The 60948-nt window shown below is 37.2% G+C and overlaps 1 protein-coding gene across 12 annotated transcripts; it reads left to right on the top strand.

Annotated features, from left to right (window-relative positions):
- Nucleotides 1-406: 406 nt before the first annotated feature.
- HNRNPR (heterogeneous nuclear ribonucleoprotein R) lies at nucleotides 407-35253 on the top strand. Of its 12 annotated transcripts, none has more exons than XM_032625042.1 (11): nucleotides 407-562; nucleotides 3772-3937; nucleotides 6169-6287; nucleotides 6840-6947; nucleotides 9530-9643; nucleotides 21846-22022; nucleotides 23568-23703; nucleotides 25138-25352; nucleotides 30775-30924; nucleotides 33710-33831; nucleotides 33968-35253. In XM_032625042.1, exons 2-11 carry the CDS (start codon nucleotides 3781-3783, stop codon nucleotides 34578-34580), a joined length of 1911 nt encoding a protein of 636 aa, XP_032480933.1. In that variant the 5' UTR covers nucleotides 407-562; nucleotides 3772-3780; the 3' UTR covers nucleotides 34581-35253. The 12 variants fall into 12 exon arrangements, 11 of the variants coding, with proteins under 11 accessions (XP_032480933.1, XP_032480991.1, XP_032480984.1 ...); XM_032625066.1 differs by having other exon boundaries at nucleotides 409-562; nucleotides 3769-3937; nucleotides 25147-25352; XM_032625033.1 differs by having other exon boundaries at nucleotides 409-562; nucleotides 3769-3937.
- Nucleotides 35254-60948: the final 25695 nt, after the last annotated feature.

The raw sequence follows: 60948 nt of genomic DNA, 5'->3' as shown, positions 1-60948 counted from the left end.
GCGGCGGCGGCTCCCGGGGGGATTACCGGCGCTGTGGCGCCAGCCAAGGGGCGGGAGGGCCGCGGCCGAACAAGCCGGTGCGGACGGTAGGGGGCGGGGCTCCGGAGGCGGCCTACTTTTTCGGCCTCTCGCCGGCTGCAGACGAAGAGGGAGGAGCCTCGGCACCCTGGGCCTGGAGCGCCACGGCTTCGCCTCCACCCGGGGCTTCGCCACAGACCCCTTTGTGTTCCTGCCCCCGCCCCGGAGGCTCCCCAGCCGGCGGCGCTGAGTTCCCTCATTGGCTCAGCCGACGGCTTCATCGATTGGCTCCCAAGTCGTCCGGCGTGGTGCGCCTCTTCTCGCTACTATTGGTCATCTGAGCTGCTCCTCAGGCTGCCGCGCGCAGTGATTGCCCGGCCGCTCGGAGTCCCTGGAAGCAGTTCCGGGAAACCCCGCGTGCTGCCGGGATCGCGTCTCTGTCCATGAGGGGGGGAGGGGGTGGCGCGCGCGCCATTTCTAGTCGTTTTCAAAGCGCCTCGCGCTGATTCTCACGGGCCCGGCCGTCGGCCCCAGCTCTGCCCCGGTGAGTCTCGCGCCGGCCCGCGGGGGGAGGGGCCGGGAGCCCCGATCTGACCCTACTGGGCCCGGCCGGGGCACGGCGCCTTGTCCCCAGTTTCGTTTTCGCTCCGAGGCCCCGGGGTGGGGGTGGGGATGGGCTGGTGGCGGTTTTAGCCTCGTCCGGCCGCTCAGTTGAGGGCCTGACCCAGCCGAGGCGCCTCCTCGCCCTCGCTCATCCTCCCCCCGCCCCTCCAACCCCCGGCTCGCGGTCCGGCCGGCCCGGCGCCATCCGCGCAGACTGCCGGGCCGAGCGCGCTTTTCCCGCCTCCGCCCGCTGCTCCACGCGGCCGGGCCGGGCCGGCGGCCTGGGGCGCCCGCGGCCCCATTGCTTCTCCCCGCCGGAGCCGTCTCGCTCCCGTCTCTTCCGGCCTAGCCACGAGTGGGATGTGTTGGTGACCCGGACCGGTATGGGGAGCGGGTGGGCAGAGGGCGGGATGCAAACCCCGGGTGACCTGAGCCGGGAGAAAACTTTTGTGTGAAGCAGAGGCCAAAAGGCTGGTTTGTGTAGGAAGCCTCCCTCCCCTCCTCCATTCTGCATGCTTCGAGTCGAGATTTGAAGGAAAAAATGACTACTAGAGGCCATGAAACTTAGCCTTCGAGCGGCGCCTGAGATACCTAATTCTAAGACTGTCGTAGGCGCACTAAATTGGAAAGGCGATTCTTTTTCTTCTGCGGTAGAAACCGTAATTGCCAAAATTTAAAACTTGAAGCCACGGGGCTCTTGAAGGGTTCAGTCCTTTCACACTACCTGTTTCAGATTTTTGCTGTCCTCCGGAGGCTGAATTTATGTCTCATGAGTCAGTCGTAGGTTAAGGGCTTGACACTTCCTAAGCCATGAGATAACCGTTAGTCTTCATTTCGTTGGTTCTTTTAAAGCCGGTCTCTTAAATGTGAAGAATTTTCACGAGATGTTCAGAAAAAAATCAGGGAGGGGCTAGTGCCAGACTTCCCAAATCTCCCAGGAGTCCTTATTTAAATTTCTACTTTTCGCAAAAAAGTTTAGATCAAATGACTTAAGTCACATTAGTGTATTTGCTGCATCCAGAAATATGGTTTGGCTGTGTGGCATCGTATTGAATACACACAAGAGTTTTAAATGGTCTCATATGACATGAAAGTCTTTTTTAAAATGAGCACATTGTATTTGGCTTGAAGAGAGCTTTTTCCTTGATCCGAAAGGTTTTATTTTCTGGACTCTAATAGTTGTACGTTTTTGTTGTTAAAGTTTACAGACTTTTTTGTAAATTTCAAACAATTTCAGAATCAACTTGTAGAGAGCCTTTGCAATGGATGGTAGTCATAAATATTTGTCTTGTGCTTAGTATGCAACTTGTCTTTTTGCTTTACACATACTTAAAAAATACCACCTTAACAGATGTTCGTTGAACTTTTCTGTTAAAATTTGCTTTCTTTCCGTAACTAATAGTATTCCAAGGTGCAATACTGCGAGGGTCTTGTGATACGGAGAACTTCTGAGTTCTGATGATCTTATGGTCGTATTTGGGGGTGGGGGAGCATGGAAAACTCTACGTTCACAAAGATGTTTTGGACTTTAGGATGCATCTTTATAGAAGTGGGTTGTATTAATCAGTAAACTATTCATCTTAAACTATAAGTAGTTTCTTGATCAGAAGTACCAGTTTTGAATGTTTTTGTTTTTGCCAGTTCATCAGAATTTGAGGCTTGCCTTGAGAAACATTTATCCACCTAGCGATTAACCATGGAGTCTGCGTCTGTGTAGACATTAGAGGGTTACTAAGTCTTAATAATGTTTTGTAATCATAAGAAGTCATGATATTGTTTATCCCATTTTCAAAGTAACCCTTTCTGCATTTTCCTCTCTTCCTACCCTGTATTACCTCCTTCTCAGTCTTCCTCCCGTTTTCATTAACTTCAACTAAATATCGGCGGACTTTGAAATGAAGTTGTTTTAAGTCGGAAAACTGCACCTGGTGCATTTGCAGTGTTTTGATAAGCAGTCTGGAGGTGTGGTTATCTTACGTATGGGTTTTAGTGCTTTTTAGGAAACTTGTATTTTCTTTATAGCTGACTAGGTATCTTGAGTTTCATCAAGAAAAGTAGGCTTTTCCTTGAAATCCATCTTCATGTCCTTTATTTCAGTATTCGTTGCAATGTCTTTATTCTGGTGCTTATTACCTTCATCACATTATAATTTCACCACAGACAAATGCACTTTAACTTTAATTCCGTCTTTTGAGGAGGTAGTATAGAGACTGGCCTTGTATGGTTTTATTATTTAATCTCTTTCTTCAGGGAGTTGATCCATTTCAGCATTACGTACAGGTTGAACACCCAAAATGATTTGGGTAGGTTAATCTGAGACATCTGACCTAAGTTTATCCTAATTAGGTAATGTTTGTTGAAACTATTTGGAAGAAATTAGTTATCCGTTCTAAAATATGTTTTTTAGGTTTATTTTACTGATATGAAAAATTCAGTATAGACTCATGATTTTTTTTTTTAAGAAGCAACCTTAACTATAGCTCACTTTTTATTTTATGTGGACTTAAAACAATCATTTAGCTTTTAAACCTGGTCATTTTTTCTTTTAAATCTGTGAATGGGAATAGCAAATTAATTTTAGAACAAAAATTAATGTCAAGTTGTGTTTTTTGTTTTGTTTTAAGTGAGGCGGAGAAAACCCAAATCACCAGAATGTTGAACTAGAGACAACAGGGCATTTATTTCACACCTATCTTGGATTTGAAGCAGAGCTAGGAAAATTTGAAAGTCCTTGAACCTTAAGTTGTCTGTGGGTGTTCATTCTGTTTTTAAACCAAACTTTTTAAAACTGTGTAAGAATTGAGAGCTTGAGGGGCTTTTTAGGATTTTGTGGTGATTTGTTGATAAGCTTGTCAGGACACAACAGCTGCTCTTGTTAATCAGTGATTCTACCTTAAGTAAATTCAAGCCTTTGTTTAACCTAGTGTACATGAAGTTCCTTAAATAACTCTTCCATGTACATTTTCCATGGTTTTACAGAATTATTATGCAAATTTAGGTCAGATACATCAGAAAAGGCATCATAAAATAATATTTTGATAGAAGTTATTAGCAGCATGTATACAAATTAGTTTAGATAAATCATGCATTGTCCTACAAACTAGTTATTTCTGGCTTAATGTAATATAGCTCCTGAATTTTTTCCAGCAGCATAATAAAATGGCTAATCAGGTGAATGGTAATGCGGTACAGTTAAAAGAAGAGGAAGAACCAATGGATACTTCCAGTGTAACTCACACAGAACACTACAAGACACTGATAGAGGCAGGCCTCCCACAGAAGGTGGCAGAAAGACTTGATGAAATATTTCAGACAGGTATAATATACATTTCTTGTTTCTGACTGGTTATGAAAGTGAGGGCAAACCACTTTGAATTTTATAGACTTTTTTTAAGGTTAAATATTATTGTTTCTGATCTATATAGAGCTGAATGTTACTTTCCCTTCATTGAGGGCATATTGGGTTTGACTTTGATATTCTTATTTCATTATTTCAAAGCCTTCTTAGTGTTGAATATGCAGTCTTAGTTGTTTCAGAACAGTACATCAATTTGTCTTAGATTTACCATCAATTAATATATATGTTTCAGCATATCAAATTTTACATTTTTTCTTAATCTAAATCAGTCATCATTTTGCTTTTACTTTTCTACTTTAGCTTCTTAAAGTGATTGTTAAAACAGCTTAGGTCTGATTAGGTGGCATAATAAGAGGACTAGTTAGACTGTATTGTCTGAAATGATAATAAATGTCAGACTCCTTGAGAGTTTGTGGCCTGTCTAGTTTCTAACAGACAGAAATCCACAACTCTCAGTAATTTGGAAGTGTTTGGTTTGTAACAGCTGCTTTTTTTTTTTTCATTTCTTTTTTTTTAAATCTAGGAGTCCCATGGTTAAGTGCTTAAGGAAATTTGAACATTTTAATATGGTGGTTGTAAGTGGTTTGAAGTTCTATAGAGGGAGAGAAATATATCCCCTTAGGAAGTGTTGTTCATAAATAAATGTGTCCTCCCCCTTTGGGGCCATAGATGGAAACTTTCTTCCTCTGTGTTTTGTGTGCCTATCCAGATTCTGGGAGAGAGAATTGAACTGTCTCACAAACCTGTCTTAAGTACCGTAGTAACAAATATCTGGGTTTTTTTTGTCCTTAAAACATTTTTTTTTTTTTAATCTGAGAAGCTCAAGATAATTTTAGACATTAAAATGACTTCTCAAAATGACTCCTGGGTGATGGTCCCATTTGAAAATCAGTCCTCAGGAACTTTCTGTGACATTCTGCCATAGAGAATTGGCAGTGATCTGCTTCGAGATACTCTCTTGTAGAGTGTTCTGTTACTGATAAGAGGCTGATGTTTGGGTGTAGGGTTGGATTGACAGAACGGACTGATGGGTATCCTGAGTTGTGTCTTTAGGTGGTGATATGGAATATTCAAGTAGGGAAACTCCAGTTATTTAGGCATGCTCATTTTGAGCTCTTAAATCATGGCAACAGTTTTTTAAAAGTAACCTCGCAAGTGACAGTATTTATTTATGGAGTAAAGTTCTTTTTGGCTTTACCAAAATGGAGTCACTTTTGATGTTAGTTCATATGGATTTGGGGGTTTTAATCTGCCAAATATTTCCATTTTACTCTGGATCAATTCTGAAATATATTGAGAAATATAAAATTTAACAGACTTAAGAAATTAAACTTAGTAAATGTTCTGTGTGCAGTTAAATATACTGTATATATATAGAATGCAGTGCATATATTTTCTGTATAGTTTGCTCGTTAAGTCCACAGTAAAGTCCTTTTAATGCCATTTGCAAAAATTGTCATTGACAGTGTTGTGAATGCCACAGCATCTTTTAAAATCTCATTGTGACACTTATGAAGAACAAAAAAATGCCTTAAAATATGACTTTCAGAATTGATTAATCAAGCTGCACTGGCATTTATAGAAAAGTTTAAAATTATGCCTTTCCACATTCTGACTGCAGCAAAGTAGATGTTCAGATAAATAGATGAATTTCATTTTATCTTAGGTGTTAAGGAGGGAAAGCCTGTGACACTTTTTGGAGAGTGGAAAGAATTATTTAGTAAAAGGTTCTCTTATTTTTTTCCCCACTTCTTGTGTGGTTAGCAATAACTCCAACAGTGCATGGAATTTGAAGGTTGCTCCTTGGGAAATACAGTGTGTTCTTATCACCCTAACATAACTTGTTATATTAATGCTTAATCTGTAGTACAATGTGTACATCAGATTTAACTTCCGGAACTTAAACGTTTTGGGGAGTGGGAAATGGGGTTAGGATTTTTTTGGTTTTTGGGGGGATATGGGGATTGAAATTTATGTTTATAGGTGTTGACATTTTATCTTTTGTTTTCATATTTGTACTCTTGACCTTTCTGTATAGTATTTGTATAGCTGCCTGTATGCATATAGTTAAATGAAAATGTAGTTAGTGATAGTATTGAATATAACAATTCTTGATTAAACACTGATAGCACAGTTTAGATTATCCCCTTTGTTGCAGTAATGTTACCTCTTTTCAATTTAATTTTTAGGCTTGGTAGCTTATGTCGATCTTGATGAAAGAGCCATTGATGCTCTCAGGGAATTTAATGAAGAAGGAGCTCTGTCTGTACTACAGCAGTTCAAGGAAAGTGACTTATCACATGTTCAGGTAAGGTCATTATTCAGAAATGTCTTTGAACAACTAATGATCTGAAATTATTTTACTGTTACTTTTTTTCCTGTGGAGGAGTGGTATTTTTGTTTCTGACTACCTCTGCTTCTTTTAAAAAATTAGCTTAAAGAAAAAATGATCTATATGGCAGAGAGTTTTCAGAAACACAAGCATAAAGTAAAAGTCTCCCACTCCTTTGTAATATTTTTGGATTATGTGGTCCTGTTTTATTATCTTGGAGGGAAATAATGTTGGTGGGAGGAATAGATTCAGGACACCTGGCAAAATAGCCCAGATACATTTAAATATCAACCAATGGAAGACTGTTTTGCCAGTGTAGCAGGTAAGCTCCCCGGAGGTCTTGTGTGTCTTAACTGCTGTCTATTCCAGTCTGGCATGTAACAACCACTCTGCAAATATTGGTTGAGTGAATAAATGAGTAAATATTTTGTTAAAATTCTGGTCTTCTGAAATTTAAATTTAATTATGTATTTGACCCTTCATCAATTCTTGGTGATTCTTTTTCATTGAATTACTTGGCTGTTCTAGAACAAAAGTGCATTTTTATGTGGAGTTATGAAGACCTACAGGCAAAGGGAGAAACAGGGGAGCAAGGTGCAAGAGTCTACAAAGGGACCCGATGAAGCAAAGATCAAGGTAAAACTTGACTTGGATAGTTGCAATGAAATTAAATTTAATTATGAGATCAAATGCTTCTTTTCATGTTTCCTAGAAGCAGTTTTTTTTTTTCTGCGGTACGCGAGCCTCTCACTGTTGTGGCCTCTCCCCTCGCGGAGCACAGGCTCTGGATGCGCAGGCTCAGTGGCCATGGCTCACGGGCCTAGCCGCTCCACGGCATGTGGGATCTTCCCGGACCGGGGCATGAACCCGTGTCCCCTGCATCGGCAGGCGGACTCTCAACCACTGCGCCACCAGGGAAGCCCTAGAAACAGTTTTTATTGCACATAAAAAAAAAAAAAGAAAAAGAAAAACTAGTGTTTGGAAATGAGATAATTTAGGGAAAATTACATAAGAAGAATTTTAGGGGCAGACATTTAATTGTATGTTTGGTGAAAATTCCTAAACATACTCTCCCTTATTCCTTGTTCTTTTGGCTATGAATGACATTTATTGATACTTCCAATAATAGTTTTTTAGATTGATTCAATCACGTCTCTTCAGTTTCTTTCCAAGTATTTTGTGTCTTTTCTCTTGCTGAAGAGGTGGTTTTTTGGTTTTTTTTTTTTTTTTTTTTTTTTTACCGGTACGCGGGCCTCTCCCTGCTGTGGCCTCTCCCATTGCACAGTACAGGCTTCGGATGCGCAGGCCCAGCAGCCATGGCTCACGGGCCCAGCCGCTCCGCGGCATGTGGGATCTTCCCGGACCAGGGCACCAACCCGTGTCCCCTGCATCAGCAGGCGGACTCTCAACCACTGCGCCATCAGGGAAGCCCTGAAGAGGTGTTTTAATAACTGCTTTCCTCCTTCTCAGTTTTTATTTACTTCAGTTTCTTTGTTTGTAAACTGGGAACAGTAATAGTACCTACCTCATGAAGTGTGAAGGTTAAAGGAATTAAGATACGCAAAGTGCTTAGAGTAGTAATGCCTGGAATGTAGCGAGAACAGTGTAACTATGAGCCATTATTATTATTACTATTGGTCTTTAGATAAACTGAAAGGTGAATATAGGGCTTTTAGTAAAAGAATTAAATGGATATTGATGTTTTGCTGCAGTGATAGACTTTTGAGTTTGAATAGTTAATTTATTTAATGTTGAAGTTTGTCCAATTTTACGTTTTAGACAAGAAATATAGTTTTTATCATGTAACTAGCTTATATAAAGCTCCTTTGTACCTTTTTTCCCTCATCTGTAAAATGGCACAGTCCCATTCTTATATCTTTTAACTAATAGATGAAAACTATTTGCTGTAATGGTGGTTTTTTAAAAACTTACTGCTGTTCACTGGATAGATCTGTATGATTGCCCTAAAGCTGACTATTTGCTCTTGAGAAGGTGCATATTATATATGTAATATGTGTATATTACATATTATACAAGTAATGTATAATATGTTTTGTGTGTATTCTATATTACATGTATTTCTGTGGTTAAAATAGTCAAAGGTAGAAGAATGGAGAGTCTAAGGTAACTGGAATCCCGGGGTTCCTCCAGAGATATTTTTGAAAACTATTGAACTTGGTGATGTCTGAAGTCTCTTGCTGTTCTGACATGCTGTGATTTTAAAAACCTGAAGTGTAAAATTCTCCTTTCTAGGTAGATTCCATTTCTTTTTTTCCATGTGTCTTTGTTCTGTAGGCCTTTCATATGAACACAAACCCTTAAGGGCAAGGACATTATCTTCTTTTCTTTGATTCCTCTTAATACCTAATATAATGTTGTGAGGAAGGTTGGAAATCAGGAAACATAGTTTGTTTTTTGAAACCTGAGAGTATATTCATTTGGTAATTGCCAGATGTTTTGAGTCTGTGCTGTATGAGAAATGGTCTGGTTTTTATGGAGCTTATGGTATAGCAGGAGTACAAAACAACAGGATTAAACAAAATAAAGGTTAAATTATTTGAGTACAGTAGAAAGAGTAGGATGATGTGAGAAATAGTAAATTAGAGAAGTTGCATAAAAGAGCTAGGACTTCTGCTTTTTTTAAGGATAGAGAACTTTGTTAGTTGTATTATGAATTTATTATTGTCAGTATGATACGGACTCAAATCACTTTGATATCCTTTAATGCCAGCATCCTCACTGGAATTAATACAACCTTTCCACAATGTTCTTGAAAGGGGATAGAGGACATTTCATTTGAAAAGAGTCACTGGATGTAAGTATGCTACGTAAAGGGAGCAAATAAGGAAAAAATCTAATTGACATAGAGGGTGCAAAATGAGGAATACTGTGGTACATAAGTATGAATAGGTAGCCTGGGGTCAGCTTATGTCGAAGTTTTAGTAATCCTTTCCCCTTTTTTCTGTTCTCATAACAAAAAAGTGATGTGTGCTTGGAGACTTAACTTGCCTGCAACTCTTTCCATTAAATGTATGGAAAGGAGAAGTAAAAGTCAACACGTGTGAGAGGAACCAGTGTGAACTTCGTGATTTTTTTCCCCTAACTAAAATACATAACCTAAGATGCTAGGGTACCTTTTGGAAAAGATTTATATTTTGATTTGTGTGTGTATGATATTTAATATTCAACTATAAATAATTATGTATAATTATCTTTAGGCCTTGCTTGAGAGGACTGGTTATACCCTGGATGTAACCACAGGACAGAGGAAGTATGGTGGTCCTCCACCAGACAGTGTGTACTCTGGCATGCAACCTGGAATTGGAACAGAAGTAAGTGTTCTTCAGCTGTTTGCTGAAATCTTTCCAGTTTGTAAATAATTCTACCTATTGTATGATGGGGGAAAAATTGATTTTTTTCAAAGAGCTATTATTATTTTTTTGGATATCCATCTGTATTTTGCTGCCATCATAAGTAGGGATAATCATGTGACTGGTAGATACCCAAACACTTTGTAAAGGAATGTAGAGTTTTTGGAACTGGCTATTAAAACTATGCAACTAACAACACACCATTTTAGGTCCTTGGGGTGAGGTTATTAAGGAGAAACAGTTGTTTTATTCTGTTTTATGTCAGGAATTTTGAATGGTGCTTGTCCTCCCTCCTTGACCCTCCCCTTCATCACATAGAAGATACTCAGTGTTCACAGAGATTTATTGAAGGGAGTGGGTTGCACAAGGGAAGGGATGTAGAATCAGATAAAAGGTTGAGCACATTGGTCTATACTTGAACAAAGAAGGAATCCGTCCTCCATCTGTGTTTTCATGGAGGTCTCTTCATATACCTTGGTGCTATAGCCTATTCTAATCCTTTAAATGGAAAAAACTGTGTGCCAGAAGGTAAGCCCTGTTACTGCACAGACCTTTTCTGTTTGGTGCCTAGCGTAGTGCCAGGAGTATAGTAGGCACACAGTATTTGACAAATAATTGGTTATGGTTTTTTTCTTTGAGTACTGTAATCCTGACTTCGTAACTTAAAATTTAAGCTAGGTTAAATGATAATCTTACAGGATTTTCTTTAAAACAAAGTGATGGCAGTAGCTTCCTTAGGTGACAATGTCAGTTAAAATATTTAGGAGGTATTGTTATGTATCTCCTACTTATATTAGAATTCTAAGAAATCTTAAAACTTTACTCAAACGTTGTCAATGGCACCCTTCTAAAAGCTGAAACTTAACTTTTCAGGTAGCCAGAAGCAAAGATTATTATTTCTGGTTTGTGAATTGATAAATAAAGACATCACCATTTAACATAACACTTTAGATGTATATCAGAGCTAATTCTAATTATGTTCTCTGTATGTAGAATGTTCTCTGTATGTAAATGTTTACAGTTATTGGTCTTTGTTCCCTGAACTTCTTTTATACGTTATTACAATTAATGTTCTGTTTCTTAATATTTAACATTATTAAAAGGGCTCTAAGCATTTTTGTTTTTTGTGATACCTGTATCAGCTACATATGTTTGTTTTGAGTCTCAAAAAATTACTTAATGCTATATAATTATTGATAGAGTTGGGATTGGGACTCTAAACCATCTACATTCCTTACAGAAGAAAGTGTCATTGAAACAATATACAAGTGAATGATATCTTTAGCCTTTCACTCACTTTTGTCCTCTCATTAATTCCCCTCTACCATCCTTTATCTTTAATGTTCTATTTATGTTGTGACCCTTCAAAATCTACATTTATTTTTAAACAGTATGGAAATATAGTTCAGCTTTCTTACAGGGACTCCTACACCATGTGTATTTTTTTCTAATGGTTTTAAATTTTGTTCCTGGCATGAGGATTTTTTTTTCCCTTACCTTAAGCCCTCATATAAAATGAATAAAAATGGAATTGATGCTTTGCCCTTTTTCTTGTTCTTGAGGCAGCTTGAAACACTTCCAAGAGGAGAATACATTTTGAAAAAGTTATCTGTAGTATACCATGTGATATCCTTATCAATTATTGCTACGTTTTCTTAGTTTTGTTTCTTTGACTAATTATAAAATCCTTAGGAGTAAAAATTGTATCATATGGTTCTGTTCTTCACAATGTCGAATATAGCCTGGTGTAAAATTAGTTGGTTGTATCTATCTCATAATTATAAAAATAAACTTTTTTTATTAGATTGGTTTCATTAATGAGCTCTTTAATGGAAACTTGTTTTATCTTTGCTTTATGTAGATAAAGAAAGAGTTTGCTAGTACTTTAAGATTTCACTGGAAGTATTTGAACAATTTAATAGAGTAAACTTTTGAGTATCCAATTAGAAACAAATAGTATGCTAATTGTAAAATATGTATACATTCTCTTATATTGCACTCCCTCTTTAGCAGAAAGATGCGTTTTTCTGTATGTTAGATATCATTACATACAGCAGATACGGTTGCAGCAAAAATCCCTATATGAGATCACCAGCCTAAGCCACTCTTGTCAAGCAGTTTGTTGCAATAAGAGTGCAGTGTAAAAGTTTGGATTTCTCCCTTAAGTTTAGATTTCATGAGATTTGGCCTATATGTTTTGAAAATTAAAGTTTTTAACATACTGGGTTGATGATAGGTTTGGTACATAATTGGGTTTAATTGGTGTCATATTGATGCTCTAAGGTTTGGGTTTTTGTTCTTTTATGGTTCATTACAGTTACTAAAAATTATAGCTCTTTCTTTTAATGTTTTATTTTATTTATTTTTATTTTTGGCTGCGTCGGGTCTTCGTTGTGGCACTCAGGCTCTTCGTTGCAGTGTGCGGGCTTCTCTCTAGTTGTGGCATGTGGGTTTTCTGTCTCTAGTTGTGGTGAGCGGGCTCCAGAGTGTGTGGACTCTGTAGTTTGCGGCACTTGGGCTCTCTAGTTGAGGCGTGCGGGCTTAGTTGCTCCACAGCATGTGAGATCTTAGTTTCCAGACCAGGTATCTAACCCACGTCCCCTGCATTGGAAGGCGGATTCTTAACTACCGGACCACCAGGGAAGTCCCCCAAAATTATTATTAGCTCTTGACTGAGGAAGTTGAAATTAGGGTCAGTACATGAGACTGACATTATTAAAATTAAGCTATGAGAAGACTACGAGGTTTTATCTTTGGATAAAATCTACTGTAAAGGGCTTCCCTGGTGGTGCATTGGTTAAGAATCTGCCTGCTAGTGCAGGGGACACAGGTTCAAGCCCTGGTCCGGGAAGATTCCACATGCCGTGGAGCAACTCTAGAGCCCAAGAGCCACAACTACTGAAGCCCGCGTGCCTAGAGCCCGTGTTCCGCACCAAGAGAAGCCACCACAATAAGCCCGCACACCGCAACGAAGAGTAGCCCCTGCTCACCACAACTAAAGAAAGCCCAAGCACAGCAACAAAGACCCACTGCAGCCATAAATAAATAAATAAAAAAAAATCTACTGTAAATTAACCCTATAAGTGAGTACTCATTAATGGACATAGTTGCTAAGCATTGACCTTGAGATGAGAAATACACAAGAATGATAAGTATCAATTTTGAAATGCGTTTTTTTTTTTTTTTAGTGTGCCTTGGCTCTCAGACTTAGTCTGGTTATAGTATCTTTGTATCCTTTTTTTTTTCCTTTTTCTTCCAGTTTTATTGAGAAATACTTGACATACAGCACTATATAAACTTAAGGTGTACAGCATAATGGTTTCACTTACATATATCATGAAATGATGACCACACTAAGTTTAGTGGGTGTCCATCATTTCATAAAATTAAAGAAATAGAAAAAAATAATGATTTTTCCTTGTGATGAGAAGTCTTAGGATTTACTCTCTTAGCAACTTTCTTATATAACATACAGCCGTGCTAATTATATTATGTTGTACATTGTACCCCTAGTACTTTTGTACCTTTTGCCTACCTTCATCTAGTTCATCCTCTCCTCAACCCCGCCTCTGGTAACCACAGATTAATCTCTTTTTCTATGAATTTGTTTGTTTTTGAAGTACAGTTGACTTTCAACACTATGTTAGTTCCAGGTGCACAACACAGTAATTTGATATTTCTGTAGTTTCAAAATGATTACCATGATAAGTCTAGTTACCATGTGTCACAGTATCTTTGTATTCTTCAGCTGGTATTGTAAAACTTTTAATTTGTTTCCATTGACAAATGTAATCTCTATGGAGATCATGTCTATATAATAAACTCTTGTTTAAAGAGCATAGCACTGATGATCTGTGGAAGAATTCAAAGGAAATGGTAGATTGGGATCTAACTCTTTGGTGTATTAGCTAGTTGAAGTGTTAAAGAACCAGTGTATTTAACAGACCTGTAAGTATATGACTTTGTAGCATCTGACTTGAATTACATATAAAGAAAAGCTGCTGTGTTTGCAAAATAGTGAATAGGAGCTGGATAATGGAACAACCCTAGTAGATAATCAAAAGACATTGTTGAGGGACTTCTCTGGTGGTCCAGTTATAAAGAATCCGCCTTCCAATGCAGGGGATGCGGGTTCGATCCCTTTTTGGGGAACTAAGATCCCACATGCAGTGGGGCAGCTAAGCCCGCATGCCTCAGCTACAGAGCCCGAGTGCCGCAAACTACAGAGTCCACGTACCCTGGAGCCTGTGTGCCACAACAAAGAGCCCACGCCGCAACGAAAGATCCCATACCCCTCAACGAAGACTCCCCGCGTGCTACAACTAGGACCCTACGCAGCTCCCACCCCCCCCCAAAAAAAAAAGACACTGTTGAGCTGTCTGGTTACTTCTGTTGATTCCTTCCAGAGTCTCAGAGGGCTTCCTCTATTACTGTTGAAGTAATGAGTGGATAGATAATAGACAGCCAAAACTTTCAAAGCCTTAATGCCTAGTGAGTAAAGGAAGAACTGTTGTTAGGGTATTCACTAGATTCTCTTGGTCCTGGAGGGGGAGGATTAACCTGCACATGATTGAGTGGTTACTCTGAACAGCTCATATGGAGCCAGAATGGCTCAACAAGTTAATAAAAGGAAAACATTTATGTTACATTTTAGTTAATTAAAAATTGAGCTTAAAAACTTTAAAAAGAGTGATCTTAGTTTTTGAATACTATTTATTTTCAGCCTTTTTAAGTTCTTTTAATGTCCTAAGTTAAATTGATCTTGAAATGAGACCATCTCCTATTTCTCAAACAAATCAGTATTTTTGGCATGTTTCTTCATGGACCTCAGTGATTATAATATTGGGCACTTTGTTAACCATAGGTTTGTGGATGTTTCTTTTATTTATTTATAATTTTAATTTTTTGTTTTGTTTTGGCCGTGCCACGGGGCATGTGGGATCTTAGTTCCCCAACCAGGGATCAAACCCATGCCCCCTGCTGTAAAAGCATGGAGTCCTAACCACTGGACCACCAGGGGATTCCCTGATGTTTCTTTTAAAATAGAACAGTATTCTTATGGAAAAGCTATAAGTTGGACTTCTAACATTCAAATGATAATTTAGAGTATGAGGAGCTTGCTGTTACGAATTCTTTCTGTAAGGTAATCATTAAATTGCTTTTCCTGAAAATACAGATTTTTTTCATTTTAGATATGCTTAATGAAGCAAACCTGAATGGTTCTAAAAATATAGACGTGTTATGAAAGAAGTATAATAATCTGACACTTAGCTTCCTCACTTAGGTGTGTTCAACTATTTTTTTTTTTTAATTTATTTTTGGCTGCATTGGGTCTTTGTTGCTGCCCACGGGCTTTCCCTAGTTGGGGTGAGCGGGGGCTAATCTTTGTTGCGGTGCGTGGGCTTCTCATTGCGGTGGCTTCTCTTGTTGCGGAGCGTGGGCTCTAGGCACGCGGGCTTCAGTAGTTGTGGCTCACGGGATCTAGAGTGCAGGCTCAGTAGTTGTGGCGCACTGGCTTAGTTGCTCCGCGGCACGTGGGATCTTCCTGGACCAGGGCTCGAACCCATGTCTCCTGCATTGGGAGGCAGATTCTTAACCACTGCGCCACCAGGGAAGCCCCTCAACTGTATTTTCATAGTGCCACTGCGTGTGCTTTCTTTGCTTTTGCCTGTATTTGTAATGGGTAGGGAGAAAATATGGATGGTGAATGATGTAATTATGAGGCACAACTGCATTATGTTAATAGAAACAATATAAAGCAGAATTTTCTTCCCAGAACAGTTTTAAAATACTCAAATACAGATATTCTCAAATTTAAAAATATTCAAACCAGGCTAGGCCTAGTGTGGCCAGAGAACCTAGCCACACCAAAAAATACATTTCAAAATTAATACCAATTACTCTTGTGTATTTTTTGTTTCAGGATACCTTTTATCAGTAGCTTTTTTTTTTTTTTTTTTTAAAGTGCTGTGCCCTGTTAATGCTGATTTATAGAGTTGATAATGTTGTAGGGTGATATGGCTGAAGCTAGTGAGAAGTGGTCAGATTCTGGGTAATTTGAAAGCGTATCTAACAGGATTTATTGATGAGTTGGATATGGAGATATGAGAGAAAGGAACCAAAGATGACTTTAAGACTCATGACCTGAGTGGCTGGAAGGATGGAATTGCCATTTGTTGAAATGAGGAAGGCTATAGAGAAGAGCAAATTAGCGGGATTGAAAGATAGTAGTTCAATTCTGGACATGTTATGAGTTAGACGTCTCTTAGACATCCAGATGGAGCTGTTGAGTGAGCAGTTGCTTATATCATGGAGTTCATAGGAGAATTCTGGCTGGAGATTATAAATGTGGGAGGCATAAGCATCTAGATGAGTTTTTTAAAAAAAAAAAATATATATATGCATTTGTTTATTTTTGTCTGCCTTGGGTCTTAGTTGTGGTGTGCGGGCTTCTCTCTAGTTGTGGCGTGCAGGCGCCAGACTGTGTGGGCTCTGTAATTCTGGCACGCAGGCTCTCTAGTTGTGGCACACAGGCTCTAGAGCGTGTGGGCTCAGTAGTTGCAGCACGGGCTTAGTTGCCCTGTGGCATGTGGAATCTTAGTTCCCCGACCAGGGATCGAGCCTGCATCCCCTGCATTGGAAGGCGGATTCTTAACCACTGGACCACCAGGGAAGTCTCTAGATGGTATTTTAAAACCATGAGTTTGGGTGTGTCACCAAGGAAGTGTGTGTAGCTAGAGAAAAGGTCTAAGATCTGATTCCTGCAGCCCTTCAACATTAAGAGTTTGGGGAGACAAGGAGGAACTAGCAAAGGGGACTGAGAAGAAAGAGCCAATGAGGTAAGAAAAACCAGGAGTGGGGTGTCCCAGAAGTCAAGTGAAGAAAGTTTTCATAGAAGAAAGAATGGTTAATTATATCAAACTTCCCAAGTAAGATGAGGACTAAGAATTGACATTTGATTGTGACAGCATTGATGGCATTAATGACTTTGACTGGAATGGTGGTAAAAGCCAGATTTGGAGAAGATTCAAGAGAGTAAGGAGATGAGAAATTTGAGGCAGCAAGTATATATGGCTCTTTTGAGCAGTTTTGCTACAAAGGGTAGCAGAGAAACGGGGCAATAGCTAGAAGGTGTTATAATCAAGGTATATTCTTTATTTTTTCTTTGTTTACTTATTTTGCGGTACGCGGGCCTCTCACTGTTGTGGCCTCTTCTGTTGCGGAGCACAGGCTCCAGACGCATAGGCTCAGCGGCCATGGCTCACGGGCCCAGCCACTCCGTGACATGTGGGATCTTCCCGGACCGGGGCACGAACCCGTGTCCCCTGCATCGGCAGGCGGACTCTCAACCACTGCGCCACCAGGGAAGCCCCTATTTTTTATTTTAATTTAAATTTTAAGGGAGAAATTATAACATACGATGTGCTGATAGGAATGATCCATGTATAAAGGGGGAAATTGATGACAAAATTGTTGCCGGACCAAGTGTCCTTGAGTAAGAAAGAAAGGATGGGATCTAGTGCGTAAGTTACAGTATGAGGTAGATGTTCATTTGTATATTCATTCAAAGATGAGCAGCTGTTGTGTCCCTGGCACTGTTCAGTGCTGGGAATAAAATGAGGACCAAGATGTGGGCTCTCTGCTCACATGGAAATTGAACCCTCTTCCTGATGTTATTCCCAGATAAGGATCTTGAGACTCGCTGATTGAGAAACTTGCTCAAGGTAAATAAAATGTAGATTTGAATCCCACATAACTAAAAACTCAATGTTTCTCAAGTTCTCCCTACCTTTAAGCTATCACCCTACTACACCAAGCCACCATCATCCCTTGCTGTATTAAGCTGACTGGTCAGCCTGTTTTTCCATACAGTCCACTTTCTATCCAGCTGCCAGAATATTCCTTTTTTTCTTTTTTTTTTTTTTTAATTAATTTTATTTTTGGCTGCGTTGGGTCTTGGTTGCTGTGCGTGGGCTTTTCTCTGGTTGTGGTGAACGGGGGCTACTCTTCGTTGCAGTGCGTGGGCTTCTCATTGCGGTGGCTTCTCTTGCTGTGGAGCACGGGCTCTAGGTGTGCGGGCTTCAGTAGTTGTGGCTCGTGGGCTCTAGAGCGCAGGCTCAGTAGTTGTGGTGCACAGGCTTTGTTGCTCCTCAGCATGTGGGATCTTCCCTGACCAGGGCTCGAACCCATGTCCCCTGCATTAGCAGGCGAGTTCTTAACCACTGCGCCACCAGGGAGGCCCCAGAATATTCCTTTTAGAACATAAGTAATACCCAGTTATTTGCTCAAATCCTCTGTCTTCCTAAGAAATAAAACTCAAATGTCTAACCATGGTTTAACTTAATCTGGCTCCTGTTCTCTCTTTCCCATCACTGTCTCCTGTGTGGACATTTTAATTTTTTAAAATAAATATTTATTTATTTGGTTGCACCAGGTCTTAGTTGCAGCTGGTGGGCTCCTTAGGTGTGGCATGCAAACTCTTAGTTGCGGCATGCATGTGGAATCTAGTTCCCTGACCAGGGATCAAACCTGAACCCCCTGCATTGGGAGCGCAGTCTTACCCAGTGCGCCATTAGGGAAGTCCCAGATCTTTTAATCACTGGCCTATTTGCTGTTCTTCAGATAATGTCAGTTGTACTCCCCATCTTTTTGTACTTGTTCCATCACCTTGGAATGCTCTTTCCTCAGATTTTTACTTAATTTTCTCTTAGGTCTCAGTTCAAATTCACCTTTTCAGGGAGGCCCTTCTATTAAAATACAGCCTCTTCTTCCTTTATCCCTTTTCTTTGCTTTTTTAAAAAAATATTTATTTGTTTATTTGGCTGCGCCAGGTCTTAGTTGGGGCTCGCAGGACTTTTTTTTTTTTTTTCAGTTGCGGCATGTGGGATCTTTTAGTTGTGGCATGCAAACTCTTAGTTGCTACATGCATGTGAGATCTAGTTCCCTGACCAGGGATTGAACCCGGGCCCCCTACATTGGGAATATGGAGTCTTAGCCACTGGACCATCAGGGAAGTCCCCCTTTTCTTTGCTTTTATTTTTTAAATTTTTTTTAAATAAATTTATTTTATTTGTTTTTGGCTGTGTTGGGTCTTCATTGCTGTGTGTGGGCTTTCTCTAGTTTTGGCGGGTGGGGGCTACTCTTTATTGCGGTGTGCAGGCTTCTCATTGCGGTGGCTTCTCTTGTAGTGGAGCGTGGGCTCAAGGCGCGCGGGCTTCAGTAGTTGTGGCATGCGGGCTCAGTAGTTGTGGTGCACAGGCTTAGTTGCTCTGTGGCATGTGGGATCTTCCCGGACCAGGGCTTGAGCCCATGTCCCCTGCATTGGCAGGCAGATTCTTAACCACTGCACCACCAGGGAAGTCCCTTTGCTTTTATTTTACTTAGCCTTTAACACCTCCTGAAATCATATTGTTTATCTTTAAAAATTTTTTTTGTCTGTCAGTAGAATATAAGTTTCATTAATGCCTAGACCTGTCTGTGGTGTTCACTCTTATCTCTAGAATGTAGAAAAATGCATGGCTTATGAGTTCACGTCTTGTCAAAGGTCTGGACAAGTTCTCTGAATAGGAAGGGGGCCAGTTATCTGTATAGGGTAGCATTATACATTGGAGCAACTTCAGCTTATATTTAAAAAATAAATTGGATATGGATGGGAATGGGAGGGATTAAAAATACCTGAGGTTTTTATTTATGAGAGTATTATTTCCTCAGTCATCTTGGGGTGGAGGGGGAGAGCAGAAATTCCGTTCTCCCAAGAGAAATGTGGGGAAAATCAGAGGAGCCAACTGACAAGGGTGGGTTTTAGTCATTTTGATTTTTGGATAAAGGAAACGTTTATTACAAATATATTATACCTTTATTGTAAAATATTTAGAAAATATAATGAGAATAAAATTAGAGTAGTTTTTTTATGCATTGATAACAACTTTTAATATTCTGATACATAGTCATTCTTACCTATACATACATTTATAATCAAAAACCAGAAATTGGCGTTGCTGAACTTACTGATGATTTGGGGTAAAATCAGGACTATCAGAGGAAATGTTTAATAGGTAGTTGGAGATATAGAATTAGGTCTCGGGATGTATGGGATGTATTGGGAGATGACTGTAGAGTTGTAGCCTTTGGGAATGGATATGATCCTTACGAGTGAAGAAAATACAGTGAATTATGGGAAATAGGGCCATAACTATGGGAAACATGCAGATTATTATTAGATGGATAGACAAATCACCATGGAAAGGATAGAGGAGTAGTTAAAGATTAAGACCAGGTTAGTGGAGGATTCTGAAAGCTTAAGGGAAGAGAATTTTCAGAAGATAACATCACCAGTGTTAATGCTTGTTGAGAAGGCAAGGATGATGAGACTGAGGAAGGAAAGACTTCTGAATTTGGTCCTTAGAAGTCCATTAGTGACGTTAGGGCATACAGTTTAGTGATAGAAGAAGCAGCCAATTTTTAGAGAGTTAAAGAGAGCGTAGATGCAAGTACTTTTCAGAGTGAGCTTTTATTAGAAAGATGGTTCTGTAGGGATGTCACTCAGATGATGCCTGATGTCTTATTTGTACTTCTCGTAGCTGCACAGTACTAAGCATACAGTAGATGTGTTGAAAAGAATAACTGCATGAGTGAAATAAAACAGATATGGGCCATGTGTTCAAAGCATTTAAAAGTGAAAGGAAAGATACAGGCTAAAAAAGGGTTTTTTTGTTTGTATTTTGTTTTGTTATGGGAGATTTGGCATGTTTGAAGACAGGAACCACTGGGAAGGAGAGAATGCACTGAGCAAAATAGGACAGTTGAAGAGATGAAGATTTGTGATTATTTCCAGAAGAAGGTAGTAAGAAGAAATGGGCTTATTTATTAGGGTTAAGGAGCTAACCTTTTTTTGGAAAGGAGGTAAATTTCTGAGGTATAAAGGAAAGAAGTGAAAATAGATGTTGAGAAAGGTTTTTAAGACTGAGAGGAAAGAATGTTAGGAAACCAATGGCTTTTCAGGTGATCTCCTTAGAATGAGGTTTAATGAACGAGGATTGGAGACTTTAAGGAGGTAGACAAATGAGAATAGCTGTCGTGTGAGAATTGTGCTAGAGATTTAGAAGAAGACCTCAAGTTTTACCAGGTAGCAGTGAAGGTGAATCTGATTTGAAAAGAATTGTCTTAAGATAGCACAACTGTAGTAGAGCTTAACACCAGAAACTTAATCTCCAGTAATAATATTGGCATCTTTTGGATTGCTGTTATTATTACTTCATTAATCAGGTCATTTCAGAATATGAAATGCTGATGTAGATGAGTTTCACTAGAAAATTCGTCTCATGCAAACACTAATATACTCTTTAAGACTGTGTGTGGATTGCAAATGTTTTAACATAAAAGATTATTTTCAATGTTGCTGACATGGTGGAAATTTGAAGAAAATTGTAGTCTGATATTAAATACTGAGAGGGTTTCTGATTGTTTAATTCTAATTTATCATTCTTACATAACTTAATCCTACTTATTATATAATTCTAACTAAACACACAAAATCTTCAAATGTTGAAAAATTTTTTTCATACTTACTTAAAATGTAATATCCTGATAGAGAAAGGGATAGATTGAAGCACTGGAGTTTTTTTTTTTAAGCCACACAGCATGTGGGATCTTAGTTCCCTGACCAGGGATTGAACCCGTGCCCCCTGCATTGGAAGGGCTGAGTCTTAACCACTGGACCACCAGGGAAGTCCCAGCACTGGAGTTCTAAGTAGTAAAGAATTTGGAGTTGAGAAAATATGAGGAAGACCTCATCAATCTTTTTGTTCAATTATTGTTTTTATAAAAATGCAGAGGTATTTCCATGAAGATTTATACATGCCTTTTATTCTGTTTTTTTGTGAGAAAAAAACAAATTATAAAAATTCAGAATTTAGAGTTGTTACTACAAATTTTGCACACTTTTATTAATCATTTTCCATTTTTCAATATAGAATATTGTTCTATGTTGATGCCCTGAAAGTCATTATAATAAAAGCTAAGGTTAGCTTTGCAAGATTCAAATTGTCCCCATTTTTCCTTAACCATCTTTCTGTCCCCACCCCTTAAAAAAAAGGCAACTGGGCTTTGTGGCTCTAAAATCAAATGCTTACATTGGGATTCTAACACAGAGGTTTTATTTCAGGTCTTTGTAGGTAAAATACCAAGAGATTTATATGAGGATGAGTTGGTGCCCCTTTTTGAAAAGGCTGGTCCCATTTGGGATCTACGTCTTATGATGGATCCACTGTCTGGTCAGAACAGAGGGTATGCATTTATCACCTTCTGTGGAAAGGAAGCTGCACAGGAAGCTGTTAAACTGGTATGTGATAAGCAAATGCCCACTGTCTAGCAAGTCATTTGAGAGAAATACCTCAATTAAAAACATTTGCAGTTAACATTGTTTCACTTTCTTTAGTTTTTGCTTTGAAAGTTTTTATATTGACTGAGTTGGTATGTGACTGTTGGCTGTTTTTTTCTGATTATAAAAGTAAAAAAGAAATGAAAGTACCCAAGAAATAAGGTGTTAGAGAAAGTCTCCCATAATTCTAAGAAGTTATTTATTAGAGTGATTAGTATCTAAAGTTTCATTGATATTTGGCTTCTGCAGGTCTCTCTTTTGATCTTAGACAAAAATGTCAGTTCTTGCTGTTAAACTTTAGGGTAGGATTCTTAAAGTGTGATGAAGTATGGGATGGGTTCTCGGGAACATAACTGGGCAACACTGACTTTTAGGACACAATTCAGGAAATGGCTATGAATCTCTTTGTTTTTGTCATAGCCTAATCATACAGTTTATTTTCTAAGTATATTCTTGTTCTTTCCTATCTTTTAATCTTTCTCTCTTTTTCTACTGTTTTATAACCAATCTAGTAATTTCCTTTGTGTAGGGCCTTTTACCCTTTGTACTTATTCCAGAGCAGTAGTAGTAGTAGTATTAACAGTTATGCCAATTAAGTATATCTTTACTCCTGTTAAGATACAACCCTCTCAGTAACCCAAAATAGCAATATCGTTGTTCCTTGGCATACTCTTTTGCCAGACAGCTAAAGGCCTCACTTAGTCTAGTTCTAGTTCTTCTAGAATAGTAACCTCTTTCACCAAGGCTTTTGGTTTTATCAGTTGCCTCAAAATTAGTTTTACTTGTAGCTTGACCCAGATTTTAGTTTTTATTACGGACTTTTCCTTCCAGTTTGTTTATTCGGTACCGAGAAGTTTTCAAAGCTTTATTTCCTTGTTTCTGACAACATATGGATGATTTTTTTAAAAAAATTACATATCTTTTAGTAAACTAATAGGTAAGTAATGTTAAGCCATTAAAAAGCTAAAGTTTATCAAGGAAATCATAGCCATTTAAATGAAACATTTTTTATTCTTATCATTTCATATAATTTTATAAGTACTGTGTTCGACATGTAGTTTCAGATGTTGGAATTCTGTGTTTTATGTAAAATGTGAAATTCTTCTAAATTTCTTTACATTGATTAAACATAGCTGGTATTCTTTATATATTGTTATTTTGCCTGTGGCTTATCTATATCTAATTTCATCTCCAAGGGCAGATGAACGAGCAGTCTCAGGTATTTTTTCTGAAATTCTCTGGGAGAAAATCTTCAGATAGATAATACTGAAATATGAGATCAGATCTTTTTAAAGATAAAGTGAATAGCAGTGAAGGTTAAAACTAAAACGAGAGGCTGTAACAGGTTTAAAAATACACATTTTATGTTACGGCAAGCATGAGGGAACTCCGTGAGTTCATGAGGCAGGGAGTATTTGACCTTAAATTGTTCAGTTTTTTAGCTTGAGATCAGTTGTTCTGAGTTTGGGGTGGTTGTGGGGTGTCTGGTTCTTTTCTTCCTTTCAGTGTGACAGCTATGAAATTCGCCCTGGTAAACACCTTGGAGTGTGCATTTCTGTGGCAAACAACAGGCTTTTTGTTGGATCAATTCCGAAGAATAAGACTAAAGAAAACATTCTGGAAGAATTCAGTAAAGTCACAGGTAAAACAAAAATGTATTTAGAAATTAGTTTTGGGAAATCTGTGGTGCTATTTATAGGTGCAAAAAAACGAGGTGTATCTTAATCTAAGAATTCACATGTCTATTCAGTGTCTAAATTGCCTCCTTTCTTCTTTTTAGTGGTTTGGACTAAGCAGCTTCCCTCGTAGCCTCAATTTCTTGGAATGTCCTCTTTACTTTGCCTTAATTGAACCCTAGCTTTTGACACAGTCTTTGCCCTATAGCCCTCAAGTGAAGGAAGGCTTTTCTCCCTTGACATTCAATGTGCTTTAGGGCTAAGGGGATGAGAGTTCTTAATTCTCCTTCTTCCTCTTACCTTTTCTAGATCAGATTTTTCCAAATTTCCAATTTTAAATCCATGGAAGTGATTGAAAACATTTTATATCACAGATTTATATACATTTATATATAACTGAAACAAAATTTAACAAAATTATATTTTCGCTTATTGCATATGATTTAGTCTGACATTTCCTATTCCATTTCATTGTTTTAAATGCTAATGGAGATCCACTAATGCTAGCTGCATTTAAAAAAACACTTTTAGACAATTACTTCTCCATCCCATATAAAAACCATTATTTCTTTACATTTTTGTCATCCAGACATATACTACAGATAAACAATCCTTTCTCCCTCCTTCAAACTGTCACCTGTTGCTCTTCTGGTTTCAGTCTTGCATTAATTGAAGATTTTTTCTGGTTCACAGTCTTTCTCTTCTGCCCGAAATTGACTTATTGTTAGTACTTTTAACATCTATGTGGATGAACCATCCAATGCTGTAACCTCCTAGTTTTATGACTGCCTCATCTCTGGTCCTTCACTTCAGCTCTCCCACATCCAAATCACATTCTGGATCTTGCTGCTGGGAGTAAAATCTAAGCACTCTTAAGGATATGGATGGTATTTAAAAGTAGGGACCACCTAGAAAGAACATATATGGAAAGATGAGGGTACAGGACTAAGACCAGAGGTACACTGGTTTTAAGCATTACTTTTATTCTTGGTAAAAATAGTAACTTTTAAAAAGTTAGATTCAAGGATGATTTTTGGTTGTGATTAGTTGTTGAATGTTCTCTTGGATTTATATTATAATTTGGTTTTTAAGTTCCTTGGTAGTATTTTCATAAATTTTAAGCTCACGTTATGTCAAACACTCTAAAACATTCTTGTATGTCAGAATACAGTAGTTGGACTTGTTTATGGCTGTACCTTCAGGATCCCTAAAATTAAAAGGGAACATAAAATACTATCCCTAGCTCCATATCTAATAACGCTGATTTAATTGTCTACTAGGTAATTAGCAAATCATTTTGAGGCTTCTTCAGTTATTTTTTGCTCTTCGGCAAGTGGATTTAGGTCTGCCTAATCGCTAAATGTGTGGTGGATGCTTTTGGCTTATATATCTGGCTGTTGGTTTAACAGAGGGTTTGGTGGACGTTATTCTCTATCATCAACCCGATGACAAAAAGAAGAATCGGGGGTTCTGCTTCCTTGAGTATGAGGATCACAAGTCAGCAGCACAAGCCAGACGCCGGCTGATGAGTGGAAAAGTAAAAGTATGGGGAAATGTAGTTACGGTTGAATGGGCTGACCCTGTGGAAGAACCAGATCCAGAAGTCATGGCTAAGGTAAATGCAATTGCTTGGGTTGGGGGTGCGGTTGTCATTTAAATTTTGTACTCAGAATAATGCTCGAATATTTCAAATTTTACAGTAAATACAAATTGTAGCCCTTGATCTTAACTATTTAGACACCAAATTTAACAGTCTGTCTTGGTATCCAGCAATTTCCATTAACCATTCCTTTTTCTGCAGATTAAATGTGTAAAAGGAACTGAAATGAAATCCCTTCAATTAAGTGTTTGTTTAGTGCTAGGCACTATGAGAGATACAAAGGTAAAAAAGTTAAGAAAAGAAAAAAGACAAGGTCTTACTGAATAAAGAGAGAAGTAATGTTCTGGTGATTATAAGTTATAGTCTTCATTGACCATACTGTGACTTTTATTACATGGCCATGAATTATATTTTATTGAGATTTATAGTTTACTTTCCTTTTTCCTTTTTTTTTTTAAACTGCCTTCATTTTTAATTTTATTTATTTATTTATTTATTTATGGCTGTGTTGGGTCTTCGTTTCTGTGCCAGGGCTTTCTCCAGTTGTGTCAAGCGGGGGCCACTCTTCATCGCGGTGCGCGGGCCTCTCACTATCGCGGCCTCTCTTGTTGTGGAGCACAGACTCCAGATGCGCAGGCTCAGTAGTTGTGGCTCACAGGCCTAGTTGCTCTGCGGCACGCGGGATCCTCCCGTACCAGGGCTCGAACCCGTGTCCCTCGCATTAGCAGGCAAATTCTCAACCACTGCACTACCAGGGAAGCCTCGTGTTTCTTTTTTTAAAGCTTTCTTTTCTTCTCTTTTTTTTTTTTTTTTTGTGGTACACGGGCCTCTCACTGTTGTGGCCTCTCCCGTTGCGGAGCACAGGCTCCGGACGCGCAGGCTCAGCGGCCATGGCTCACGGGCCCAGCCGCTCTGCGGCATGTGGGATCTTCCCGGACCAGGGCACGAACCCGTGTCCCCTGCATCGGCAGGCGGACTCTCAAACACTGCGCCACCAGGGAAGCCCCGTTTTTCTTTTTTTAAAGCTTTTCTTTTTTAATGATCAAGCTCCCTTAGAATATTGTCTCCATGAAGACAGGCAAAGGGTTATCACGTTTGCTGTTATACCATAGTGGCAAAATATGCATGACAAGTCCTGTAGCAGGCCCTCACTTTCCTCCTAAGTCCTGTACTTGCATTGCCAGGATCTCTGCCTGGTAAAGGATGGTTCCAAGGGTTCTGGTTCTTAGGCTTTCCTCTGGGAGACTCCTGGGGTTGAAGGGACACATCTGAAGTTGCATCTCTGCTGCTTTTAGTGAGTTTTCGAGTATTTTGGTGTATGTCTCTTTCCTTTTCGGAGGCAGCAACTCTATGGATGGTGATAAATGAGTGGTTGGATTATTCTGGACTGAGAAGTCTTTTCCTCAAGCTTTTTATTCCAGATTCTGAGGAGACAGTCCTCACTCTTGATTAGTTTGGAGGAGAGCCCTGGTTTATACTAGCATGGTAAAAGTTTTTGTAAGCAAAAGCATTTTTGGATTAAGCAAAGAAGATTCATTGAGAATGAACTGGAGAGACTCAGATGTGTCACTCACTCTTTTTCTCATATTCTTTGAGTAGATAGGTGTCAAGGAAAGGGACTGGGAACCTAAAGAGCCCTGATTTTTTATTTTTATTTATTACTAGCTTGATTTTAATTCCACTTGTTTCTTCTCCTAATACAATTGTGACTTTGAACAAACTTACTGAATTTGGATGTTATATATTTTATTGGAGTTGGATAAATCTCTTTACAAGATCTCTTACAACTTTGAATCTACCTTGTAGAAACTGACTGTAGCCTGTATTGCATTTCCTATAAAAACATTTTAAAAATAACTTATAGATTGAGAGGGGAATAACATCCCCCAGAATATCTAAAGTATAGCTAGTAATTGGCTTATTCGACCACTTTTCACATACCTCTGGTAACCTTTCAGATTGAAATTCATCTTAAATCTTTTTGTGAGATTAGAAAAACCTCATGATTTTATTCTAGTAACTATTCTTCCTGGATCAAAAACAAGTTTCAGAATGAAAAGGAAGCCTCTATAAACTTGAACAATACTGATTTGAATAAACTTGATTGAATAATGCTCCTTTATTGTTTTCTATTCCAGGGTTGGGCAAGGGGGAGTATACCCAATAGTGTAAAGCTTCTGCTGTTGATTCACTGTATCAGTGTTATCATTCATTGAAGATTTTTTTGCCAAGTTGGGTCATTTTTATAATCAACCAGAACCAAAGAGCCTAAATGTATTTTTTTTTAATTTTAATATTGGATTATAGTTTGATTTACAGTGTTATGTTAGTTTCAGGTGTACATAAATATATCTTTCTTAAAGGGACCTTTTTCCTACTGAATGTTTTAAACACAGTTTCAACTAGTAATTTTTATATAGGATGCTTTGGTTTCATCTCAGAAAAGAATAAAAGATCCATGTTGAGTTTAAAAAAAGGTAAATAAACCAATTGGAGGCCTGTCTAATGTAGAAATTAGACTTCGGTATGACAACATTGAGAAAGACAAAGGGTGTAATGATAGAGGTGGAAAACTTTCCTCCCTTGAATTAATGTCTTCTCCCAAAATCCTTTTTACTCAGATAGCCGTTTATCTGAGGCGACAGTTTGTTCGGTAGGTGTGTTAATTTTTTTTTTTTTTGAATGAGTAATGTATTTCCTTAGTTCACAAATCAAAATTATACATAGAAATTCATCCTAAATCCTAAGTAGGAAGTCCTACTTCCACCTCTAGCCCCATCTACCATGTCCTCCTTGTCCCTTGTAGACATCCAGTGTTAATGGTCTCTGGTTTGTCCTTTTAGTGCTTCCTTGGACAAACACAGGCAAATATTAGTATATATTCTTTCCTTCCCTACTTCTTACACAAATGGTTACTGGTAGCTGTATTAATGATCTATGTTTGCTTTATTCACTGTCATATTTCATCTCATCTCATATATTTCAGCTCTAAGGAAATATACCGTTATTTTATGTATCACTAAGAAATTATAAAATGCTGCCAATTAAACTATGACAAGTGCTTATCTGTCACATTGACTGTAAATTGGATCCCTATTTGGAGGTATAAAAATGGGGGAAAAAATCTTAGCAACAGTGTATCCTCGCATTTTTTTCAAAGTAGCTCTTAGAGCTCTTCTTAATTTTTTGACTACATAATTTTCTGTTTTGTAGATGTACCATAGTATATTCAACCAGCTGGGCATTGGATGTTTCTAATCTTTTGTTATTATAGTACTCCAGTGAGTAAGCTTATATCGTTTCAGTTAATTCAAGTGCAAATATGTCTGTAGGATAGATTCTTGAGGATAGAATTGTGGGCCAAAGGGTAAATGCATCTGTAATTATTAAGATACTGACCATATTCTCTGTAGGAGGTGTACTTGTATTCTGCTCCCCACCAGCAGAATACAACAGGCTGATGTTCCTCATCCTTGTCAAAAGAGGATAGGACCAAACTTCTGGGTTTTGCCAAATCTCATAATAAATGGTACCTCAAAGCTGTTATGATTTGCTTCTCTTTACTATGCATGCGTGAGTTTATGTTTTTTATACATTTAAGGACCATTTGTGTTTCTTTGTATGAACCATGTATTCATGAATTTTGCCCATCTTTCCATTCATTTTGTTTTTCTGTTGATCTTTTTCTTATTTTCTGGAGCTCTGATATGAAAGAGATTAACTCTGTGATATAAGTTGTTTTTTGACTTTGCTTATGGTATTTTTCTACTGTGTAGAAGTCATTTCTTTTCAGTAGTTGAATTTTTCAGTCCTTCGTAGTTTATAGATTTTAAGTCACAAAGCCTTCTCCAAGGTCAGTGTTACAGAAAGGAATTGCCTTTATTTTCTTCTAATGCTTTCAACATCCCCCCCCTTTAAAATTTTTTATCTATTTGGACTTTATCCTGGTGTATAGTGTGAGGTATGGATCCAATTTTCATCTTTATTCAGATTAACACTACACTGATTAAATGATTTAAGCATTGAATTGATAGAGTTTGTTATGTCTAGTAGGGCTAGTCTCTAAATTTTGTTCTTATTTTTTTCCTGGCTCTTCCTGCTTGTTTATTTTTTCATATGAACTTTAGAATCAACACATCCAGTTCTGGGGGGTAAAAACAAAAACTTGTTGTTTTAGGGGGTCTTAGGGACCATATTAAATTTGTAAATTAACGTAGTAATAAATATATTTTGGTTCCTTGAAGGTCCTGTTCACAGTATTAGTTACTTTTAACATGGCAGGAGAAGGAACTGATAATTTATATAAATTGGTAACTAACAGAATCATTTTCTTGGTACTTTTCATACTTTCTATCATAGCACTTTTTTTTTTAATTGAAGTATAGTTGATTTACAATGTTTTGCCAGGCTGCTGTACAGCAGAGTGACTCGGTTATACACATATATACAATTCTTTAAATATTCTTTTGTATTATGGTTTATCACAGGATATTGAATATAGTTCCCTGTGCTATACAGTAGGACCTTGTTTATCCATTCTAAATATAATAGTTTGCATCCACCGACCCCAAACTCCCAGTCCATCCCTCCCCCCCCCACCCCCCATCCCCAGCCCTTGGCAACCACAAGTCTGTTCTTCATGTCTATATCACAGCACTTTTTTTTTAACACTTCCATAAATTGCCATTTATTTTCTTTATAATCTTAACATTTTAATAGATTTACAATACCGTATTTTTGAACAGTTTTGTATACTTTTTTTAGCATTAATCTGTATACCATTTACCTTACTAAAAATAGTGTACAGAAATACAGTAGCACAGTATCATTAGCCTCCAAGTTACAGTATACTTCTTTTTTTTTTACACACACACACACACACACACACACACTGTATTTTATTTTTACAAGAGATAAATAAACTGACACCAAGCATTGTAAATGGATGACCACAACAAAAGCAACAATGATTGCAATTACCAAACACGAAACACACTCAAACACACTCATACTATAATGTCATAATATTGACATTCAGTCCAGTAATCCTCCACTGTAACAGCTCCTTTACTTTGCAGTGAAAATTGATTTGTATATTTTCTGCCTCTGAGTCCTTGTGGGATTTTTTTTTTTATTCAAACAGAAAGTCACAAAAATTATAATCATTGCTCATCAGTTTGCTCAGTCCCATGTAATTAATTTTTTTATCTTGATCTTTTGTTAGCACTTTTATGAATTCATCAGTTTTCCATTAGAGTTCTGAAAATGCTTATTTATTCAGTTCAGCAGTATAGTCAGTTACCAGATCATAGCACTTTTAACACTTAATGTTTTAGAGAAGAAAAGCCTATGCCATGAAGATAAGAAGAAATACTTTAATATAGGACTTCAGCTAAAATTAAGTAGCCAATGCCAATTTGTATATTTGTTATATTAGGTGAAAGTTTTATTTGTGAGAAACTTGGCTACTACAGTGACAGAAGAAATACTGGAAAAGTCGTTTTCTGAATTCGGAAAACTTGAAAGAGTGAAGAAGTTGAAAGATTATGCATTTGTTCATTTCGAAGACAGAGGAGCAGCTGTTAAGGTAGAGAAATTTAAAATTTTGTTTTTTGATACTTGAATTTTGTTGAAACTTGCTAAACACATAAAGTGACTTAAAAAGCAAATAAAATTGTTTTCAGCTTTTACCGAACTCTGGAACTTTCTTTTAATAATCTCTGTGAAGTGGTAGTAGTATAACAGGTAAGACTCCATATTTCAAAGCCTGATTATTACTAACTGGGTTTGTGATCTCAGGCAAGTTATTTTTAATCTCTCTATTATTTTTGTAAGCCTAAGGTTTGATAGCATGATACCTTGAAAATGTTACAAGGAATAGTAATTAGCCGGTATAAATACTAAAATGGTGATGAGTGTATCGTAACTACTTTGTTTACCTTGGTTTGTGGACCTGTGAATGGAACTGAGCAGTGTACATGGCTTTATACTTAGTACAACACATTTAATTCAGTAGCTGTGCTCTGAGGGAATGGTTAGTTCTTCATAGTTTTGCCTTTCTTTAGTCATTTTAGAATCCTCATAGTATTGACTGTGTTTTGCCAGTTTCAGTAGTTGTTAGAAATATTTCTTGCATGGAATAGTTAATTTATTTGTTGATGATAGTATTGGAAAGTGTGAAAAAAGTCTTTTCATAAGGTGTCTAGAACATATAACCCGAATACTCTGCTGCTTTCTGATGATAATGGATCAGTACCATCCTTAGTGGGTGAAATTTCAGGTTTCTTCTTCCTCTTGTTCCTCTCTCCTTTTTGGCGGAAGGCGGGGGAGGGGTGGAGGGGAGCGGGGGTGACAAGACAAAATAAAAGCTTTTTTATGTAATTGGGGAGATAGATCCGAAATCCTTGATGACTCAGGCCTGGTTCTTTTTCTACATGTTCTGTCGGTTAAAGTGATGCCACCTCTAATATGAGCAGTTTTTGTTTCCTGCTCAGGGTACTGCTTTAAAATGTGCCTTGTAGAATCTTTGACTAGTTAGAATTTATTGGTTTGCTTTTTGATGGAAGCTAATTAGTGAGACAATATTGCTTATAAAATTCACAGCTTAATACAGAATTTAATGTGTGGCTTCTGAATGGCCAGTGGTACGAAGGACAGATAACTAATACATGTATACCTTCTAAATACTCCTTTTGAATCAGTTGGTATTGAATAACTGGTTGTTCGTAATTTAAAATAATTTTCAAGGGTGGTTTGCCAAAGAAGTCTCTGAAATTACAAGATTTCTAGCTCAGTAACTGGAAATCAGGATGGCCAGAGGGGAGAGTAGACAGATGCTCCATTCTTTTGTTTATACCAGGAAGCTTTTATAGACTCATTTAGTTGCTTTAGTTGAAGCAGCCAAAAGCTAAGGTGGTAAAGGGGAAAAACTAGTTAGAGGAAGATACTGATTTAATCTTTGTCTAGATACTTGTAAAGCACTAAATATTCTTTATGGATAGAGCATTTTATTATGTATATTCAGAGAGGAAAAGGTTGTATAGGGAACAGAAAAGCTGAGGTGAGGAGGTTATACTTCGTTACTGAGTTACCTGAACCCTATGGCAGAGGCTATTAGGTGGAACTACATAAATAAAAAACTAGAGCCTAGAATACTTTTGATTACTGCTTTCCAGGTGAGTACTTGAATCTTCATTAGTTCAGGCCTTTGCTAGGCTTTGTGCTTTTAACTATTCAGGCAAAGTATGTTCCAGGTTAAGCACTGTGGGGGGGACCTAGGCTTTTTTTGGTCAGTATCTTATTGAATTTTACTGATAACCTCATTTATGTTTCAAATCCTTAAAATTTTTATAGATCAACAGTTTTAGACTTACATGTTGAATGCCACATGTTTAAAAATTTGAATTCTGAAAAGTTTGTTACTACTGGCACTTTTTCCAGTTGTGAATTTGCTGCTTTGGTTTGGCTAAGCTTGGAAGTTATTTGGAATTAAGTTTTTGGATTTAAGTAGCAGCAACAGGCAGCTCTCTGGCAATCTTTTATCTTTTTTAAATTTTTATTTATTTTTATTATTTATTCATTTATTTAATTTTTGGCTGCATTGGGTCTTCACTGCATGCGGGTTTTCTCTGGTTGCTGAGAGTGGGGGCTACTCTTCGTTGTGGTGCACAGGCTTTTCATTGTGGTGGCTTCTCTTGTGGAGCACAGGCTCTAGGCGCGTGGGCTTCAGTAGTTGTGGCACACAGGCTTCAGTAGTTGTGGCTCGCGGGCTCTAGAGTGCAGGCTCAGTAGTTGTGGCGCCCGGGCTTAGTTGCTCCACGGCATGTGGGATCTTCCCTGACCAGGGCTCGAACCTTTGTCCCCTGCATTGGCAGGCGGATTATTAACCACTGTGCCACCAGGGAATCCCCAGTCTTTTATCGTTTTTTTTTTTGCGGTACGTGGGCCTCTTACTGTTGTGGCCTCTCCTGTGGTGGAGCGCAGGCTCTGGACGCACAGGCTCAGCAGCCATGGCTTACGGGCCCAGCCGTTCCACGGCATGTGGGATCTTCCCGGACCGGAGCACGAACCCGTGTCCCCTGCATCAGCAGGTGGACTCTCAACCACTGTGCCACCAGGGAAGCCCTATCTTTTTAAATATAATGGTAGGACATCAGTTTTGTTCTCAACATAATTTACACATAAGAAAGTAAGATTATGGGGAACAAGTACTTTCTTTGTGTATTTTTTTTAACTTGGTGGGTATATTCATCTTGCAAATTAAAATAGTTGTGAAGTAAATTGCTTATCAAATGTATTAATGGCACAGATATGTTTGTTATGTTTAAAGTACTGTTATGTGTAAAGTAAATTTATTTCCTAATTTTGTATAGGCCATGGATGAAATGAATGGCAAAGAAATAGAAGGGGAAGAAATTGAAATAGTCTTAGCCAAGCCACCAGACAAGAAAAGGAAAGAGCGCCAAGCTGCTAGACAGGCCTCCAGAAGCACTGCGTGAGTCTACATTTTAGTAAATACATCTTTGAACAGAGAATAACTTGATAACAGAGATCAGGTAGTTTAAAAAGTCAGGAAGAGTCTTGAAGCAAACTAATTTGTTTTTTCTTTTCTCCCTTCCCTCCATTGCTAGGTATGAAGATTATTACTATCACCCTCCTCCTCGTATGCCACCTCCAATTAGAGGTCGGGGTCGTGGTGGGGGGAGAGGTGGATATGGCTACCCTCCAGATTACTATGGCTATGAAGATTACTATGATGATTACTATGGTTATGATTATCATGACTATCGTGGAGGCTATGAAGATCCCTACTACGGCTATGATGATGGCTATGCAGTAAGAGGAAGAGGAGGAGGAAGGGGAGGGCGAGGTGCTCCACCACCACCAAGGGGGCGGGGAGCACCACCTCCAAGAGGTAGAGCTGGCTATTCACAAAGGGGGGCACCTTTGGGACCACCAAGAGGCTCTAGGGGTGGCAGAGGGGGTCCTGCACAACAGCAGAGAGGCCGTGGTTCCCGTGGATCTCGGGGCAACCGTGGGGGCAATGTAGGAGGGAAGAGAAAGGCAGATGGGTACAACCAACCTGATTCCAAGCGCCGTCAGACCAACAACCAACAGAACTGGGGTTCCCAGCCCATCGCTCAACAGCCGCTTCAGCAAGGTGGTGACTATTCTGGTAACTATGGTTACAATAATGACAACCAGGAATTTTATCAGGATACTTATGGGCAACAGTGGAAATAGACAAGTGAGGGCTTGAAAATGATACTGGCAAGATACGATTGGCTCTAGATCTACATCCTTCAAAAAAAAATTGGCTTATCTGTTTCATCTTTAAGTAGCAATTTGCTGCCATTTGTATTGGGCTGAAGAAATCACTATTGTGTATATACTCAAGTCTTTTTATTTTTTCCTCTTTTCATAAATGCTCTTGGACATTATTGGGCTTGCAGAGTTCCCTTATTCTGGGAGTTACAATGCTTTTATCCTTTCAGGCTTCATTTTAGCTTCAAAACAAGCTGAGCACACTGTTAAATCATGATTTTGCAGAACCTTTGGTTTTGGACAGCTTCATTTTTTGGATTTGGGATAGATTACCTAGCAGTATGGAGTATGCTGTAAATAAAAATACAAGCTAGTGCTTTGTCTTAGTAGTTTTAAGAAATTAAAGCAAACAAATTTAAGTTTTCTTGTATTGAAAATAACCTATGATTGTATGTTTTGCATTCCTAGAAGTAGGTCAACTGTGTTTTTAAATTGTTATAACTTCACACCTTTTTGAAATCTGCCCTACAAAATTTGTTTGGCTTAAACGTCAAAGCCGTGACAATTTGTTCTTTGATGTGATTGTATTTCCAATTTCTTGTTCATGTAAGATTTCAATAAAACTCAAAAATCTATTCAAAACATTACCTATTTCAAATTCAATTGTGTCCTAAAACATTATTTTATTCGTAATCCTTGCAAGGAATATTGTTTTCCAACTATAACTGCCTATGTGAGTGATCAAATTCATGCAAAATTTGTCTATTCCAGTATGTATCGTGGATATCAGACTGAGAATTAGACTAAATTCTAGTATTTATTCCAAATAGCACTGCACTGATTGATGTTCTCTCATAGTCTTTCCTAATTTGGCAATTTTATCCTTTATTTTTATTAAAAACAGGTTCAAAGGCTTTTGAACATTCTTGCAGGCATTGGATAATTTGCGTTAAATAAAATGGGGTTGGGGAAGCAGACTGCAATTTATTTTGACCCACATTCTTTCTATAAAGGATAATTTGTTGTCTGAAGACCTTATTTGCTGGAGTGAATGTACATAACAGGAAAAAATGTTAGTACTGTGGCGTCAATTGCTCTGCGGACAAAACTTCATGTAAACTTTTAGTATACATGATTGTGACTACCACTTCAGTTACTGGTTTAGGAATATAATTTCCTATTGCTATGTAAATTTACTCTGAGAAACACTCATGCCTTATTAAGAGAGGCTTAAAAATATCCAGTAGTCCTACTTCTGACTTTCTGTTAATACCTCTTATTTTAATTTTTTTTACTACTCGAATGGCTAAAGTTTTGTTGGCCAAGTCATAGCATCTATTTCCATTTCCTTGAGAAATTCTGATTTATTGTAACTACTTTTTTTTGCTTGAGAATAAAAGGAACGAAAGAATCTGACCCTAACAGTGCAGAAAACTCTATCACTTTCAAATTACCAATAAAATTTTCCCTTCTATTCTATTCTTAGGTGAATCTAAAATGTTTTTAAATTATAAAAATAAGCCATTGGAGAATAATTAAAATGGGCACACCTTTATTTTGTGTTTTGTTCTTGTTTGGTGTCTTTTATGACAGGAGTGGAGTATTAGATTTCAAAATTATAAGCCACTTAATTCCTTGTGAGCTCAGGTAGATCATATTTTGGGTTTCATGGCTTCTTTTTTGACTTTGAGGAGGAAAATGAATATTTGCTGATAAAAGTCAATATATCTGCTTTCTCTTTAAAAGTACACTTATTACATAGTACAGTAAGTTAACAGACCTTGTTAATATTCCTTTTATGTTTTGGAAGCTAATAAAGGAATTATATAGAATTGCTGTGTATAATAGTGTCAAGTTAACATGGGTATCTATTTGATGAAGCTTAGATCTGGTGGTTTTTCTCATGCCCATGTATGCAAGTAAAGACACCAAACATTCTTTAATTTCTGCCTTTAAACTTTGAAAATACAATTTGAAGCTGTAACTATAAATCTAAATTAGACTTAAGTACAACCTTGATTTTTCTTGGAAAGAAGAGAGGATCTAGAAATACAATTTGAATTGTTTGTATTTCTTACAACTTAGATGTTACCAGCAACAAAGTTCTTAGGAACAAAATTAGGAATGGGAATAGAAGTGATTCTGAAAAAGTAATTTATGTGCTTCCCCCGCCCATCCTAAAATATAAACCCTAGTAAGAACATAAGAATCAAACCTAGGTTCCATGTCAAAATCCTTTAATTACAAATTATATTTCGCTCTCACCAATTAAAAATATATCTATAGAGGTGTCCCTCTAATATTGCCTTATAGGTTTTTTAACAGACGGACAAAACTTTATAAGCATTAAATCTCACTCTAGAGCTTTTTCCTTGTTGATGTCTTCTTATAAGCTATTCCGAGAAAATCGCTTCAGAGCTTAAATTTTCACAGAAGTAAATTTAACAATCTAAATAATATACAAACCTGAAAAATGTCAGTTGAGGAGATTTTTATTCTAGATTTGCATGAGGTTTTTTCTTAAATAGGCACAAATTATGAGTTCTGGGAAATCTGATTTCCGACTCTCCTGCCATCTTTTTTGTTCCCCAACCTAATTCATTTGGTTTTATTTCTGAGCCTGCTACAGTAACGTTTGTGTTGGGAAAGATTTTTACTTTATGTTGAGGATGACCTCTTCTTTGTAGGTACCCTCCTGAGATTGACATATATATGCCCCCTCCCCATAATGAAATACTAATTTTTATTTGATCACTCATTTATAGCAGTTGCTTAAATGTATGTATTTATATGATGGTGTTTTAATTTTTTAAAAGCAAAAAAGTTCTAATAAGTAGCCAGATTTTTAATAATTCCAAGCTTATTTGATCAATTGATGTGGAAATTGAGTTACTATGGTTCTGTAGGTAGTTTTTTTAAACAAAAGAGTTCAGCATAATTGTTTTTCAGTTACTCTAGTTACTGGGGTTATTCTGCATAAGAAAGCCCAATGCTTTCTGTTAGTAGATAATTTTTCTCTCGTTTGACTTTGAAATGTGATTTAGGAGTTGAACCCTCTTTTTAAAAAGGTCAGCATGCATCGAAATAAATTATATATATTAAATTCCAGAAGAGAAGGGACGTAAAATTCCATTCCTAGCATAAAGCCATATAATATTCTTGAAACTCATTGCATCATTTGCCTCCTGCCCATTTGGATAATCATACCTACGTTTTATTAATTGTGTATTATTTGTAAAACCAAACCCTTCCAGTAAATACTTGCTATAAGGCTATCACTTGTCAATTAAAAAGACTTCTGAAGATGTTAAAATTTACCATTTTGATTTTTCCAAAGAGAAGTTTATTATATTGAACTATCCAGTATTCTTAAAACCAACCAAAGTATATAGAAGAATTGTTATTGTTGTTCTTTATTATGTGAAGCCACTTAAGTGAGCAGCTAAGAAAAAGCCTTATAGAAAGGGTGCACTGGATTTATAAGTGTGTTTATGTTTCTCTGAGAATGGGAGCTTCTGTTAACTTAGTTGTTCTAAGACAGTGGATTGGGTGACTGACTAGAGAATCCAGAATGACAAATCCATTGACAAGGCATGTTTACTTTTGCATTAGAAGTTTGTTGATTAGTTTTTATTTTTGAAATGCAAACACTAAACTTTAAAAATATTGCATATTTAATGTATTGGTCAGTAATTTAATATAAATATTTAATTGGAAGTGATCATTATTAATCTTTCTAGGAAAGTTTTTTTTCCTTTTAAATATATATACATATACTTTTTATTTAGAGGTTACCAGAAGCTCTGGGTTTTTTGTTTTGTTTCTGTTTTTTAATCATTTTCAGATGTTATCCAGAAATCTGCAAGTGTACTTTTCCTGTTTTAACTCCTTCCTTTTATCACCTGACTATCAGGGAAGCGAGGTTGAGGCTGCCCTGACCTGACATGTCATGATGTCGACTTGCTAGGTGGGGTTCGCTGGGGACGATAACCAGTGGAATTATTGGTAAGAACTTTTTTTTTCCTATTTTTTTTTTTTTTGTCAGTAGTGGGTCATTAAGTTTGGGAGAATGCCCATATTCTGTAAGTGGGCATTTATGTCAGCCTTGTAGAAAAATAAGACTTTAATATTAGGTAATACGGTTCTTAATAGGAACATATAATAAGTACTTCATACTCTTTATTCTCAAATTCGTATATTAGCGGAAAGGCCTGCAAGTATGAAGTAATGAAATATTCAGGGTATATTTTAAGTGGTCAAGATAGACTCTAAATCTCTTGGAGAAACAGTAACTTTATTTTATGTGATTTCAATCCCTCTAATATTTTCCTTATATTTACATTTTTATGGGGTAGATGAGCTTATAATGCATCTTTAAAAATATTTATTGCACATGAATGTTAGTAAAAAAAATAGGAAGGTGGGGCTTCCCTGGTGGCGCAGTGGTTGAGAGTCCGCCTGCCGATGCAGGGGACGCGGGTTCGTGCCCCGGTCTGGGACAATCCCATGTGCCGCGGAGCAGCTGGGCCCGTGAGCCATGGCCGCTGGGCCTGCACGTCTGGAGCCTGTGCTCCACAATGGGAGAGGCCATGGTAGTGAGAGGCCCGCATACCGCAAAAAAAAAAATAGGAAGGTGTTAATAGAATGGAAGGTTTAAACACTAGGATAAATTATTTTTTAAAGTCCTCCAAAAGAGATACTAACGTTATAAAATGAAACTTAAAAGTTTTAGCAATTTGACAAACAAGAGTGGGCTCAGTTTAAAAGTACATTTGATATGATGACTTTAGGTCAAGAGGAAATTACATAACTGAAATATTAGGACCTTGAATATAGCAGTAACACAAATCTATCAACTTGTGTTTCCTCTGAAACCCACGACAGCTGATGGGATTAGTAGATATTGATAGAATTAGAGTAGATTTTTAGGTCATTACTGAAGAACAAAATCTCATACTCAGGGGATTCTATGATGATAAAGTATAAATTGAGGAAATTAAATGTAATAATTAGGCATTTCTGACTATTTACCACATAAAAAGTAATTGTAGTATAACATAAGCACTGGTTAAAAGTAATTATGAATTTTCATGCCTAGAACCTCCTCAATATTCTTATGCCTTCTTTGTTGGTTAGGCGTTATCAGTCTAGGGAGAATCTCCTAGGTATTAATGGGCTAGTCAGTGTCATGAATGTAAACCTTTATCTGTAAGCTTGCTATAGAGTAGCTGTATATTACTACAATGAAATTATACTATAAGAACTGCAGTGATTGTATCATTGTGTTAAAGTACTTGTTTCTCTTCTGACACATTTTATGCATGTATCAGTGATAGAAATGATTGGGGTGTCGAACTTTTAGATTGCACTTAATACCGTGTTATCCTAGGGAAGTTTTATAATTAGCAATAGGATCACTCAAGTAGTGCTGAGGGGTTCATATAACTTAAGGAAAATGCAGTGCAAACTTGCTGGCTTTTATACACTAACAATAAAATACATTTCATGGGACCAAAAAAGAAGGAAGCATTATGGGGGAAAACTTGAATTCCTCAAATATAAAAAAGGGCTTTGATTTTCTGTAGTAACTTTGTCAGGATCCCATGAACATTGCGTATCTTGATGTCTCATTTATGATGGTTGGACAAAGGGGACTTCTCTAGCCTGTTGAGTAACACAGATAGAATTGTACTTTAATGAGTCTTATTATGATGTCTAGTACTGTTACAAGGCTATTTCTATAATTGAGCCGAAAGCTCCTGCAAACATTACATTGCTGATACGCATACAGTAACATGAGAATATTGAAGTAGGAACATTTGCAAGACCATTTAATCAGCAGTTTAATAAAAATTAATGCTTTTGGTACAGTGTTCAGGTACCATAACTGTGTTGGAATATTTGTACAATGTTAAATATTTTTAATAAAATCTCACATGTTCAAAGTGTTGTGTTGGTGATTTTGGGTGGGGTGTGATGGGCTCAACTGTGCAAAAAAGATTCAATAGTACTATAATTGAGACTTTTGTAGTCAAATGGAGTTCTGTTCCTCAAATTTAGTACTAGATATTGGGCACCTGTTCAAGTGAAGGTAGTGAAGGAGTGGGATAGTGAAAATAAATGTACCGAATGAACTCTAGTGGGTTTATTAGAGTATCAGGAAGTAGCTTTACTGGGGTTAGAACTGGGTCTACAGGTGTCAGATGGGATTGTTGTCTTTGGCATAATAGGCTACTTATAAAGTTTCTCTGGTGAGATTGTGGCATATCCACATTGGAAATGATCCTAGAAAACATAGAGTTGGGCAAAAGGAAACACTTGTACAGTGCTTTTAGTAGGCATTTTATTCTCCCAGTGTCCTTGACCCCTTGACATGACATTTCAGCAAGTGAAGGAGAAGTGAGGGAATATTTGAGAAAGGCTATGTTGGAGGATTTAGGTGCATCACTGGGAAATATCTCCAGTGTGTAAGAAATACCATATAGAAGGCTCTCTGTTTCATACTGATCCCATTGTCTTAAAGATACCCCTAATCTAGTAGTATTTCTTGTGACTTCTTTTCCTTGAAGGTGTACTTAGTTCCTTACCAGTCAAAAAGGTAGAAGCTCTGCAACTCAGAATGGAAATTTACTGGAAGTACTGTGCTCATTCCTCTGAATACTGTACCATTAATAACAATAAGGATTTAGGAGGAAAGTGACCTCATGATTTGTAAATAAATCGAGTAAGAAACCATTCAGAAGGAGTAGTAATACATTCTGCCTTGTCGCTTTTAAATGAAGACTGTTAAGAAAATGTGAGCTATGGGGAAGAAAAAGTGTACCCTATTGTTTAAGAAAGAGTAGATAAAATTCTTTGGTCAATATTTTCCAGAAAGAGTTTACTGTTTTTATTTTCCTTTTCTCCCAAATCAAGAGACAGTAAGGAATGTTCTGGCAGCAAAAATATCTAAACTTGGACACCTTTAGGAGTTGGCAGAGCCGGGGATCGGGGCGGATTGGGGCAGGGGTGGTGCAGCTCACTGCTTTGTGGTGTATGTTTTCCAAAAATAGAAGGAGGTTGATTTTTGATGATCATTTTAGGCTTAGGCTCTATTGGTGTCTTTTGGCTCTACCTAAAGCCCTAAATTTATTTATTTTTAGAAATAAGATTTTATTAAGTATTTTCCCTACGGAGTATATTTTATTCACATAGGGGAATATCTTCCTGTTGCTATGAAAGAAATCACATTTCTGTTTATTTAGACTTGAAATCTGTGACTGAAATCACAATCATGTATAGACATTTCCTCAAAAAACTAATAAGAGCAGTGTTTTATTCACCTATTTACTTAAAATTCCCTAAGGGTGACTTTAGGCCAGCTGTCCATTTATTAAGAGGACAGGAGGTTAAATTAGTCATAAAATTGTACGACTTAGTCATGCCTTTTAAAATAATGTGAGGTTTGGTCACTTAAAAGTTTTTTCCCACAGGGTTAAAGGTGAGGACCAATATTGTTAAGTGTAGTAACATTGGTGAAAAAGGAGCTCAGCCTCAGTTTTCAAACATGTAAAGGGGAAGATATTTCCTTAAATACGAAAATATTGCATAATTAGAGATCTCATGTACTATATTGAGCACTTTTTAATAGAATCTGGAGACAGAGACATCTATACAGGTGGTTCTCGGGGTGTTAATTTCAAGCTTCTGCCAGGAATCCTTTAAATCTGCAAATTTCAGTTGCCTAGGTTTTTAAGTAGATTAAGCAGAGATTAACATATTCTAAAAGTCCATTACTGTTTATCAGCTAAATCACTATTTTGAAATTTTGTGGGAAAAAAACTGAAAAATATCATCAAGACAAATCTTGTTTTTATTTGAACCCATTGATTATAATGGTATGTGTTTATATATTTCATTATTGTTCAAGTACCTCAGTTGCTTTGGTCAGAACGACTTGGGCGTACTTCTGGCAAGTTAGGTATAACTAAATATTTTGGTTAGATGGTACATGTTTAGCATTGGCTTATCATATTGAAACTTTGTTTCCACTCTTCCTGTTAAGAAGTATAACCTTATTAGATTAATAATACTTAAGTATCATCTATGTAGAGTTGGTGTGGAAAACAATTTGATCTATTTCAATATAACCAACAATAAATACTGTTATTGAAATGTCTTTTTAAATCCTGAAGAGTAATGTAAGTATGCTTGTTAGTTGTAATGTCATTTTTATTTGACTTTTCAAAGGTGGGAAAAAGATAAATGAGACCATTTGTTGCATTTATCAAAATAATTTTGCAAGAACTTCTGGTGATTATTTTAACTTTTTAGTTAAACTGTTTAGGTCACAGTTCACCATTCAACAGTGTTTCTCAAACTTTAATGTGGATGGGAATCCCTGGGGATTTTTTAAAAATGCAGATTCTGATTCAATAATTTGAGATGGAGCAAGAATCTTCACTTCTAACGTGCTCGTAGGTGATGTCAATGTCCCTAATTACACTTTGAATAAATAGCATGGTCACAGATTATATCACATTTGGGGGGTTTTTAGTGAGTAGACCTTAGTAGAAAAGATACCAACAACAGATGTTTACAGTGGTTTGTAGGATGGTTGGTCTAGGTGGATCTAGTTGGAGATTAAAAACTTTAGTAATGACCACCACAAATGTTTATTGTGTTTAGATCCCAAGGAAAGGTTAAGAGCATAATCTGCAAGAAAATGAAATGAGTTTTGAAAATTAGGCATTAATAGTTTTAGGGAACTGATGGAAAATAAGAAGGAAAAAGCAAAAAAGACTGGGTGGCTGAGGAAGTGTCATGGCATGTTTATTTAGGAATTACATCAGAAAACAGATACAGAAAGTCATAGAAGATAAAAATAACTTCTGACAGCTTGGAAAGGGAAGGCTAATAGGTAACAAAAAATAGCCACGTGGTATTATTTTTCTTGAAATCTCTGACTTAAAAAAAAAGTTAACATTCATTAATCAGGTCAAAGTAAGCCTTTGGTGGTGAAAAATTAAAGCAGATTAAGGAAGAAAATCATTAAAGATGACTTTAAAAATAATTTATATGGATTAAGGTCAACAGATGGGAAATGTAAAGAATAGAAATGGCAGGTATCCATACCAAAAACGATATCCATTTTTATATAAAGAGGGACTAGGATGTAGTCCCTGGGAACTGATAAAATACCTTACTTTCAACTCTAAAACTTTATTTTGAAAAATAAAAAAATATTATAGATGAAGTATGGAAAAGAAATATTCTGCTGTTTCCTTATGCCAAGCATTTTTTTTAAATGGTAGGTTAATAATACTAACTATTGTGTGAGTATTGTGTTACCAGGCACTGTGCTAAAGGAATCACTTTATATTTTGTGTATCATGTAATCAACAACCCTTTAAGGTAGGTGGTATTGTCCCTACTTTAAATATGAGGAACTCAGAGATTGAGATTTAAGTAATATTTTTTGCATAGCTAGTGGTTCTATGAAGTGGCGAAGCCAGGATTCAAACCCTGTTCTGCCTGAGTATACACTCATAACTACTAGGTTAGGAATAGGCGTAATAAGTCAGGTTAGACTTAAATGTTTAATTTTATGTTTACTTTAACTTATGCCTAAAATAAAGTCAAACTAATTTGAATTTAGAGTAGCTTTGATCCTTGAACAATACAGGGTTTACAGGGACCAGCCCTCCTTGTAGTGGAAAATTCACATATAGCTTACAGTTGGCCCTCCTTATGCATGGTTCCTCTATGTATGCCATTCCACGTTCTCGGATTCAACCAACCACAGATCATATAGTACTATATAGTATTTACTATTGAAAAAAATTCACGTGTAAGTGGACCAATACAGTTCAAACCTGTGTCGTTCAAGGGTCAACTGTAAAGTCCTAGATTAAAATGGATTGCTAAAGGGAATGTGTGTGTGTGGTGATGATAGTTCAGTTGCCATTTGTTTTGTTTTTCTTCCGTTATTCATTTATAAAAGTTTAGGCCAAATATTGGATTTTGGTCTCCAGAAAAGCCATTTTTAACTAAGCAAACTTACAGTTGATTTGGAAAGGGAATGCCACTTTCTGATTGACTTAAAAAAAATTTTTTTTAACTTAAAATTTTAAAATTTCACTTATTTTATTCACAAAATCCAAATTAATCTTCATCCCTGAGTTTGGTCTATACTAGTGTTTAAAGTACTGGGTTTTTTTAATTGAATTCTTTTAATTTAAAAAAATTTTTTGGCTGTGTTGGGTCTTCGTTGCTGTGCATGTGGGCTTTTTTTCTCTAGTTGCGGCGAGCGGGGGCTACTCTTCGTTGTGGTGCGTGGGCTTCTCATTGTGGTGGCTCTCTTGTTGCAGAGCACGGGCTCTAGGCGCAGGCTTCAGTAGTTGTGGCTTAGGGGCTCAGTAGTTGTGGCTCGTGGGCTCTGGAGCGCAGGCTCAGTAGTTGTGGCACACGGGCGTAGTTGCTCCGGCGGCATGTGGGATCTTCCCGGACCAGGGCTTGAACCCATGTCCCCTGCATTGGCAGGCAGATTCTTAACCACTGCTCCAGCAGGGAAGTCCTAAGTATTTTTTTAAATGTTGTATTAAGCCATCCCCATCATCTATCTAACATTTGGTTTCAGTTCTTCTACATTTTTCAAGGACATGGTAGAAAAGTTTGTTAAAGGCCTTCACTTAAACGAAACCTCAGTGTGTGTGTGCGCGCGCGCCTGCACAAGATACAGAATTAACACATAAAAGGAGCCAGTATAGTCAGCCGTAAAATTGGTCATGTAGAGAACCTATTTTCCTTCCCTGATGCAGAAAGAAAGGTGGTCTATAAAAAAATTTTTTTAATAAAAAAAATTATGGCTTTAGATTATTCAGGGTTTTCTCTGCTGTTCTATTTCGTGAAAATCTGAGCTATATAAAAATGGTATATAGGTAACCAGATATCAATATTTTTGTTAAAAGCCTATTAAGGATGTAATGTCTTGCTTCTAGAATTCTATGTAATTTGGTCCATTGCTTAAAATAATTGGGTATTTCAGAATAGATTCAGGGATTCCCAGTACTCAGCAGTCCTGAATTTAAGTCACCATGATGGTAACGTGATGCCATAAGGGATTAGCTGAAGACTTTTTATTTATGATACCTGAACTTAAGTCATTTCTTTGAGTTTATAACTAATCAGTTGATCTGGCTCTAAGAAAACTAGCTCTCTCCTTAACGGAATTTTCACATGATTAGTTTTGTTTGGTGTAGACTAAATGTTTCCCAGAAGGAGATTATTAATGATTTGAAATATTACATTAATAAAGGATCTGGCCAATATTTTCTGAAAAGTCACTATCATTGCTGTTTTAAAAGTAATATTTTTATATCAGCTTTAGTGTTGCTTTATATTTAAATCTGCAAAGTAGGTCAAAGCAATGATGAGTGCTTCTTAAAATTTACCCAAAGGTTCTGTCTGGGGCAGAATATTTAAGTCTATAGATGTATAGTATAGTAGTCTTGAAGAAAGAAGTTTGACTAACTGTATTCCAGCAGCTGAACACTGACATGAATTCTCAGCATATAATTTATGTGATCTTGCTTACCAATAAATATTTGGGAAAAATGTTTGAATAGTTGTAATAAATAGCAAAGTCAAATTGAGGCTTCATCATTACATGTGGTGTTGAAAATTATTAACTTTACTCTTATTTTTATTAATGTAACATGTTTTTCACCTTAACAAGATTGCAAAATATACAGCTGCTTTCTCCATAGTGTGGGCTTTCAGTATGACAGTAAGAACTACCAAAAGTTCCCCATACTGGATTTTGTCCTTGAGAAGTATTATAACAGTAATTAACTTTTCTTTTTCTTTTCAGAAAGTACAGTAACATCTTGATCAACCTGTTAATGTGTAGAAAGGGATATAATCAAATAGATTCATCTTGTACATTATCAACCAAATCTAGATAATCAACTAAAAGTCAGTTATTGATTGAAAAGGTTAATAAGTCTAGTCTGTACCTAACGTTGATAATTGATATGTTGTCCTTCATTTTACAATCATTGAGTGTTTTACATTTCAGGAGTTAGAAATACAAATAGTAAGTCATCATTATCCTCAAAGAATTTAGAAAAGATTCCAGGAGGCAGTAATAGATTTATAAATAGTAGGGATCATCAAACCAAATCTTCCAGAAAAAACACCATTGGAAATTTGAAAGGGGTTCTGTGCTCATAATAAAATATTCAGCTTATAATTGGAATACATGAATAATGTGTATGATTTGGATTACTCCTAGAGAGAAGAGCTTGTAAAATGTATATATCATGAATTTTTAAACTAAAATTGTTTAGTATCCACTGGATATGATCAAAGTAACTTGATTTTAGGAATTTTCACTGTACAGTTCAAATTTTAAAATGTAAAGATGGAGTGACCATATGAATTTGAAAGAACAAATGTGAAGGTAGGTTTCCTTATATTTGTATCTGTTTTTCCCTTACTGAAAACTGAGCCTTTAAGTGAGAAATCCTTGGTCAGGGTTGAAATAATGGGCAGTTCTTTGAAATATTTCTTACCTCCCTGAAGGTAAACAGACATACAGATGTTGCTTTGTTCAAATGGAGTAGATTTACTAAAAATATTTTTTTTCTCCATTCCCTGTAATTCATAAGGCCCCTTATGAGGTCAAGCTGTTTCAAACTCCATGATGTCATAACAAAACTGGTTAGTGTCTAATAATACACACTGTTATTTCTGTTTTTCACCTATGAACATTTTCTCTTTTAAGAAGTTCTAAGACCTATAATTGCTAGCCGGAACTTTTAGTCAGTAAGAGAGAACTGAGGTTAACACGTTGAAGTGGTTATAATTTCAGTCAAAAACAAACTTGGCAGAAGAACTAATACTGAATGCTTCCAATGGGCTGTCATTGTCTTAAGTAAGTGTAAATGTGAAAACTGAGACAGAGACATTTTGGTCCAAGGTCCTCCTGACTAGAAGTGGCCAATCCTGAATTGACCCTGGTTGGTCTGATACCAGAGCTCACATTTTAACCACCACTCTGTACTGCCTTCTGGGTTTTACTTGCTGTGTGCAGTCTTATCTGGTAAATGTCATTAGGCTTCTTTGAAATATTGAATAACTGGGGTATTACTAACTAGTTGGTTAGACTATTAGTTTCCCCAGCTCAGAACTATAGGTGGGGCCAAAGACTAGTTTCATAGAAATGACAGCGTAAGAATTATTTCGTGTTGTGATGGTAAGACTAATGATAGCCTCTGAATAGCTGAGAAGCTTCCGTTTTGTAAATAAATATTGCTATCAGTGTAGCCTTCATTAATTGAACCTTCTTAAACCTATTTATGGTTAACTATTCTCTTTTTAAAATTTTTTTTGTATTTGTGGCTTTTGTCACAAGTTTACTAATCATCTTGTGATTTGAGATTTCTTTTTACCAATTTTAAAACATTTCCTAGTTAGTGTTTCAGGATTTGTTTTAAATTACTTTGAATAAAATGGAGCCAGACTGTGGTATCTTATCTGCAACCACTATGATTTTATATGGAATTCAATTTTATCATCTTAATTTTCTTTCCAGATTGGAGTTCTTACTCTTTGAAGGTAAAAGCTACTTTATTTTTGTAAACACTTCTTAGCTGCCCTGTTTTGTATGTTCCCTGGCTTTCTTTCTTGTCTTTGAAGTGGCTGCTGGAAGGTCATGAAGTATGGGTGCATATATAACCCGGCTTTGTGTAGTGTTGATTATCTTTTTTTTTTTTTTTTAACATCTTTCTGATTACCTGCAATTGTTATCTTTCTGTTTGTTTGTATGTGTTTTAGAAGTAGGGCATTATTGTTTAACTCATGGTTTGCCTAGGCTAGGGTCATAGACTAAAGATAGAGCAGAACCAGAACTTATTGCCTTGTTGTTTTCCACTCTGATTCCTGGAGAAAGAAGCCTATATGTAGTATGCATAAGCAAAGTTGAATGGCATGCTGATTGCCTGTGAACTTCAGGAAAATCAGTTCTCAGATAGTAACTGATATGTATATGTATATACATATATGTGGCTGGTGAATAAACAGTTTCGCAATATCAGAGTTGGGACTTGTGACTGGAAGGTATTAATCAAAGTCAGGCTGGCTCTAGTTATCCTTGGCACCAAGATCAGGTTCAGAATTCCAAATAGGTATCTGACAAACCAAGGTGCCCTGGGTTGCTCTGAGGTTCCATCCAGCTGTGTCCTGTCTAGGAGATTCATAATTACAGATCATTTTAATTGCTGCTCAAAGGCAGCATTGCTAATGACAGCAGTGATCTTCAGGCCATTTCAGTTGCCCTTTTTCCCAGTCATTATCCTTGATCGTCTTGTTATTTTTGACACAATTGAGTAAACCTTCAAAGCTTTTCTGGCTTTTGCTGGCTGTGGTCCACAATATGTGTATTTCCTTGTCCCTTGTAATGCCCTCTTCCTGTGTCTTTTGTCCCTCTTTAGGGACTTCAGCCACTACTAAGGCTACTTAATTTTTCAGTCTCTAATCTGATATGTACCTCCAGATCACATGAGACTTGATAATGCGGAAAAATAGTTACCAGTCATTTAACAAACGTTTAGTGAGTACATGTGTTCCTGGCACTGGGGATACAAGGAGCAGCATGTGGCAAAGGGAACAAAACCTCGCAGACGTAGCCATGAAAGAATTACGTGTTTTGGGAGCACATTTTGATTGTGTGGGTTGCAATCTTAATAATTCTCCTGTTGGATTTTCTGCTAAGTCATACTGATTCTTCTACAACGTCTTTTCCTTACTTTCTCTAGTTAATCTCCTATCCTAGGGTGGGAGTTCTTAACCTTGCAGGAAAATGACTTGGAACCAGTGCAGGAAAAAATATCAGACCAACCATAAGAACTGACAGTTGTGGGACTTCCCTGGCTGTCCAGTGGTTAAGACTCCACGCTTCCAATGCAGGGGGCGCGGGTTGGATCCCTGGTTGGGAAACTAAGATCTCACATGCCGCACTCCACACGATGCGGCTGAATAAAGAACTAACAGTTGTACTTCACTACTTCTGTTGATTGGAAATTTTGTATTAAAAGATTCTAGGAATTCAGCAATACTTTTTAAGTGAATTATTTTATTAATTACAACAACATTCAGATTTAGACTATACTTTTAGAGAGCCACTTTTATGCTAAATAATGTACTAGGATCTGAAAATACACTGGGTATAAGGCAGTCTTCTCCCATTATGGAGCTAATGTTCTATTAAGGGAGAAAATTCACATTAAGTTGGCTTGATGTACCCCCAAATCTAAAACTTACAGGTTAGGAGGCATTGCTGTGTGTCTTACAAGTCAATTTCTAAATTATTACAACTCTTCTCCTAATTTTCCTACCTGATGTCTCTCACTATTCTGTTTGTTCTATACAGTTGCCGTAATAATTGTCACACAAATACCAATATTCCCATCACATCATGGTGTCAGATCTGAATTCTTGAAATTTGAGACCTTTTATATACTTCCCAGGTATCTTTCCTTTCCAACCTTTTATTCCTTTCCTATTCTGACATTCTAGTTAAACCTTTACTGTTAACCTTAGGGAAGTTAGACTGCCTTTGTCCACCTTGCTTTAACTCATTACTTCCTAGCAATTACTTTGGCGATTATTCCGTTTTCTAAAGAGACGTGGATTGGAATGTGATATCATTCATGAAATAACAGGAATATATGGTTGTACTATGAAAATTACTATATACAAAATGATTTCTAGACTCCAACCAGTGGCCCACTTCCGGGAGCTCTTGGGATCACTTAAGTGGCAATTTGACAACAAAATTGTACTGAAACTTATCTAGATGCAGTGGGTAACAAAATCTAAGTAGAAAATGCAGAAGGGTTAGATTTAGTCAACATGGATATGAGAGTTTGCATCAGGTTTTGAGGATGAACCTAGTGACTCACAGAGAACTTAAAATTCTCTTGACAGTTAAAGAGCAATCTTTTGCTTTACAGTTTTCAGAATTACACTTCTTAAAAGTACACAGACCAGGGCTTCCCTGGTGGCGCAGTGGTTGAGAGTCCGCCTGCTGATGCAGGGGACACGGGTTTGTGCCCTGGTCCGGGAAGATCCCACATGCCGCGGAGCAGCTAGGCCCGTGAGCCATGGCCGCTGAGCCTGCGCATCCGGAGCCTACTCTCCGCAACGGGAGAGGCCACAACAGTGAGAGACCCACGTACCGCAAAAAAAAAAAAAAAAAGTACACAGACCAAACAGAAAAAAGGCCTAGTTGGCCATTCCTGGCCTAAAAATTACATAGGTGGGTACATAGAATTTCACATGCTGTTGTATTTTCTGAAAGCAAAGGTTCTATTATTGCAGTACACGTCCATATTGTGGTAGTCATCCATACTGTGAGTGAGACTGTTTAAATCTGTACTTTAATCATGGTGATAGATTCCCTTAGACGAAGCCTGTTAGACCTGCTTCCTATGTTCGATGCTCTAGCTGTCTCTTCCTGGGGAAATTAAAGTACAAAAAGAAAGGCTTCTTGATATTTTTGACTTGATATCCAACCCTTCTCACAGTAGTCAAGCAATAGCTCCCATTCATTGAGTTCCTAATGTGTGCCAGTCACGTGCAGCTAGGCGCTTTATGTTATCTATAGTATTCACAGTAACTCCCGTGTTAGGCACTAGTATCCCTATTTCCAGTGGGAAAACAGGCCCAGAGGGACTGAATGACATCGCCAGGGTTGTACAGCTAGTTTGTAATAAAGCAAGTATTAGAACTAAAAACTTTCACTTTTATCTTTCTCTGGAAATATATTTTGCTTTTTAGAGCTAGAGACAAAGCAGTTTCTTAGGTTAGATTTATTGTGGGGAGTTTTGAATTACAAGCTAAAAGCAGAAGGTTTATTCTAGAATATAAGGTTTAAATTTGTAAAATTTAATTTGCTATTGTATGCTTCTATTGCCCTGCTCTTAGCCTCATAGAATATTTTCTTTTCTGCATTTTGTGATTGATATATGTTTGCTTCTTTATATATATGTACACAAAAGCTTTAGTTTTGTAGGGGAAAGGGATAAAAGAGGTTAAGTTGGTTTTATACTTGCAATAGAGTCTGACCACTTTGATTATCCTCACAGCAAACTTGAACATTTAATTCACCACATTTAACATACATATAACACTCTCTCTCTCTCTATATATATATATATAAGGGCATACTGCCTTCCATCTCCTACTATCAATAATAATAATTGATGCCAGGCAAGAAGAGTGTTACCTCATATTTGGATCAGCTATTTCTATGTAAAGAACGTTTGAAAGAATTTGCCTGAAGCTGTTCTGAAAGTTAAGTATCATGAGATACATTGGCAAGACCTGGACTCAAATTCCAGCCATTAAGGGAGCCCATCAGGGAGATCCCTGCTTTTGCCCTTGGAAAAATAAAAATAATAGTTGATAAGGAAATAAAATTTAGGTGAATCTGTGCTCTGTTTAATGCTGATGGCTAGCATTTGTTAAGTGCTTACTATGTGTCACGTACTGTTCAAAGTGCTTTTCAGGTGTTCTCTTCACAGCTTCCCTTTTACAGACGAGGACAGTGAGAGGCAGGAATGTTTGTAGTAGAGCCATGATTCAAATACTAAATAACTGATCTGATCAGAAATAGAGCCCTGCGTCTCAATAAACTAGAAGAAAAAAAGAAAATAGAACTCCATCATGTTGTAGAGAAAGGTTTTTATTTTATTTTTAATTTTGGTGTTTTCTCTCTTCCTTTCCTCCCTGCACTTAACTCTACCCCCATGTTCTGTGTAAATTCCCCACCCCCCAACATTTAAGTTTTACTTGTTTTTCCCTCCCTTTTCAAACTATTTCAGCATCATCAGGAGCAGTAAACTGGAAGTTTATTCATAAGTTTAGAAATTTTATAAAAGACTTAAAAATAATTATACTTCATTGACCTATGTCTTGTCTTGAAATTTTTCATCTTGAACTATGTTGTTTAGGGGGAGAGCTATTAAAGTGTTTTCTCTGCATGTTTATGATACATTTTAGATCTCCCACATTTTTTCCCTGGATATTTATCAGGAGATGGTGTAGAGGTTTGGTAAGTAATACAGTTTGATTTTGTATCTCTCAAGAGTTTCTCATTAAGTCACATAATTGAATTTTCTTTATTCTGACTTTTTTCTCCTGGTGATTCTGTTTGTAGTATTGACTGAAAATCCTTACACTAATGCTAATTTTGATCTTTTTTTTCACTAGCATGTATTGGAGCCCTCAGACTTGAAGAAGGACATAGGTAAAATATAATATGGAACATTTTCTACATTAGGGTTATGAAGTCTTTTTCCTTTAGTTGCATACTTGTGTTCAATCTGAAAAATATTTACATAACAATTTAAGTGGTATAGGTTCTGCCAAAACGATTACGGGTATTTTGATTCTCTTTTATTTTTATAAACATGTATCAGTTCTCAATCCTTCAGGTCAAAAAAGGTGGTCTCATGTTATATTAGGAAGTACTTAGAAATTTATTTCCCTTCTGTGTGAAATTTCATACAGTACTTGAGTTACTTAATTGTAAAGTGAATAGCAAATACTAATCTAAAACTAACATTTTAGATTTATCGGAATCAGGCCTTACTGCTGCTCTGTCCGAAATGCTTTCTTCCCCAGAAGCCTCAGTGGATATAAACCCCATATCATATCTCTCACATATCTGAGCCAGGTGTGCCAAAATGAACCCTGCAAGTTCTTTTCTATGACTAGAAGTTGTAGAAGAGCAAAGAACCTTGGAAGTGTCATATGCATTTATCTACTCATAAAGTTGTTTTAAAACATCCTTTATTTTAATTTAGAAACAAGGTATGCTACACATTTAAAATTTTTCATTTAGTGACACCAAAAATTTTAACACATTTTTCTGTCAAACAAGTGTTCTTTGAAAACTAAGTGTCTGCAGTTATTTTTTTACTTGGAGTTACTTGAAGTTTGCTTAAACTCCATTTACTTGAAGTAGAACTTCACAGTGAATGAAAAGGACTAGGTTCTTCCGCAAAGTCAGTGAGAACATGAGTTTCTACGTATGGATAATACACATTCTCTCTTTTTCTTCTTTGTCTTTATAATCAAATCTCTGAGAAAAAGGCTCTGATGGCAGTCTTTTAAAAAGCTATAGAAAAAGAATACTTTTTTTTTGGCTGCCCAGCTTGAGGGATCTCAGTTCCCCGACCAGAGACTGAACATGGGCCACGGCAGTGAAAGCCCGGAATCCTAACCACTAGGCTACCAGGGAACTCCCAATAATACATTTTTTAAAATTCCACATTTTGCATCTTATTTATAGTAACCTAATTTAGCAAGATCAAATTGGGAATTTCACCCAAGGTATCGGGTAGAACCATTAGTTTGTTGGAGAATTTACTTGGGGGAAAAAAATAGTGGATGGAAGGAGAAGGTGCTGGTTGATAGCAATCAGAAATAAATGTTGTAAAGCATCTTTGGAATTTGTTGTAAGTGGGAAATTTATCTGGTATATAAAAATTTTATGTTTGTTTATTTTTGGCCATGCCACGTGGCTTGTGGGATCCTAGTTCGCCTGAACGGGGATTGAACCCAGGCCCTTGGCAGTGAAAGCGGGGAGTCCTAACCACTGGACCGCCAGGGAATTCCCCAAAATTTTATGTTTATTCATGGGATTTTTTAGAAATTGACCCATTTCATAAAGCAAGGAGAAACTTAATACAAGTGTGGCTGTTGACACTTAGAAATATTATGTCCATTTATTTTTAAAAGTGACACTCTAGGTTACATCACAGTCACTGGCAAAGTTCATTCAAATACAGATTTTCTAATTTTCTTCTTTGCTTTAGCATTTTTTAAAAAGTGACCTGAAAGTTTAATTTAGATAGGAAAATAAGGGCTTGATTATTGGAGTTGTGTATGATGGTAATAGAGTGCCCATGTTAGTATTTTCATGAAAGGGGGACAGTGTAATAACTGATTGGTCAATGATTAAAAGATAGTGACACATTTAGGATTTCTTATTCTTTGTAGTTTGAGTTAGAAGTTTATAACCTTTGCCTCATGAACCTTGCAGCAGCTCCAGTCACTCCTCCACATCTCTGCCTAAGAGGGAGGTGGAGTCAGAGTCTCCATACTTACATTCACTTTGTCCTTGACAGTCTGTCAGTGACCATGATTTCTAAGGCTCACTCTTGGAACCAGAGGCAAGAAGAAAGGGGAGAGGGTGCTAATCAGATTAACTGCCACCTTTTTAATTTGACCCTTGTTAATAATTTACATGAAAAGTAGTATTTACTCTTTACTCTGCCTGTAGCTTTTTTTTTTTTTTTTTTTTTTGTTTGGTACGCGGGCCTCTCACTGCTGTGGCGTCTCCCGCAGCGGAGCACAGGCTCCGGACCCGCAGGCTCAGCCGCCATGGCTCACGGGCCCAGCCGCTCCGCAGCGTGTGGGATCTTCCCAGACTGGGGCACGAACCCGCGTCCCCTACATCGGCAGGCGGACTCTCAACCTCTGCGCCACCAGGGAAGCCCTGCCTGTAGTTTTAACACTGATTTTTTTCCTGAAATTTCCAAGAGCTTAGCTCAATGTCTTTTTCAAAGAAAGGGGGGTGGGCAAAGCCCACATATGTTGGGAGAATAGAATTTCACGGGGAAAATGTTTTTCTTAAATTAAAAAAAAAAATGAAAATAGAGAAGAGGTTGCAGGAAATGGAGTAGTGGGGTCAGCATTAGAAAGGGAGGAGATGACATAAATATTAAGTAATTTGATTTGCTTCCTATGTGGTTTACTTATAACTAACATGAAATGAGTGTTTCATTCCTTAAGTGTGCACTTTGGGAAAAATGGGAAGCCAGGCTGGAGACACAGATCTACAGCAGATGCTCTGTATCCAGGTAGCAATGGCTCTGATGGCATTCAGTCCAAGAGCAACAGCATCTCCAAAGGAAAAATCTATAAATATTCATGAATGTGATCGCCTTCACCATCATCAGCCAACTGATCCTATCATCAACCAGGATAGGATAAGGCTTCTTGAAAGGCACTTTGATGGCTTTTGATTATCAGGAAATTTTATGTAGAAAAAAAGTTGAAATTATGCTCAAGACTTCTTTTTCTGGTTTCTTATTCTCTTGATATTTCACATTTCACAACTAAAATAATCGTAACGCCTTGTTATCTTTTAAAATGAATTTTCAGGAGCTGAGGCTACAGAAATCTCCATTTTGTGGGCATAATTGACACTTGACCCTTTGTTGATAGTTATGTACAGAGCATCCCCAAATTGGGAGAGATTGCCTCTTTAAAGTTGGTGGCCATCTTGGCTCAGCGTTAACAAGGCCTAGTCTACAGGTTCAGTTTTGCTTTTGGCTTTGTCCTTGAGTTGAGAACCAAGTTGAGAGAACCAAGTGGAAGTGTTGGGACCAAGCTAGCAACTATACTTAAAATATATATGAATCAAGTGTACTGTTTCTGAAAGACCAGTTATTGAGCCCCCCTCAGTCAGGAATACTGAATATTGGGTTTAAATGAAACAAGAATGTTACTCATTTTATATGTTCGAAATTAGTATTTTAAAGGAGCATGTAAACACTTAAAAGTGTAGTTGCATTTGTTGTAGGCCAAAAAAATATGGCTGTTATCACTAGGGTATGACTCATGTGGTTCTTGATTATTTACACTATTACAGAAGAACACAAATATGCATAGCTCCAGGTAATTTAACTTTGAAGTGAGAGATTATAAGCACCTTTCTATGTGAAAGAAAGGTGTTTACTTCAAATGAGTGATGAAAACTTGGTGCTAGGACCTCCGCTTTTTCTTAGGTCCAGTGGTCAACTTCTTATAAACCAGGCATAAAGAGAAATAAAAAATAATTAATTCTCCATATCTTGAGCTTTATTTTCTTCAACTGGTATAATGAAACAGGTATAATGATTACATTTCTCAGTTTACCCCCCACCCCTCCCCTCTTAAGTCTGTAGGAGCAGTTGTGATGTCAGTGGAGCAGTTGTGATGTCAGTGAAGCTGTGGTTAAGTATATTAGATTATATTAGAGGACTTGAAATATAAACAGAAGTGTTTTGTAGTATAGATGTCAGAATAACCAGCTTCAAAATACAAACCCTGAAAATTGTTGACTGTTAACAAGAACAAAATACTACAAACTAGGATGTCTTTAAGAGCAGAGGTCTGCTCTTGCCAACTCGTGGCTCTTAGTTTAACAAATCTGATCCAGGATGCATCTCAACCGTGCAACAAACCGTATTTTATTTTTGCCTAATTTCCAGATACCACTTTAACACAAGTGCTCTGCCCCATTGCTTAGCTTTGAGCAGTGTCCTACTTTGAAAAGAAACTCATATGTACATTTTGTCTTCCCTTTGAATACTATTTAACTGCAAACTAAGAAGCATTGAGCCTAGCATTCACACAGCTTGTTCTCAAACTCTGTTTTATGAAAATTTCTCAGCTTTTTTCAGATCATTCTAAATGGTCATTTCTTTTTTTTTTTAACATCTTTATTGGAGTATAATTGCTTTACAGTGGTGTGTTAGTTTCTGCTTTATATCAACGCCTTTTCTTTTTTAAACTGAATTTTGCTTTTTCTTTGTAAAGTTAAGAGTAGGTAACATGAGTCCCTCTTGCCCTTTGCAATTAGAATCTGGCATCAGAAGCAGTTGTTGCTGTGTCTGATTTTCATCCATGAACTTTTCTGGGATGGAAGGCATATTGATTCCAATGTTTATTATTTAATTGGGCAGTATAAATAAATTCACTGGCTCGCCTTCCTGTTTAGCGAACACCTAACCATGATATTTTATATTTCTTACACTTCTGGAATGCCACTTCAAAAATAGAAGTTGCGGGGAGGAAAGAGGGTACTTGGACCATACTTTGAATAAAAGACATTTTGAAATTTTTTTGTTTCTTAAAAACAAAGCCAACTCCTTAGTACCAGATGTGTTCATTATACTTTTTGAGAAATTACTCTGGTTGTTATATTTATCATTCATGAATTAGTATTCTGCCCTAGTCCCTAAAGATAGTTTTATATGCTAACTTTTGTTTTACCTTTCTAGCTGCTAAGATAGATAATGGTTATTACAAGCAGCATGTTTTTAAATGGTCTCCAGTGTGGACTGCTCAGCCAGTGATGGAGTGAGTACGTTGAGGAAGAATGTGTCATTTGGAATCCAGAGCCATTCAACGAGGATAACTGCCTGATACATGGTCGGAATGCTCAAACTAATGGCATACCGATGGCTTTCTCTTCCATTCCCCTAAAAAGCAAGTTTGTGAGCCTGAGTTCCCCTAATCTAGCTACTCTCATTTATATTCCCAAAGTAGTGACCTAATTCTGTCACTTTTGGCTGTCAAAGGGAATTGAGGTTTCAGTGTGTGAGTACAGCAAACATATTTAATGATTTATAGGAAGGAAAGAAAAATAGTTTTGTTTGCTAACTACTTGAAGTGTAGAATGTTTTGGTTTTCAGTTTATGATTTTGCAAAGCATAAAGACATTTCTTGGTAATTCCACATGAATTATTCAATATTTTTTCTCCTCTCTTACTAAGTTAATTTCAGTGCTAATTTCCTATGAAAGCAATTGAATGGAATAAGTCTTAATTTAAAGCTTGTACTAATGATAATCAGGTATGGTTCACTTTTTTTTTTCTGACTTAAGTGATACGTAAGTAAAATACTCATTTCAAATTTGACTGGCAAATTAGAAAATCAGAACAGTTTGCCAGTATTTTTCATTCCCTTTCTTAGACATGTTTTTCCTTTACACATTTATAGTGCAAAATAAACCAGTGGTGCAGACTCATACTTAAATTGATCACCGTTTGTCTTGGTCTTCATGAGAATTACATCTTTTTTCACTCAACATTTTTTAAAGGAACAAACAAAAATTTTAGTTTATACCAAACTAATAACTTTAGCTTGACTAAGAGCTGAATTTCATAAAGGAACAGAGTATGTAATTCATTTTCACATACTTTAAGGTATGACTCATCCCTATTAAAGTTGTGAGACTCAAAGCTACGCCCGTATCACTTAATTTTATGTCCTTCCCTGTTTACTGTGTCTAACCTTCAAGATTTCGTGACTGATGCTGAAATGGAAGCCAACCATTGCAGAAATTTGGGGGAAAATGAACCTGAAGAATGCAAGGGGAAATAGGAATTCATTTCTAGCATTCCCAAACCTGCTTTGTCACGTCAGCTCCACTACAGTCAGAGGAAAAGAACTGAGTTCATGAAAATTACCAACTAAGCCTTACATCTGTCTTTAATGTTTTTAGGAAATATACTGAAAAGGTAAGTGAGATGTCTGTTTTGAAGAAAGACTTTATTAGGTATTTTAAAACCAGTTTTGTATTAGTAAAACTGGACAGCTTCTTTATTCTGAGCTTCAAAAGTCTTGTCCCCATTTGGTATGGTTCTCAGTAATTGTGGAGAAGGTGGAGTTGTTCCAACCAACACGAAGCTTTTCCTCTACTTCTCAGCAATTAAGCTGGATCTTGCATTGAAGTGTACAGAGTGCCAGTTTTTGTTGTTTTGTGCTCAAATCCTCTCTTAAAAAATTATTTGTAGTTGAGTTTTAATTTTACCCCTTACCATTTAGAAAAACTTTTTAAATGCTTCAGAGTTCCTACCAGAACTACATTTGTATTATATGTAGTCAAATAAGAGTAAAATTACGGAGTTGTATAGATCTCTGTTAACATCCACCTATATGGGTTTATAGATAATTTTTAAATTACTAGGATTAAATTGTTCCAAATTTATTAAATCCCTATATAATAGGCATTGTGCCAGGCCCTGGAATAAAAAGATGGACTAGCACACAGTTCATGTCCTCAAGAAATTCATTTTTATTGATACAATACAGATTGAATTCTAGTTTAGGGAATCAGAATCAAATAAAACGAGGCTAATTCCATTTCCCAGTCAACAATCCACTGTAGCTAGCATGTTAATCTGATATATGACAAATTGTATTTGAAAGATCCAGCACTGCATGTGTGTGAGAGACATTTACTAAATACTTCCTATGTTCTAGGTACTGTTCTAGGCTATATATTTATTTATTTATTTATTTATTTATTTATTTATTTATTTATTTAGTCCCTATCCCTAAAACTATCCTATGAGATAGGTGCTATTGGTTTTTTTTTTGTTTTTTTTTTTTGCGGTACGTGGGCCTCTCACTGTTGTGGCCTCTCCCGTTGTGGAGCACAGGCTCCGGACGCGCAGGCTCAGTGGCCATGGCTCACGGGCCCAGCCGCTCCGCGGCACGTGGGATCTTCCCGGACCAGGGCACGAGCCCGTGTCCCCTGCATCGGCAGGCGGACGCTCAACCACTGTGCCACCAGGGAAGGCCGATAGGTGCTAATTTTAAAGCCCATTTTCTAAGTCATTAAGGCAGAAAAATTAACTTACCGAAGTTTGCACAACTGTCATGTAGGACCAGTATTTGAACCCAGGCAGGCTGATTGCAGAGCCTGTACTCTTCAATTTGGGTGTGATATTTATATGCAGTACCTGGCTAGGAGTACCCACCAGACTTTCCAGATTCTTAATAAAATTTGCCTAGTTTTAAAAAGGAAAGTTTCAGTAATATAGAACTACTATAGATAACAGTTGTCCAACTTTTTAGAGAACCAGAATTTCCCTTTTTTCAACTCTTGGCTCCAAGACAGTCATTTTGCATGATGATCTCCCCTCTTCCCCCTCCCCTCACTCCCCCCAACAGTGTGCGTGCACACACACAAAATTTAAAGTGCTGGCACAGAGAAGCAGAGCTTATCACCCTTATATTTTCTCTTCACTACCTATTGTCACTTAGTCCACCCCTCTTTCTTTCTGTAATATGGACGTTTTCTTTAGCTGCTAAATGATGAGAAATTAAGACTGCTGAGACTTTCCCTAGGATTCTTTAAAAATAGATTAGGCTCTGTACAAAATAAAGAAAAACTGCTGTGAGAACTCCAGGTAGGTAATTTACTTCCTGTTGTATGTATAGTTTCTGAAGCCTCTGCACCTCTAGCCCCTGTTTTATATTTCTGTAAATCTGATTTGACCTTTAATAAACTGTTTTCTGAAGTGAGTGGTTTTTTGGTCTCATTTGGATGTGTATCTCCTTTGGTCACTTGATATTATTGCCACCGTTTCAAAACTGGTGGTTTACTTAAAGTAAGAGTACCTACTATATACCTAGTTTGGTGAGGGTTTAAAAAAACATATGCCAAGGCTTTGCTTTTAACTCAATGCAGGTGCCACCCAGTACTAAAACTTTGCAAACTTTTAAAGGAAAAACCTGG

The sequence above is a fragment of the Phocoena sinus genome, chromosome 1 (genome assembly GCF_008692025.1).
Source record: "Phocoena sinus isolate mPhoSin1 chromosome 1, mPhoSin1.pri, whole genome shotgun sequence".
In the NCBI taxonomy this organism is placed as follows: domain Eukaryota; kingdom Metazoa; phylum Chordata; class Mammalia; order Artiodactyla; family Phocoenidae; genus Phocoena; species Phocoena sinus.
Note: the sequence above shows the minus strand (reverse complement) of the source record. Positions and strands in the feature narration are given on the sequence as shown.

Excerpts from the sequence above, each read along its gene's own strand:
- HNRNPR (XM_032625042.1), top strand. The coding sequence starts at position 3,781 with ATGGCTAATCAGGTGAATGGTAATGCGGTACAGTTAAAAGAAGAGGAA. Across the intron at positions 23,704-25,137 it reads AGAATTCAGTAAAGTCACAG|GTTTAACAGAGGGTTTGGTG; the intron begins GTAAAACAAAAA and ends ATCTGGCTGTTG. Across the intron at positions 25,353-30,774 it reads ATCCAGAAGTCATGGCTAAG|GTGAAAGTTTTATTTGTGAG; the intron begins GTAAATGCAATT and ends TTGTTATATTAG.